The 72,089-nt window shown below is 33.7% G+C and overlaps 2 protein-coding genes across 2 annotated transcripts in view; one reads left to right on the top strand and one right to left on the bottom strand.

Moving 5' to 3' along the window:
• Window positions 1–26,023: 26,023 nt before the first annotated feature.
• LOC115986974 (ribose-phosphate pyrophosphokinase 1) lies at window positions 26,024–37,911 on the bottom strand. The gene is made up of 9 exons (XM_031110407.1): window positions 37,651–37,911; window positions 37,346–37,543; window positions 35,981–36,229; window positions 35,227–35,370; window positions 34,148–34,315; window positions 29,902–29,971; window positions 28,085–28,166; window positions 26,878–27,037; window positions 26,024–26,406 (listed from the first exon to the last, which is right to left on the bottom strand). The coding sequence occupies exons 1-9, from the start codon at window positions 37,762–37,764 to the stop codon at window positions 26,368–26,370; spliced, it is 1,224 nt and encodes a 407-aa protein (XP_030966267.1). The 5' UTR covers window positions 37,765–37,911; the 3' UTR covers window positions 26,024–26,367.
• Window positions 37,912–71,096: 33,185 nt separating this feature from the next.
• The window catches only part of LOC115984895, a 13,667-nt gene continuing 12,674 nt past the window's right edge, over window positions 71,097–72,089 (top strand). Inside the window, exons 1-2 of the mRNA XM_031107886.1 lie at window positions 71,097–71,275; window positions 71,964–72,050. Of these exons, the coding sequence (XP_030963746.1) occupies window positions 71,120–71,275; window positions 71,964–72,050 (243 nt within the window). The 5' untranslated portion in view covers window positions 71,097–71,119. The remainder of the gene's footprint in view (window positions 71,276–71,963; window positions 72,051–72,089) is intronic.

Here is a 72,089-nt window from a genome sequence, read left to right as displayed (position 1 = left end):
TTGGTTCTCTTGAAACCCACTTCATTCCATCCAACCATCAACTAGCTGATATTTTCACCAAGCCCCCCTCTAAGGTTGCCTTTCAGGAATTACGAAATAAACTTGGCCTTTGTCTTGATCCATGGCCAAGTTTGAGGGGGAGTAAAAGTGCAGCTGAAAATCAGAAGGCTAAAAATTAGGAGGAAAGTATTTCTAGACCAAAACCACCTAAATTGTAGAAGGAAAATATCACAGCTAGCTGTCCTTATTTCAAAATATCACAGCTAGTATCACAGCTAGCTATCCTTATTGCTCTCTATTTTTTCTCCTCTGTACATATCCATCTAAATTGACAATATACAAAATGTAATAGTTTCTATATAAATGAAATACCAGCTCTCTCTCTATCTCAAGGTGAGATAGAATTTCTCAAGAATTCTTTAGCTCCACCCAACCAAATGAAGTTTTTTCTTATCTCTAGTTGACCCCCATAGGAAATCCCTATTAATCTTGTCCAATTTCTTGCATAAATGTATAGGTAATGCCTCCCCTTGCATCACATAGTTAGGAATAGCAAACATGATTGACTTCACAAGGACAGTCCTCCCTACAAAAGATAAGAACTTTGCTTTCCAACCCGCAAGTTTATTCATCACCCTTTCCGCAACAAAATTTAACCAGTTCCTTGCTGCCCCTCTATGATTAATAGGAAATCCCAAATACTTGCCAATATTAGTTGTGGCTTGAATTCCCAATCTAGAGCAGATCTCTTCTCTATTTTCCTCTTGTACATTTGGAGAGAAATAAATTCTCGACTTTTCAAGACTCACCTTTTGCCCCGACTCCACACAAAATCTGTTTAGAACTTCTGAAATAGCCTCACAAGCTTTCTCCTCCACCTTTGCAAATAATATTAAATCATCCACAAAAAAACAAGTGGGATATACCAATGTTCTCCCGTGAGGCTTTTAAAGGTATCCAATCTCCATTGATACATTTCTCCTCTATTAAGTGCCCAAGAAACTCCATACACAAAATAAACAAGTATGGTGAAATTGGATCTCATTGCCTTAGCCCTCTTGATGGCTTGAAAGGCTCTAAAGCACCCTCGTTAGATAGGATCGAAATCCTAGTAGAAGTGACATAGCTCATAATCACCTTGATTAAGTTATGAGGAAAATGAAAAGCATGAATTACTTTGTGAACAAAACTCCACTCTAATTTGTCATAAGCTTTCTCCGAGTCCACTTTAATAGCCATGTACCCTTCCTTTCCTTTCTTTCTATCCAAAACATAGAACAGCTCTGGGGCTCTCAAAACATTATCAATGCCCTTCCTACCTGGCACCAAAGCTATTTGGACAGGGGCAATCAATTTACCTAAGTGGGGTCTAATTTTGTTTACAATGATTTTTGAAACCACTTTATAGATCGAATTACAAATACTGATTGGTTTATAATTATTCAAAGATTCGGGGCTTTGGCACTTTGGAATCAGAGTAACAAAGGTCTCATTGAGATAATCAAGCACCTTACCCTGCTCAAAAATATCTAAAACTTCTTTGCAAACTGAATTACCCACTTCTTGCCAGAATTGTTGATAGAATCCAACATGCAAACCATCTGGTCCTGGCGCTTTAAATGACTTCAAACTCCACAAACCATCCTTAACCTCCTCCCCCGTTACATCTCTACCCATCCAATCCCTTTCTTGTTCAGTTAAGAAGCAGCAAGCAAATTCTAATATCGGAGATTGCCATGAGGACATACTTATCTCAGTGGAATAAAGTTTTTCAAACCCCACCAAGATGTGCTTTTTAACGGCCTCTTCATTGTCAATCCATTCCCCTGCACTATTCTTCAAGCATCTGATCTTGTTCCTTTGCCTCCTAACAACAGTAGACATGTGAAAATAGGAGATGTTACGATCTCCAAACACAGCTGCATTAATTCTTGATTTTAGTGCCCAATATTCTTCTTCCTAGAGGAGGATTGAAGAGTATTCCTCAATTAAGTATTTCTCAAGCTGAAGCAGAGACTCACTAGGATTATTAGCTAAAGCTCTTTGAGTGTCATTCAGTATAGCAAGGACTCTCCTCTTTCTATCAAATAGATTCCCAAACACCTCAGAATTCCATTACTTCACCTTCCTTGTAAACCCCACAGTGGCCGGGTGTAAGGAACCTCCTTCAAACCAAGCTTCTTTAACCACCCTCGGAAAATCCAGAGGAAATGGCCACATACTTTGAAAACGAAAATGTACGTTAGCCCTATCAGAATCAGGCTTCTAGAGTTCAATCAAAATAGGGTGATGATTAGAATAAGTTCTGGGTAAATGAGTTACAACTACTTCCGGATAGAGAATTCTCCAAAGCGGGTTAGCAAAACATCGGTCTATCCTTTCCAAAATTAAGTCTGTTAATTGCCTCTTATTTGTCCAAGTATATTTGGGTCCTGCAAACCCTAAATCAACAAAACTACAGGAATCTAGGCAAGCTTTAAATTCCATAGCTCTATTAATATTAACTTGGTTCCCTCCAAATTTATCCTCACTACAAAGGACTTCATTAAAACCCCCTATCATAAGCCATGGCATTGAGTGTAAACGACCTACCTCCTCAATGTTAGACCACAAAATTCGTCTTTCAGCCAGACGAGGACTTGCATAAATAGCGGAAAATAACCAAGAAAGGTTTGAACCATGTACCTTAAGAGTGGCGTGTATCTCCTGCTTCGTATTCGCCAATAGAGAAAATTCTGCATCCTCTTTATTCCATAGAATCCACAAATCGCCAGCATACCCAATAGTGTCAGTTGTAATAAAACCATTAAAGGGCAACCCATCTATAATTTTTTTAGCTCTCTCACCTCCAACTCTGGTCTCCGTAATAACCATAATTGAGGGGTGATGATTCACAACCATTTCAAAAACCTTTCTCTTAAAATCCGGATTTAGAGCTCCTCTGCATTTCCACATAAGAATATTCATTTGGACGAACTGACTAATAGGAACTTCAACCTGATTCGGATTCATTGTGGCTGATTCCACCATACTTCATCCCATCCTCCTCAGTAGTTCCTTGGAATTCTTCCATTCTGGTTTCCAAACCATCATATACTTTAGAATTCCTATCATGTCCTCCCTGCAGCAAATTAGCACCTCGCAGCTGTTCACTAGAGACAGAATCTGCACCAATTTCAACATTGGATGGTTCCCTAAATGAGCAGTCGCCATTCCCCTTTAATCCACCAACTTCCTTTCCTAGATTATCCATCCGGATTCGTCGAAGTGGGGCACTACTGATGGTCTTCATTGCTTGCTCAGAACTTCGGCCTCCTCCCAAGACAGGAGTGGTAAATCTGTGATGAACCTCCGCCAAGGGTTGGGAGTCAGACCCTAAGCTGGATGGTCCAAAGGAAGATTTCCCATTCTAATGCTTAATGGAGTTAAAGGAAAAATATTCTTCCACGCCTTCCCCAACTCCATGTCGCACCACCCCAGGGTATCCGTCAGCGCCGCCCTGATCTGAAGGATTATTTCGTCGGTTACTCTCATTGGTTTCCCTTGGTACCAAATCGCCCACCTAGGCCGAGGCATGATGCTCCTTCCCTGTTGACTTACTTCCATACTCACCGGCTTGAGAAGTGTTGAGTTTTGGATTTTTCCCACTTGTAGCTGAATGTTGTCTTTTAAGAGATTTTGAATTTTTTGTTCCCAAGTTCCTTTTACTAGAAACTTTGGAAGCCGAGGAGAGAATCCCTCTCTTACCATCACTCAGATTTTGGGTTACCTCCATACCACTTCCCAAGACTTCACACGGTTCTTCAATAGCTACTAGATTAGACGTCTCAAGCCTTACACATGAAGAACCCGGTTTTTGGTAAAGCAAATATGCTTTTGGGGATTCCTATGACATTTCAATCACCATTACCTCCCTGTTAACCTGTTGTTGTACTACTCTACCCTTGTGACTGACCTCATTCTCCTAACCCTCTATAATGGGACCTTTAAACTCGTCCGTTCCTAACTAAATTTTTTCATCGTGTAACTAACATCCACAGACCATAGTTTGTGTCTGAGGATTTCATTTCCTCCCTTTCTTGACCGTCAGTTTTAGCTGCAACACTAACATTCCTCTCTTGTTGCTTTATCTGATAGCTACAATGTAAGTTTGTGGCCCAATCACCCACAACAGAAGCAAAGAGTGGAAATACCCTCATATTTAACTTGTTGAACCATTCTTCCTATCCAGATCGAAGTGATTAAAGGCTTGTTTATCTCTACCTGGATGCAAAGTCTTGCAAAACTTCCCCTTGAACCAGTAGCAGTATATGAGTCTATTCGGAGAACAGGCCCAATTGCACTGCCAATTTCCTTCAACGCCTCCATATCATAAAACTCTATTGGTAGCTCTAGAAATCTCACCCACACTGCTACTGAGGTTAAATTATCCTTAGATGCTCTTAAGTAAGGTTCCCATGACTTAATGGCTAAAAAGTGCTCTCCAACAAACCATGGACCTCCTTTCAGCACTTTATCATAATCATCAGCACTTGAGAACTTAATCAAAACATAATCTTTTCCTAAATTAACACAATCCATTCTAGCAGAGCCCGATTGCATCCTCCAATGAATGACTCCTTCCAATGCTTCCTAACAATACCAAAATCTCACTTGATACTTAGAATGGGTGTGGTAAGTGTTTGGACTAACAACCTTTCAAAGATCTAGAGATGGAGAGGTAGGAGTTAAGGAAAACCATAAGAAAATGTGTAAATGATTGTGGGTATAACAATCTCTAACTCTCAAGTGTATTTACTAGGGTTTTCTCTCTGAAAAGCACTCCTTACAATTCCTAGGTAATGAGGGTATTTATAGTGTGGGTAAAGAATTTGGTAAAACAAATAAACTTTTTATCAAACAGAGAGTTTCGTGGGTACTTCGCGAGATGGCCCTTCTCACAAAATACTTACGAACTCGACAGCCTGGCACGATTCTTCAGCTTCCAGTCATGTGCTTCACACGTGGCCTTTTCACGAGTTGTTTCTCGCAAACTACTCGCGAATTCCACTGATTCATCTTTTGAAGTTTGATTTTTTACTGATTTCTCACACTCATCCCTTACAAATAAATCCACATACATACAGGGAAAATGATTGAAGAAATTACAGTCAGATTTGGCACAGAATGAAAGCCAACACAAGATAATTGGATATCACAACTTTACAACTCTCTTGTCTAATGGAATTCAAGAGTTAATGTGGATTGACTCTTTAACTAGTTTTTTGAACTGGTTCTGTCTTTTTCAGCAATCAAGGCATAAAGGTTCTCTTCTAGGCAAGCTTGAAATTTCAGTTTTACAACTGTCTTTTTGAAGCAGATAATTGACAGTTATAAGAACTGACTCATGTTTTTACCTCGAAATAGCATCATACAAAAGTTTCAGAACAGTAAAAGACAACATAGCACAGGGTCTCTTTTTCCTTTCACTCCTTTGTCCATGAATCTGCTTTAGGCACTTTGTTTAATATTAATACATGATATATGTTTAAAGGAAAAGCAAGTCAATTAGTGTATCATATTAGAAATGTATGCAGAATTGCCATTTGATATTTGTTCTTTTCACCTTGTCATTTCACTAGGTTTACTTTCATGATCCTATAGATGAAATCTGATGGACTTGATGGGTTGTATGTCTGTGTTGAGAGAACATGGCTTTCCATATGGGTTTATTGATGAGGGTTTACATTTGCTGATTTTCAGGTTTTTCATCCTCAATCAGGGGAATAGCAGAATTTAAGCCCACAAAAAATAAGGTCCATCAGTCCATTTTATCAACCTGTTTGCTATAAACAAGACTAGTCTTTTATTTATCTATTAAATTCCAAATTCGACTAATCTTTGGTCTCTTTGACTATAAAAATTGATTTTTTTGGTAACAACTTCAATCTAAAATCTACTTCTTCTAGTAGTAACTTTAAACCCTTTTTAAGTGTCAATTAAATTTGCTTTAAAGTGGCATCTCTTGGTTGGTACTTAAAGAAAATCCATATGAGTAAATTTAGAAACAAATACTGTTTGCTAATAACTTAACAAAAAGGCATCTTTTGTTTTGCACATTTGTTGGATAAAATAAAGTGGACTGTTCTATAGGTGTCAGAACAGGGTCCAGTAGGAGTGCACATGGATGTCTTGTTGAAAGTGACTAATATAACAATTGTAGTTATGGAGAAGTGGCCTATATATAATAGCCTTAAATTGACTGAATGTGCTCAGTTCTTGATCATTATATTTATATTCTTGAGGGTAGTGAATCTGCTTTAGTGGATTCTCAAGAAAAAGATTTGTTGATTAAATATATTCTTGCTGATGGGGTCTTTGTGTCTTGATATTTTGTCAGTCAAGGCATTGATTGTTGGTGGTGGAATGGAACATCCTGATTGTTGTTGCATGCCTGAGTTACCTAATTAGTTCTTCGTTGGGTTGGGACTTGAGATTGAGATTTTCTATGCTTTCTAAAGCTTAATTAAAGAGATTGTGTTTCAACCAAATTCATTGGATAAAACTAAATAGTTTATCCACCTTCTTTTACTTTCAACCGAATTTAGTATGCTAAATAATGAGTTCACATTTATGAGCATTAGTATTTGTATTTGTAACTAACATTGGTGTTTGACTGTGTGCTCTCAGCCTCTCACCAAGGCATGTGATTTACAGGTTATCACTTGTATGCAGCTATGAGGATTCTTAAATCAAAATTGGTCACGATGCCTATAATAAAATTTGATGTCCATCCCAGCATCTTGTTTGATTATTTGAAGGACGTCGTTCTTTTATCAAATTATACTTTGAAGATTAGTCTCTTTGTGACAAATGTATATTTACTTATTTAGCATCTGCTGTTATTTGATGTATTTTTTCTTAGGGGTGTATGTTATGAAATAAATGCAAGGTGGATTTGCATGGGATAATGTTAATTTTACAAATGTCTTGTTGGTTTGCTTTGTACTCCTGGTTAAGCCAATCTGGAAAGCAGTGCTGAGATAGATAATGTGGCAATCCTGACACTGACCCTGGGGCCAATGTCCCTGTCTTCCCTCAACCTGCTTAAACCATTACCATCTTTCCTTCAAAAAATTCTTCCTCTTCTCTTGTTTATCTTAACTTTTGCAGTTATATTAAATAATGAATATATGTACTCTTCTCTTTCAATCTGTGCAACTTTCAATTGATTTTAAAGTTAAAACAACTTCAATCAAAACCAAAAGTGTCAGCTCCACCAATATAACCTTCCCCTATTGCTTATTACAGTATTACTAACTAGTATCATATTGATGTTTTCAGGGAGAAAAATGATGGAGAAAGAGATAAAGAGGTAAGCACTAATTTAATAAAGGTGGTAGGGAAAAGTCCTAGGAAAGGCCATGATGCAAATGAATTAGCTACTGCAGTTTTAACTAATATTCAATTAATCGGATAGAATTCTTATAGTCCCACCAGCATTGTGTTGAAACCATATACATATATGCATAATTTAAATAGGCAGATGAGTAGTGGAAATTCCCCAATATTGAAGTGCCATTCACTGGGAACAAAAAATTTGGCTGGTAGGTGGTCTGGCACATAGATGTATGGGTTGGTATTACACCTCTCTCTCTCTCTCTCTCTCTCATCTATATATTACTAAAAGCTGAAGCGTAGAGTTTAATTCTGCTACTCTCACGTTGCGCCACATTAGCTACCACGTCATTCTTTTTTTTCCTTTTCCTTTTCTTTTAAAAAATATAATATGTCCTATAATTTTAAAATGGTTTTTACAATTTTCAGCTCTATAAAATGCAGCACACTACTTATTTATTTACTTCCACTATCACCCTATAATAAATCTAGCCAACTACTTATTTATTTACTTCCACTATCACCCTATAATAAATCTGTATAATTAATCCAGCTCACCTCTTATTTATTTAGTTTCACTATCAAGCCCAACCTAAAGACTTTTCAATTCAGCTTTAGGGTTTTGTGTGAGCCTTTTCAGTTTAAACAAAAAAACAAAAAAAAAAACAAAAACAAATCTATATATTACTAAAAGCTGAAGCGTTGCGTTTAATACTGCTGCTCTCACGTTGCGCCACATCAGCTGCCATGTCATTTTTTTTTTCTTTTCTTTTTAAAAATATAATATGTCCTACAATTTCAAAATGGTTTTTACAATTTTCAACCCTATAAAATGCAGCACACTACTTATTTATTTACTTCTACTATCACCCTATAATAAATCTAGTCAACTACTTATTTATTTACTTCCACTATTACCCATAATAAATCTGTATAATTAATCCAGCTCACCTCTTATTTATTTAGTTTCACTATCAAGCCCAACCCAAAGACTTTTCAATTCAGTTTTAGGGTTTTTTGTGAGCTTTTTCAGCTTAAAAAAAAAACAAGAAAACAAAAAACCCAAAAAAAAAAAAAAAAAAACAAAAACAAACAAAAAAAACAAACGTTGAAGCCTTTCAAGCTTTAGGGTTTTTTTTTTTTTTTTCCCTATTTTCTTATAATTGTATTTAACATTTATTTTTTTAATATTTACACTTCTCCAACCTTTCTCTCTCCCTTACCATTTCATCTCCCCACTACTTCTTCAATTTTTCTCTCTCCCTTACATTTTCATCTCCCCACTACCCTCTACATTAATATCATTCTTTCTCTTTCCCTTCATCTTCCTTTATTTTTGTCTCTTATTATTCACACCTTCTTACTATAAATTTGTCACTATCTCTTCAATTCTATGCATAGTTTTCCCTCACAAAAAAAAAAAAAAATGGTTCCCTCTCTCTCTCTCTCTCTCTAAATTTTTTGGTGGATTTTTTTATTTTTCTTGCATCTCTACTTTAGGTTAATAATTTTTTATATTCTTAAATTAAACTCTATTTTGGGTTATTGCGATTTAGTTTTATTTTTTAAATTGTGATTTAGTTTTGTTTTTTAAATTGTTGTTGTTTTTTTTTTTTTTTAATTTTTTTTTAATTCTATTTGATTGTTAAATGTTATCCTATTGCGTTTTAAAGAATTAAATATAGCATATAAAAATATAATATTATTCTATTATATAACATGATTTGGATAATTTGGTATTTATTCTGTAACATAGCATGATTTTTTATAGTGCTCAATTTAGATGTTAAACTATGAGACTTTACTAATTTTTGTTTATTTTCTAATTCTTTGTGGTGGACAACCTACTCTTAATAGTTGTATTAGAAGTACTCTATAATGCCATTTATTTAAAGAAAAGTAAAGGTTAACCAAATGAAAATAATCGGATAGGTGACAAATTTTAACTTTTGCAATTTTATTTTTATTATTATTTTATAACAATGCATGTATAGAAATTTAATTCTTAGATTTTGCTAATAATTGTTTATTTGATAATATGTTTTGGGCGGCTGAAATTATAATTTCTACAAAGAAAATAACCTTAATAGATTATCAAAAACAAAATTTTATCCTAATATTGGTTCAATTAATCATTGTTAAGTTTTATTATTTTTTTTTAGTTTACATTTTTTTGGTGTTTTGGATTGTTCCTATATTACATTTATGATTGTTCCTATAATAAATAAAAATATAATTACGAAATACATTACTCATTATTAGATTAGTTTAAATTGTAAAAAAAAATTAATAAAACCACCATAAAAATAATTATCACGCGCAACGCATGGATTCGCAGCTAGTGTTTATAATAGTTGAAACCTATTAGGTAATTGGGATGATAACAAGGACATGTTTGGAGAAAGTCAAGATAGAATGATAGATACCATAAATGGTGCATCTTAAGACAAATAATGACTACATCTTTGTCAATATTGGGTTCCAATATATTATGAAGCCAAAAGTAATCTGTTTCTCATCTGTAATTTGGACTTATCCCAAAAAAAAGAAAAAAAAAATTCTATTTCTCATCTGTAATTTGGATTTTAATTTTAGGTAAGTAAAGAACCTGACCTATAGGAAAGACATTTGGCTTTGGGGGATCTTCAAGGCCTTGTACTGTGTGAAGCAGCCTAAGTACTAAGGCTTACCAGGCTTTTCTATCCCATAGCACAGATTAAGAAATCCGGGTAAGTACTCTTTACTTTAGAGTTGCAATACCCTATTGGAGAATCTTATGGCCTGTAAAAGAAAGGCGAACTTTTTTGCTGTATTTGAATCTTATTGATTAGTGATAGGCCGAAAACGTATTGACCTCTTGTGATGAATTAATTGATTAATTAGTCAAGTTTATTAATTAATCAAATTAACATGCAAACGCGTGGTAGCACAAACAAATCACCAATTAAACTAAGTATGGAGCGGAAAATAAATTGATATAGTGATTTGTTTACGAATGGGGAAAATCAACATGGCAAAAACCCCACCGGGTGATTTTAAGATCACCACTTCCAAAATTCTACTATTATCACAACAAGCGGTTACAAGTAAAGGAATCATAGTACCTTATACCAACCTACAGTTGAACCCTTACCTCAATACCTAATTGGATTTGTTCTGTAATGACAATTTCTCATTTTGATGCACAGCTCCCAGTATGTGACTAACCAATTGCGCGGATCTCAGTACGTGACTTCAATTACCAACTAGAGAAGATTCTTGGCTACAAAGTTCTTCAGTTCATCCATGCTGAAGATCAAGAAGATACTTGGTCACAAAACCCTACAATGCACAAACACAACAACTTCTTCACAAGAACGATGAATTAGGATAAATTCTGTCTCAAGTCACAATTTACTTGAACAAACTTTGCTCAATACTTGTGCAACTTGTGAACTCTTTGACGGCTCTTAAAACAATCTTTTTATATGTCTAGGGTTGTGAAAAAAGAAAGCTCAAACACATAATCACGGATTGGAGTCAAAACAGAACTGAAATTCTGTTTTTCATAAACCTCAACAAATACCCTATTTGTTGAGTTGCTGTCGAGTCACGGGCTTCAACAGCTCTACAGGTCTCGATAAATAGCTAGCTGTCGAGTTTTAATGAACATCACTTCTTCAACTTGTTTCTTGGACAGACTTGCATGGCTTTAACACTTGATCTTGAAACACAGTTTCTTGAAGTATTAAACACATCCTAGATCTACCCAATTACAAGTAAAGTGTGTTTTACCAAAGGATTAGACAATTACATAAATAGTGACATATGTTCCTAACAAGTGAATCACATATGTCCTAACAATTGGAAAATGAAAAAATGAGAAAGCTCAATTAACAAAATGTACAGGCTCTGTTTTATATACAACTAACAGCTCTAACAAACTAACAAAAAGAAGGAATAGAACAATAGATACAAGACATGTGGCTTAATGACATGTTTAAAGCCGAAACTAATAACAGAAAACAACTCACATGTCTGCCACACAGGTTTTCACTAATTCAGACGACATCATTTTTAACTGCTTCTTCTTTCCTTTTAGTGAAATGTCTTCCTTTGCTTCTTCAAGTTTTCCCTTCTGCTTATTAAGTTTCTAGACTTGGTTTTCATCTTGAATTTCAACCCTCCCCCTCAAGTCTTGAATTTCAGGATTCAAGACTTGATCTTCCAAACAAGTATCTTTAGCAGTTGGAGCAAATATGTCAATCATGCCCAGCTTATTCATCAATCTGAAAAAGGATGGTGCCTTGGCAAAAATATATGCTACTTGAAGATTACTTGAAACATGGAAAATCCTTATTACTCCTGCTATTTTGTCTCTCACAAGGTGGCAACCCACCTCTACGTGCTTTGTTCACTCGTGAAATACTAGGTTAGCTGTAATGTGTAAGGTAGCTTGGTTATCACAGAATAGAATAGCACTTTTAGGGTGATCAATTCTCAAATCTCTAAGCAGTTATAGTATCCAAATTATCTCACAAGTTGTGGTTGCCGTAGCTTTTTACTCTGCCTCAGCAGATGAGCTTGAAACTGTGCTTTGTTTCTTTGATCTCCAAGACACTAGCAACCTACCCAATCTACATCACAAAAGGCCTTAACTTGCAAGTCTAACTTAGCAGGAAAGAAAAGTTCTTTGCCAGGAGAACCCTTTACATATTGAAGAACTCTATAAGCAGCTTTCAAATGAGATTCTCTAGGCTCAGAAAGGAATTGACTTAATCTATAGACTGTATATGTAATATTTGGCCTTGTTAAAGTCAAATATAGAAACCTACCAATCTTCTATATTGACCTGAATCTACAATTGGCCTTCCTTCATCTTTGGAGAGATGAAGATTCTGTTCCATTGGAGTGTTGACTAGTTTAGAACCAATCAAACCTGTGTCTTGTAGAATCTCCAATGCATATTTCCTCTGATTCAAGGTAATTCCTCTTTCATTCCTTGCAACTTCAAGTCCCAAGAAATACCTGAGGGAACCAAGATCTTTTAAGCCAAAATTCTTGTCAAGTACTTGCTTTAGATCAGTTATACAATCAGTATCATTCCCTGTGAGAAGTATGTCATCAACATACACGAATAGCACTATAAAGGATGATCCTTGAGTATATGTAAAGAGTGAATAATCAGCCTTAGATTGGATGAAACCAAAATTCATAATTGTATAGGAGAACTTGGCAAACCATTGCCTAGAAGCCTATTTTAAACCATATAAACTCTTGTTAAGCTTACAAACTAACACACTATTACTGCCAAAAACATGCTCCCCCTTGCTGTGAAAGCCAGGAGGAAGAGACGTGTAAACTTCTTCATCCAAATCCCATGAAGAAAGGCATTATTAACATTCATCTTATGTAAACACCAGTTTTTCACAGCAGCCATAGAAAGAACAATTCTAATTGAGACAAACTTTGCTACAGGAGAAAAAGCATCTGTGTAACCCTTAGCCACAAGATGAGCCTTATACCTCCATCAAAATGATATTTGATTTTGTATACCCACTTATCGCCAATAGGAATCTTACCAAGAGGTGAAGAAGTCAAGTTCCAAGGGTTCTTAAGTTCTAAAACATGGATTTCTTTGTCCATAGCAGTTTTCCAATCTGGAGATTGGACTGCTTGATGGAAAGATGTAGGTTCATTAGGGGTAGCTTGGACAGCAAAAATAAAATGTTTATAGGCTTTATTAAGATAAGAGTAAGGAAATTTGAAATGTCATATGGCAGACCTGAAGGAGGTTTGGATAGAACAGTGTGGCAAGAATAATCTTGAAGGCAAGAAGGGGCTTTGTGAGGTCTAGATGATCTTCCAATGGAAGAAGGCCTTTGAATAGGATTAGGAACTAAATCAGGTTCAGTACTATCAATAGTAGGTGTAAGTGTAGAAGAAGGAACAAAATCAGTACTATGAGTAACATCTGCAGAAACAGTACTGCAGAATCAGATGGTGGGGAAATAACAAATGATGGGGAAGATGGTGAATTTGGAATGCAATGTGGAAAAACAAAATTGTGAAGAAGATCAAAATTATAATTGGAATTAGAAGGAGAGGAATGAATGGAGGCAAAGGGGAAAACAGATTCATAGAAATAGATATCTCTAGAAACAAAATTAGTGTTGGATTCTAAATCCAAGACTTTGTACCTTTGATACCATGAGGGTAACCAAGGAAAACACATTTTCAAGCTCTAGGAGCAAATTTATTTCTGTTGTGAGAAAGAGTAGAAATAAAGCACAAGCATCCAAAGGTTCTTAAATGAGTATAAGAAGGAGGTTGGTTGAATAGAAGCTCATAGGGATTTTTATATTTCAAAACTTTTGAAGGCAGTCTGTTTATGAGATAAACAGTAGTAAGTATGCAATCACCCCACAAGTTTAAAGGTAAGGAAGATTGAAACTTTAAGGCTCTGGCAACATTTAAGATTTGTTGATGCTCGCACCCTCCATAAGTCCACCCGTTCTTAAGTTGGGGGAGTAGGTGCCATGTTAGTTAGAGCCCAATACATTGTTGATTTGTTGTGATGAATTTCAAAGCTGGCTGTGCAAGTCAATACTCAATTCTGACCATGCCTTGGAAGCACAGAGTGGTGGCCCTTGTCTATATACCTTAGAAAGTAAAAATAAATTGAATTTCTAGCTTCATTTTTTTTTTTTTCATACTTGTTAGCATTCAATAATTAAGACTTATTGCCTTTCTTTTTAAATTTTATCTACTTCAGTTGTATGGGATAAGATGTAACATATTTTCTAATTATAGGTTCTTTCTTTTTTATTGCAGGCATGCAGGCACTAATGCAATTTGAGAAGTAGGAAGCATATGAGAATTAGATTGGTGGTTTAGGATTTTTTTTTTTTTTCTCTTTTAATTAGTCATTTTGAAAACTTGGAACTATTTGAATACTAGGTTGGTATTTTAGTTTTTACATGAGAATGGAGTTCAATTGGAATTGAACAATTGTGTTTATGTTTATATTTTGAATTAGGCTATTAATTTTTGATCATCTGAAAGAGTGCATCCATTTTTTTTTTTTAAACAAATACTTATTTCAACAGTTATAAATTGTTGAAACTTATCTTAAGACAACTTTTGTCAACTATTCAGTGCCTGTGGATAAAGGTAATAAGCATACTATATGCGCATATGTTTCAACGGTTTTTAATAATTTTTCGACATTTAATAACAATTGATAAAGGTGAACCACATTTTTCAATGGTCACATAGGCCGTAGAAAAAACTTCTCGACATCATTTTTAGTAGCGGTTCTTAACGGTCATTTTAACTGTCGAAAATATTTTTTTCAATGGTTTCTAGTACTTTTTTCAATGGTTTAGCCTAAGTTTATTGTGGGATTAATCTAGGTAAGAAACCTAGGTTGTCCTGCATCATTTTGTTTCATCATATATTTTTATATTTATAGATTTTCCCAGCAAACTTTGTAATTTTATAGAAAAAGGTGCTTATTATAAAGCTAAGAAGAAAGAAGAGAAATTCAGCTCTGTGGGAATGCCTCTTTACAGGAAGGAAAATGAAAAAAAAAAAAAAAAATGAAGAAGAAGAAGAAATTATGCAATTGGTTAGGTGTAGTGGGAGGCAAATGACCTACCACCACCTATTAAAGGGTGTAGTTAGGCACCTACCAGGGTCACGTGTCTTCATGCACCCTAGATGTGTCGCACCTGCTTATTGTTGTGCCATCACACTTGCCTTTTTGATGCCAGATCCGTCTTTGCTTTCTTATCTTTTCCTTTCTTAGCTTTTTCTCCTTTTCCACATTCCGTAAATGATGTCCATATTTCCTACACTTAATACAAGCAATAGGTATGTCTATAGATTCTTTCAATTTTAGTAAACAGTCTTTTTTATCTTTTAGGTGATTGAAAAGATTTTAATCTTTAGAAACTGTGGAAAGATCCATAATAAACACTAGAGTAGAAAAGAAAAGTGATAGTTTTTTTGACCTACTTGAAAGAATGAAAGCTTTAAATTCAAAAAGAGAATTTGAACCTCATCATAGATCACCTTTAACAAAAACCACGACAGATAATTAGCATAATGAAAGGATTAGTGTAATAGAAAACTAGCATATAAATAGTAGTAGAGAAGATGATAGAGAACTAAAAGCAACTGAAAGACTTATAGCCATAACATATAAAGACAATAAGAAAAACGAAAGACTATGAGAAAAATAACAAGAATCATGAGTTGAAAGACTTAAAGACAATTTTCACAGAAAAGAAAGACAATAGTCATATTGAAATAGTGCAAGACAAACTAGACATAATTGATGAAGACAAAGAAGAAGCAATGATATGGAAAGGCAATAGTATTCTTAAGCTAACCAACTCAAAAGAAACTCTACATAAGAAGTTAGATATAGAAAAAGACATAGTAAAAGGAAGAAACATGATGAGGAAAGAGAGAAAATGATAGTTTAGTCAACAAATGATGGAAAAATAATAGTTCTAAGAAAAAAGATATTTTAAAGGAAAAAATTGATGAAAGACTAAAATCAATTGAAAGATCAATGATATAGTTGGCTTTTCAGTTTTCTCCTCTTTTTTTTTTTTTTTTGGTGTGTGGGTTTTACCGTGTTCTCCTTTTTTTCGTTGGAATGCCCAGTGAAGATTTTGGTTTCTTTTTAACTCTTTTTATACAAAGGGATTGAGCTTTGGTGGAACTTGGTATGTGAAACAATTGGCCCTTAATGCACATTTACAATACTACATACATTGGGCTTGCATTTTCTACTATTAAGGCCCGAATTTATTGGGTCTTGGGCTGACTTCTCCAAGTTTTATTGGTTTTGGGGCTTATGTTTTATGCTTCATTGGAACTGTTGCTCAACGAAGCTTTGATCGAGAGTCAAACGTGCTTACATAAAGCTTTTAACCTGCATTGCATAAGACATTTGAAAAACAAAATTATATAGCCGCACATATAGTTATTTACAAGAGGGCATATCTTTTCCACTTCATTTGCATATATTGAAGACAAAGTAATACTATTACTATATAGCAATAATGTATCTGTCTTTATGTTCCTATTTTCATCTTCATGGATTTTCTTAAGGTAGATCATGACGGCAACAATATTAAACTTATGTAAAATCTTACTCAATTTTAAGGATGGCTTCGGATTCATCTTTCATGTACAACATTTTTACAAAGAACGATTTTTTCTCTTGATTTCAAATCCATCAAACAATTATAAATTTGTAATTGACCAATCAACAAGCAAGAAAGTAATTAAAATGAATGGTTATAATATTAGAACTTGAGATTCTCTTTCAAAAAGTTAAAGTAAATAAGGAGAAACTAATTAAGAAACATAGCTATGAACGGTTATAATATTAGAACTTGAGATTCTCTTTCAAAAAGTTAAAGTAAATAAGGAGAAAATAATCAAGAAACATAGCTATGCTATGGTGCAAAAGAGACACTGCTTGAATCACAAATTAGAAGCAACTTCATCAATTGAACACATAAGTTTCATCACAAATTAGAAATAGCTTCATGCCTTCATCAATTGAGTACAAAACTGGATATTGTAAAAGATATTTTTCATTTGTTTCTTGAGTTATGAAAAAATAATAGAGCATATTCAAGAGGAGAACTCATTCACTAACAATATAAGTTCTGCAATGAAAATCATCTTGGTACCATTTTGAATGGTGTGGTCAAAGAAGGATGTTTAAGTACTATTCCCGAGTAAATATTTGCTTGATGTTTTTTTGTTTCTTCCAATTTTAGTGTTCCAGGCTTCCAGCAACTCCACCACTTGCTTTGGCATCATCACCCAAAAGACACCAAACAAACAAAACACCATTTTGTCTAAGACTCTAAATGTGTTCATGTACATTCTGGGATTCACCTTTGAATTTGGGGGACCTGGTGGACAGTGTGCCAATTAAAAAAAAATGCACCAATTATTTGTTGTGTGAATAAAATGGAATTTGTAAGAAGAGTCCCTTTGTTTTCTTTAATATATGCAGGTATAGAATTTGTTTTTATCTTCACATGTTTCATTCTTATTATTCTTTGAATGTTCTAAATATAGATCTATGTTCTTCATATGCTTCTAAATGTAAATCTTGATTCTTGGCATGAATTTGTTGAAAATCTTTATGATTTTTAGAATGTAGATTTAAGTACTTCACATGCTTCTATTCGTAGATCTTAACCCTTTATAATTTTTATGTTTTAATTCTTGTTTCAATGTTTGAGTTTTTAGATCTAAGATTATTTTCTTGTTAGAATCTTCGATCTGACATTTTTCCATGCTAAAAAAAATGTTTTCTTCATGATATAGAAGAAAGTCGAATGGTTTATGTTGGCTAAAGTTTTGAGAGTATGAGAGAAGAATAGGTCTTCTCAATCTCAAAAATTTTGGTGAAAATGCAGATCGAATCTCTCAAGGCCATTCCTGTCACCTATAGAATAAAAGTGCATAAAGAGAATATTTGATATGCCTAAGAAATGATCAAGACGGCGTCTTTGGCTTAGAAAAAGAATAAAAATAAAGAGGAAAGAAACTTTAGCTTGATGCTATAGTCAAATGAAAGCTATTCCAAGCCATTGTTCAAAACCCAAAAGCCACTCCACACACGCAGGGAGAGAGAGGGAGAGAATAATCCATTTCTTAATAAAAATATTATATTATTAATAAAAGGTTTGTAAATCTTTTTTTTTTTTTTTTAATTTATACATGAAATTTGATATATTAAATTTTGTTCTCTCTTTATTCGATTTTCTGGTAAAATCCAATGGCAGAAGATGTGATTGATAGTACGGAAAACATGAAGCTTACAGCTGATGATGTAGAAGTTATTTTTATTTCAGATGAAGGTTGGAAGCTATTGAAAGTTGTAACCTAAGCCTCATTGGTAAATTTCTCACGTGCAAAAGGTTCAATAAAAGGGCAGTAAAGAACACTTTAAAGGAGCATGGGGTCTGGAAGATAAGGTGTAGATTCTAGAGGTAGGGTCAAATCTGTTTCAATTCAAATTCCAATCGGAGTTTGAAAGGACCTTTTTAGAGATATATATTAAACATATATTAGCCCAATGTAATAGATTTAAGGCTGAACCACGTAACCCTCGTGTTCTCGATGTTCTTATTCTATGCTTCTTCTTTCGCATTCATTCTAACATATATAACATGGTATAACACATCACGTTACTAATATTCATAATACATTTATTTAACAGACCCGAATACTCAGACAATCCATCGACGTTTGATAATCAACTACTCATGCTACAACGTTGGAAAAAAGGGATGAACGTGGGGAATGTACAAATGGACCATGCTTCGTTATGGGTTCAGATATGGGTTGCCCCATTTGATATGGTCTCTCCCCAAGTAGCAACATAAGTTGGCAGCAGATTAGGTGTGGTGGAGGAGGTGGAATGGAGAAGAAGACAAGATGATCTAAATTTCTTCATGAGAATGCGTGTTGCACTGCCTAATACAAAGCCACTCAGACGATGGGGAGTTCATAGCTGGATCGGATGGTGTGAGTACGTGGGTAACTTTTAAATATGAAAGACTTCCCATGTTTTGTCATTACTGTGGTATGATTAGGCATGATCTGAGACATTGTGCAACACACTTTGCAATGGAGAAAGATGGAAAGAAGGTGGAGAATCAGTATGGTGATTGGTTAAAAGCCGGAGGGGTCTCAAAGACCTCCATTTAGGCGTGGCATGAGAAAATATTTTGGTTCCGCTGATGTTAAGGATGGTATTCTAGAACAGTCGACAAACCACCAACTAGAGTTTGGAGAGCTAGCGGCGACGATGAAGAGTGATACAGAGAAACGTAGTTTGAGTAGCTGTCACGGTGAAGGAATTTCCGTGATTTCTAGAGCTGTCCCGAATTTCCAGCAAAGTGATAAGGTGAATACGGGAATCCATGCTAACATGAAGGGTGGGATTATCGTGAATTTAGGAACGGATACGGATATCCAGCAAATTGATGATGGTGTTGCTCACGATACGGATGGAACTTTATCTCCCTTAATGGATGAGATAAAGGGTGATTCAAATTTAAATAGAGAAGCTGGTATTGCCCCTATCATTTCTACTTCCAATTGGGTCTCTACACCTTTTGGGCCTATCTTATCAAAACCGAAAGTAACTTGGACTAGAATAAATCGTATGGACTTTGGGCTGTGTGGATTTACAAGGGCTCTCAATTCAACATTGGGGGGAGTCACCACTTAGTTATATGGTCTAAGAACCATGACTATAAATTTTTTTTACAGAAAGATCTTTTGATCTTATTACCAGAGTTTGGATTCGGAGTTTAGGTACATTCTTAGGAAGGTATTAGGCACCTAAGATCGCCCAACCCTAAGGTTGGCGTCCCATCATTGTGTCCTGTGTCTTAACTAGACATGACAAAACGAGCAGATCGGGTTGGGTCGACTCAATTTGGGTTCAAATCGAGTTAATTGGGTTACAGGTCAAATGGGTTTTGAGTCAAAAACTAGTCATTTTAAGCAGGTTAAAAATGGGTTCGAGTCAATCGAGTTAAAGGTCGGGTTGGGTTGACCCATATTTTTCACACGAATTTTTTTTTTTTTTTTTTATAAAGAAAACAACATGTATTTGCCATTTGGAAAGTCATACAACAAATTACTTGATGTAAAATACATTACTTTGAATTCACCACTTATATCAAGAATGAACTCAGTTAAACTAATTAATACTTATTCAATGATTTTAAAATTATAAAAATCCTAACATTGCTATCTAAAACAAAATTACATAAAGATAAGTAAAATAAATACACAAGTTTTATTTCTACACAATATCAACAACCCAAAATATAAAACAAAATTACAAATGACTTATTGGATAACTCATTTGACAAAAAATAAAAATATATAAGAAATTTACAATCTTGAAAATTAATTTTATAGTCTATTATCAATTATGGTTGACACTCTATTTCAATTTGAGATATACATTAAAGTTTGATTGTTTACTTATTTATACATGGTCTCTTTTATGAATATCATATCATTGTTAAGCAACACACACTCTAGAAAATATCATAATTTATTTTGAAAATTCATTTATTTTGGACATAAATTGTTAAAAAATAGGTCTAAGCATTCATAATTTATGCTAATTTGATACTTTAACTTCACTATTTTCATACTTGTGAATATTTCTCACACATGTCTACAATTTTAAATCTATATTTTTAACATTACTGTAACTAGATTATCTTGGCATGTACTTTGCTATTTGATATCTAAAAATCTTTACTCATTACAGAATGCTCAGCTATTCGAGAAATTATAAGGTCCTCATAGTGGACAAGTGATATGATCCACCATTCCAGTAAAAAACTCCCACTTGTTTATAATTGTGAAGTTTTAAATAAAAACTAAATACTGACTCAGCAATTTCAAATAGGTGGAAGTCTTTTACTGAAATGGTGGACAAATGACGTGGTCCACCATAAGAACCGTATAATTTCTCCAGCTATTCATCTTTCAATTAATTTGCATGCGGTTATGTAAATGTCTTAATTGTTTCCTTAAACCTCACAACAAACAATTAAACCAATATTTTCTTAATTTTTTTTTTTTACCCAAAAAAAAAAGTTTTAAAAAATGATTCGGGTTTGGGTCAAGTCGGGTTGACCCGCAAAAAACACAAGTCAGGTCATGAGTCAACTCGTTTTTTCCTTCAGGTCAAAAAAATCGAGTTCGAGTCAAGTATTTTTTAGGACGGGTCAGAAAATTCTGACCCAGTTTGCCATGTCTAGTCTTAACCCTATTAAAAACCATTTAAACACTTGCATTCTAAACTCACACACACACTAACATGCATTTAACAAACAAACATGGAACCTTTAACCCTAAACGGGCGTACTTATCTATCCACAAAACGAAAGAAAGTCAAATACACAAAAGAAAATCCTAACATTCATCTAAAACCAAACAACAACTTAAACATGGCAACTAGCATATCATCAAACAAAACATATCAAAAACAAATGCTAACATACTAGAAACCCTAATCGTGCATCTAAATCCCTAAAACAAATGCGTGGTCATAGCCAATGCATTACTTACCTTTTATCTACCTTTCAGCAGCACAGCACCTATGGCATCTAACATACTAGAAACCCTAATCATGAATCTAAAACCCTAAAACAAATGGATGGTCATAGCCAATGCATTACTTACCTTTTACCTACCTTTCAGCAGCACAGGACCTATGACGCCAATGGATGAACATGTGAATGAATGGCATGGCATTAAAACAAGAAACAAGCATGAAACCTTAATCTAAACCCTAATTTAGACATATGATAACAACAAGCATGCTAAAAGATGAGCAAACATTTTATAAGGCTTAAAAACATATGAAAAAGAGGCTATGCAAACAGACATGTGAAGGCAAAAACAAAACAAACAACAATTAGGGTTTTCTGAGTAATGGTATCATGCATGCTAAAACAGGTCTACGTACGCATGAGTTCATCCTGCATGCGCAGGCTAGATCATGCGTACACAGATCCTTACCTAAAAACCCTAACCAACACAAAAATAGAGAAAGAACTAAACAAGACATAAAACGTAAAACCTAGCAACCTAGCATGCTCAAAGACATAAAGAAAACCTAAAACTAACCTAAAAAAACATATAAAAGCATAAACTAAACAACAAAAAAGATTAAAACCAGGACTAAAGCAGAAAATAAAGAGAAAAGCTTAAAAAGAATACCTTAAAAGCAAAAACTCCTAGGCTTTATTTTTTACCATTCCCTTCAGTCAAATCTATCATAATTCAATGAAAGAGTGATTAGTAATCTTAAACTCAAAGGATTGGAGCTAGAAAAGGTCGCAATCAAATAAAAATGACTTGAGGGTGTTTTGTAAAAAACTCCCTTTTGATTCACTATTTTCTAGTGAATCTTAGATTTTTCCCGTGGGTTTCTGTGTGTTTTGAAAATGTACTATGTAAGGCTATTTATTATTGAAAAAATAGGGTTTGGAACGGCTTCCAGATGATGTGGGATTCATTCCAAATCTCAGCCATTATTGCAGAAAACTTTTCTTTCTTATGCTTCTGAAATCCTAGCTGCGTGCGCAGGATCATGCCTGCATACACATACATTGGCTCGCGTATGCAAGCCGAGGGCTACTTTAGTCATTCTATTTCCAAAAATAGATTTTTGCTCATTTAAAAGGTTATATTTTCCATTTTAACACTCCTCAAATCAATTCAATATCTGATTGGGCTCTAAACTGGCCTTGGGCCTTAAAGTTCGAGCATCATTGGAAAACAGGGGCCCAAGTCATAAGGGGTACAAAATGCGTACTTGGCAAGAGGGATTCAGAATCTAAGGATATTGTAAGTTTGGATGAGGAGCAGGAAAATTTATGGGTAATACATGGAAAGGTAGACAGGGAGGAAACTGCTAATGTTGATGAATCAACGGGGGTGGAGAGCCACCCTTGCCGGGAGCAATGAGGCTTCTAAGTTGGAACTGCTAAGGGTTTAGGAACTCTTGGACAGGTTATAGCCTTCGCAAGATTGTGAGGGAACAAGCTCCCAATGTGTGTTTTCTCATGGAAACACAACTGGATAAAGAAGGGTTTGAGAAACTTTACAACTTTCCTTTTCTGAATCGGATTATTGTTAAACATACAAATTCAGGGAGAGTATTAGCTTTTATTTGGAAGAATGACGTATCAATGGAGGTCATTGATTTTATTGCTAACCATGTTTTGGCTAAGGCGACAGAGGATGATGGTTTTACATGGTTTTTGACTTGTTTTTATGGGTGGCTGGCAATACAAGAACAGGAAAAGTCGTGGAAGTTATTGGCTCACTTGAGAACATTTGTAGACAGAACTTGGCTATGCATTGGTGACTTCAATGCTTTTATTCATGCCTTAAAAAAGCTAAGCAAACAACCACCACAAACAGTCCGAGTCGATGCTTTTCAGGATGTATTGGAACTATGTCAACTTGAAGATTTGGGCTTTAGGGGCTATCCTTTCACCTAGAGTAATAAGAGACCTAGTGATGCCAATACGAAGGTGCGGCTTAACCGGGCTGTTGCAATAAAGGAGCGGAGGGAGAAATACCAACTAAGCACAGTCACTCACCTTTCTTCTCATGCTTCAAAATATCTGCCCATTGTACTTCAAACCCAAAGCTATGGATAGCATAGACAGAGAAGAGAAAAGAGTTTCAAATTCAGGGAAGCATGGCTTTTATGAGATGATTGTGAAACAGTGGTGGTGGATGCATGGAACACTATTGGGAATGGGGAATTTGGGTTGGCTTTAATCAAGGAAAAAATTAGCAATTGTGGAATAGATCTAATGGCATAGGGAAATGCCAAGTCTGACCTGAATGTTGAGACAATTAAATAGCTTCAAAAAAGAGTTGATGCTTGGAATGAAGTTGAGACCACTGAAGAGAATAGGGCCGAGTACTTGCAAGCATGCAAAAGAATGGATGAACTCCTTCTGAAGAAGGATATCTATTGAGCGCAAAGGTCAAGAATCCCATGGTTAAAATATGGGGATAAAAATACAAAAAAATTTCACTAAGCAACCCAACGGAGGAGGAAAAATCACATCAATGGAATAAAAAATGGAGAAGATCAATGGGTGAAAGATATGAAGGATATAGTCAAGGTAGCTTCAAATTAATTTGATAATCTGTTTAGTGCAGGTCCATGTGATCAGATGGAGGAGTACGTAAATGTGGTTTCTAGAAAGGTGACCTCTGATATGCAGCAAATATTGTCCAGTGAATTTAGTGCGGATAAAATTAAGGCGACGTTGTTCCAAATGGGACCAACAAAGACTTCTGGACTTGATGGTATGAATGCTCTCTTTTACCAAAGATTCTGGCATTGTTATTAAAAAACATTGATGTGAGTTCTACTTAACTCTATTAATAAAGGTTTTTTATGGTTGAATAAAAGATTTAGAATTCAATTTTTGCCTACACTAAAAACTGATTGGTATCTTGATTTAATGATAAAAGGCTATTATTAAGAGCAAACGTCATAGGTTCAAATTCTCTCAGAGAAAAAAAAAATTTGTTATTTTCCTGTTAGGCCTTGTGGTCCATTTATTCATATTAAAGAGGAATGTTCATCACAAATTCATTTCATTTTTCATAAGGTTTTGCGCCACATGCTTATATTAACTCTTTGAACATGTTTCGACAATCAGATCTAATCGGCTTAATATAGGGTACATTTTGCCTCTAGATTGGCATATTTGTAAATTTTTGGTGCCTATTTCCTTTAATAACGAAGTTGACACATTTTATCTCTCATGCTAAATTGGGCACCAAATCAAAGCTTGAAGCTATATCCTATGACAGTTTGGACATGAATTTCATTCCATATGTTTGCACAATCTCTCTTATAAGGAGTTGAACAATCTCTCTTCAAAGGTCATGGCAGCAAGTTGTTGTCTCTAAGGCTTCGAGACACGAGACACTGTGTTTGGTGCTTCCAAACGAGGTTTGAGTGTGTTGTCATCATCAACAGATGCTGCATCATCAGCAAATGCTCAACATCATTATGCAGCAACATCACAAGGTTATTTGCAGAATGACCAACTCCAAGAGCTGCTAAATGCAGTTGTCCTCTCTCTTTGAGTTCATTCCCAGGAAATAAAAGGTTGATGCTGAGATGTGCACGGAAGCAAGCACGGCAAAATCTAGAAGCCTTAGAGGATATGCGAGAAAAAGGCATGCAAAAATGCCTTAATGTTTTAATTTCAATTATAATTTTATCATTAATTCATCAATATAGATTTATGAAGTTGGTAGAAAAAATTTAGTCATAATATTTACTGTAGACAAGGAATTAATAAATTAATTAAATACCTCATGAACAAGGTAAACTTGTTTTACAAAAGATTGGGTTGCTTACCACACTCTAAAATTTGAACTTGAGCCAACGCTGTCATATCTTGGAATGTTGAAGATGTTTCTAATCCAACAACTGTTTCTAAAAATTATATTCAAAATGTTATGAAAAGGTTTTATATTTTTCGGGGATCACATCTTCTGAGAAATTGGCTTAACATATCAGAATTTTTTTTTTTAATAACTGTGGCATTTATTTCATCTAAGACAATTATTTACCGTAGCCTACTAGCACTGCCATCAAAATGATATGTATCTATTTTTTTAAATATAAAATAGAAATTTTACTCTAATCTAAGTGTATATTTGTATAAAGCTCCATTTTGAAAACTTAAACTCTAACCCTTGCCCCCACACCCCATAAGCAATTAAATTTGTAAAGTAACCATTGCCCCATAAATGCACGGTGGTGATATGTATCCTTGAAATACAGCATTGATGGGTTTTTCTTGATTCACTTCCATCATAACAACGGGAACCTAGGTATTCAAAATACATATAACCAGACAATAAAATTTCAAAATATTATGCCACAATCATCCAGAGTCACGAAGAACAGTTCTTAAGCAGAAACAGTCCACCTAGTTCATCAGCTTGAAAACATTTATTCATTCCTCAAATGAAAAATTAAGCCATATTATGAGATTGATTTATAAATCAATATGAGCAAAAGGCAAGAAGTATATTATTAGACATTTACTTTATGGAAATTTAAACCAGACTAGGTGAAATATACATCATATATCAATTGTCATTATTCGAGTATACTTTCTTTTTTTTACTTTCATCAATCACTCTCTCAAAAGAAATAAAAAATATTAGGGGGAACTGAGAATCGTTTAATTGGAGTTCTTGAAAAGAATCTATTCCATGATCCTGCAAGTGTACAAAGCTTTAAACAAAAAACCGACTGAAAACCAAGGATTATGTGGCTGATACATTTTGATTTCATTATTAATTTCTGTTTCCAACAAGGCAACTATGATACCATAATGGAACTAAAGAGAGTGTACAACCGATGAAAATTGCTCAGTCAATACCCAAGCTGGAATAGGGTTCAAAGCCGCCCTGAAAATTGGGGGAATAAATTGAAATTACTCAGAATGCCATTGTTCTCAAACTAGAAAACCTATGCAGGACTACCCTGATATAAAATAGAAATTGATATATAACTAGAATGATATAAAATAGAAATTGATATATAACTCAAATGATATGAATTAGAGATAGGACAATCTAGAGCACAGACACATCGGACTCTTGCCTTTTAATTTTTTTTCTCTGTTTTTTGGTAATCTTGGGTATCCAAAGTTTCAACCTTTTCAAAATTCAAAATTATGGACTATGGTTTGGGCAATTATCTTTCAGCAGGTCTCATTCTTCCATTTGCTTATGAAAGTATCACTAACAAAGGAACATAGCCGCAAATCAAATGTAACAGATAAACCCTTACGTGTTTTGAAGGATGAACTTGTTTTAATTTTTAATTTTAATTTTTTCCATTTGGCTAATTTATTATTACTGAAATATTCTACTTACAGAGCAATCGTCATGAACCCGCCATATGGTCTCCCCAAGGAGGTTTGCTACTGACAAGATTGTCAATTGAGGAAAATAGTTTTGCTCTAACACTGGAATGGTATTTGTTATGATCACCTCTTGAAACAAACCACTCGACAACCGCTCTATAGCAGGAGGACTGCAACCAGAAAAACAATGCAATAAATCAGGTTAAACAATAAAAAGATGCATGGAACTCAAAAATCAAAAGAGGCATGAATATTTTTATTGCATTTTAATAAAGTTCAAGATTTTTTAATTTGATATTCATAACCAAATTTCTAGACAAATACACCATAATTTTATTATTAATCATAACAATGGCTAACCAATGATCTCATAATGCATTTAAAAATTTTGCATACTAAAAAGGCTTTGCACAGAACCTAGTAATAATGATATCAATAAATTAGAGGAATTTAACCAACAAAAGCAAGGGACATTTCTTAGGTCCTTAATCATGCCAAATCTATATTTTAAAAGACATACAGAGCCTGGAAGTATTTATGACCATGCAAAAAGTTACTTCAATGATAAATCCATTGTAGCATCCAAACTACTGGGTAAATAGAATAATTCCTTAACTTTGTAGTGCTTGGAGACTGCACAAAAGTGAAAAAAGGTTTCTACCTACTAACAAAATTAATTCAACTGATGTCACGGAATTCCAAACTACTAGAAGTGACATACTAGATTTCTCAACCTTAACTCAAAATAAAAAGGCAAATACATTCAAACCAGAGAGAAGGAAACACCTCACTAAGGAGACAAACAAACAGTTCCAGTGCAACACTATTCCACCTACTATACCTCTCAACTTTTCAATTGTCCACAAGCCTACCTATCTTTGCTCACAACAGGACAAATGAATCATACTACACAGCTATAAAAGCAGCAGCAGACATATGAACAGAAAACAGTAGCTCATGACAAATCCTGCCATGAATAACTCCCCATACACAACACAAGCATATATTTCATAAGGGTTTACAAACTTTATTCATCATGACCAGCCTAAATCTAACAGCTTTTCCTTTACCCTAAAAGAAGAAACAACCAACAATTATTGGCCGCAGTTTCAACTACCAATCATGTACATCGTGCAAATGGCAGCTTCTGCTAATGAAAGTAATTAACATAGGATGAACAAAAAAGAATATTCATGCACTAGAAAGGATCTAGATACCTAAAAACAGCATGTGTACTGCATGCATACACTTCCCTAGCACCCTCTTGGTGTAAAAGCACTGCACCTTTTGAAATAGTCCCTGAAAACCACCAGACAAACAGAGATGATGATAACAAGGAAAAGCAACACTAATTAAGAATTCTGAAAACATGAGACATCTAGTCAGGTCCCTAAGGTAGTTGAAATATCATCCATGGTTATTGTAGCTTACATAATAACAATATAGGCTTAAGGACTGTTCCATTCACAAACTTAAAAATTTACAAATATGATTGTCACGTGATGAGGAAGATTCACCTATCAACCCATGTTTTTTTTTTTTTTTTGATAAGTAAGAATGATATATATACGAACGGCTGGCATGAAAAACTTAGAGCAGACCCAGGAAATACAAGAACAAAAACAGAACGAAAACATAAAAGAAACCTAGACAACATATTAATTACAAAGGAGAAAGAGAGCAAAGAAAAGAAGGAAGAGAATCACTAGTCGTGAGTCCCCAAGCCCGAGACCAATCAAAAAGAGTCCCACAAAAAGATGCAAGCATCTGATCACCGGAACTATCCAAATCCTCAAAAGTCCTCTGATTCCGTTCCTTCCAAATGCACCATAGGATGCATAACAGAACTAAATTCCAAATTTGAGACGAATGTTTCCTCAACCAATTCCACCAGCCAAAAAGCAAATCTGGGATCGATCTAGGAATAACCCAAGACAAGCCAAAAGTAGTAAAGGCAAAGCTCCACAACCGATGAGCCATCTCACAATGAAGAAGTGGTCTACTGTCTCTCCACAATGATGACACATAATGCACCAATCTACAAAATCCAATCTCCTCAACCTATGTATTAATTGTGGGAACATTCAAAGGAATGTTTGCATGCATTTGTGTGTGTGTGTGCGCGCGCGTGTGTGTGTGTCTGAGAGAGAGAGAGAGAGAGAGAGAGAGAGAGAGAGAGAGAGAGAGAGAGAGAGAGAGAGAGAGAGAGAGAGAGAGAGAGAGAGAGAGAGAGTCAAAAGAAAAATAACTAATGCACTAGTTAGAGTGACAATGGTAATTTCAAAATGACAAATTGATTTAAAAATTGGAAGATACTCAAATAACTACCACATGCAGGTGAGGCACAACCCAAGTAGCTCATAACCAGAAGTCTACCTGCTAGAGAATCAACAAAATAATGCAAGCGCAAAGGTGCATGGAAAAAAATTTTAAAAATCCATGCACACCGTTGGTTCTGGTGAAGTGTATCCAAATTAGTTTTGCACAAAGGTTAGTGAACTTATCATCCACTTGGACTCCTATGAATCATTACGCCACTCTCCACTCTTTCTTGAACACAATGACAATTCACCTCTATATACTTGGTCCACACATTAAATAAAAGATTAAAAACCATGTGAATCACTGTTTGATGGTCACATACATATTCATAGGCAGCTTCAAATCAAACATCAACTCCTCAAGTAGGTTCTTAGATGTATGCGCCATAACCCAGTACTCAAATACTATACTAAATCCAGATACAACACTCCTTACTTTTCCAACCTCACCACCATCATACTACCACCATTGTGAAATCATTTTCTCTACAGAAAATGTATTCTACAAGTCCCAAATTCCAATGTGTTTTTTTTTTTTTTTTCTAGGAATAAATATTGTCATATGTCATTCAATTTTTGTTGGTGATGGATTATCTAGAACAAAACATAACCATAACAAGCAAGAATTTTATGATTGCTATATCCAATAATTTACTTTAATTCTCAGCAGTGGTCATATCTTCTTATCTAAAAAAAAAGGTTGGAAAACCCACCAGCAGTGTCAATCATATCATCCACCATAACTGCTACTTTTCCCTTCACATCGCCAATCAGATTCATCACCTGCATGATGACATTCAATATAATTTTGTAAACCTAACGAGAAATGTTTCAATATGGAAACAACCAAGATAACATCATAGCAAAAAATATATAGAACGACCATTTTTAGCAGGTTTCCTTCAAAAGACAATCATTATTTCCTTCCCATGACGTTGCCTTTTTCTCAATACCACTACATCCTAAAGGCCTTTCTTTTCCACATTTATTGCATAGAAAAGAGCCATGTTTATTTCATTTCAGAAGAAGTGAAAGTAGATGTGGACTTGGACTTGGAAATCTAGAGCATTTTGGTTCAGGTTTAGAAATCCAGGACATGTGGAAAGTCTACAAAAATATGCATGTGGGAGTGAAATTATCATTCTACAAGAAAACATTTAAAAACCCCTATCAAGCAGATATACAAATCTAGCTTATGGATACGATGAAATATGGACACACTCATATGACACTTTTTGAAAAGTAGGAGATGATACACCAAAATAAGGACACATTGTGCTAGGGATAAGATGGTAAATAGTAAATCTCTATAATTGTTTTAACCGCTTTATGGTTTGAACTTATGATAACTCTTTCTATAGATATTGATTTTTTGCACATCGTGGGGTATATGAGAAGTACCAGTATCCAATAAAACTATGATCGTAGAACTATCCTTGCTATGTATGAATTGTAACTAATAATTTTAAATCTATGTTATGAACTTACTACTCTTTTCCGCCCACAACTCAACTCAGGAGCCCCAATCACGAAATTTTAATAGCTGCCATTAATGGAATAATGACTTGTTTTGGATGTGATGTCATCTTTGAAGAAGAAAAACTGTTGTTGATAGTATACTTAAAATCTTCTAATCATTTGAAAGCTGTCAACATTTTTGTGTGTGAATAAATCCTGTGTATGGTTTATTATAAGTCTATTAATGCTTTTCTTAACTTTACTGAAGGATATTTAACTTAGAAAATTTTGAACTAATTTATGGTGGGTGTTGTAGGTGGTGGTTTTGTGGGTGTTTGGTGGCTTGGGTATAGCAATGAGTGGTAGTCTTTAGTTGTTGGGTGGCAGTGGTGGTTTTGCGGGTTTAAGTGTGTGTTACAGATGGTGGTTTTTGTGGTGTTTGGAGGCTTGGCTGGGCAGGGCAAGTAACAGTGGGCCATTTGGGGGCAGGAGCAAGGATCAGGAATGAGATTGCTGCTCCAAACCCACTCTGTAGTCATCCCTATATGATAAATTTCTAACTTCCTCAAAAGATGCAAGCCACTACACACAAGTACGCAATTGTAGATCTAAGGGCATACCACTACCAAAGATATATTCCAACAATCAAAGCCGCATTTTGACATTTATAAGAAGGAAATTTTTTTTAGCAGCAACACACACAAACACACCTAATGGGTCTTGAACCCACGACTTCACCCTCCACCCTGTCTTGAGGTTGGGGCTGGAAGTTCCACTTTTGGTCCAGCTTATTGGCAAAGTAAAATTTGCAACAATCTATTGCACCATCCAAAAAGAGAAAAGTAAACTAATGGGGGAGAAAGACAGTGATGGGTAGTCTAAAAGTCTTTTCATAGATTTCCAAAGAATAGAAAATCTGCTTAATGCTATAGTACACCCTGCTGGCATGATTCCACCTGATGCAATTTGGCAAAATTTATGTCAGAATAGTAGTATAGTACTTGTGCTCCATAAACAAGCATTGCCATTTATATTAGATTTTACATTATCATGTTACAACTGACTAGTAAATGTTCATGCCTCCTGCTTAGTCAACGCAAATCAACAGTTCAGTTTTGCATTTCTGTACTATCACATTATTGAGCACAGTGTCCTTTCATAAACTCTACTAACTAACTTTGGGTTAGGGGTTAAGTCCTTGCCATGTGATTTTCCAGCAAACTATGCAATTATTTGTACATCAAAAAATAAACTAATAACAACCTTAAAAAGAAGCTTTTGAGGGATTTAAAAAAATACATAGGCATGTATTTAATTACTTATATTATATATGTATATTGGAATTTAAAGATAAACTTGATTTATGATGTAATTCTACGATTTGCAGGACTACACAACAATATGGCAATAAAAAAAGTCTGAAACAACTTTATAGACTTCAAAGGAAAAAAAAAAAAATATATATATATATATATATATATAGTTGCAAGTATATAATACTGAATACAAGGAGTCAGACGAGATAGACTTTGGAGCTCATTTGGATTGGTTGGGAAATAGAAGCATATAAAAAATATGTCAGGGATGCTTCAGAAGGTATGGGACTTCAAAGTTTCTCAAGTACATTAAAAGTAAGTCCCTTTATTTTTTTCTTTTCTAAAATTGTAAAAATAGTCTTCTTAGAAAAAAAATGGACATATTGATATTCTCCAGGACACATTTGAAGATCAAAACAGCTTTTACATATTGGCATGACACGATTACACAATTGTACACAAGCAAATAATTGACAAAGCCTAAGAACACGTTTACATTAAAGATAACTTGCAGATATACATTTTCATCATCAAATTCTTTTGTTATTCTGTTCAATGGGTCCATGCATAACTCACCAATCAAAAAAGGATTATGAATTTGAGCCATAGCATTGATTAGCATTTGGAAGCTGAACATGAAAATCTTAAATAATAACAGAAATCTCTAATTATTAATTTTGTAATCTTGGTTTATGATGGAATCACTAAATCAGAAAAAGAAATAATTAAAAGTTCACTCATCTCAAGACTTCAAGGGATGAGGGGATACAAAGGTTATTCATTTTAATGTGTAACGTTATGATACATTGATACCTAGTCATAACCATTTTCTTTCAGAATTACCAAAATGAATCAATCTTCTTCTTTTGTAAAAAAACAAACAAAAATAATTTCACAAATTTCCCATCTCTCTCTTTTTTTTTTTTTTTTTTTTTGATAAGTAATAAAAATATATTAAAAAGAAGAAGGGTGTCACCTGAGTATACAGGAAGTACACATCAAGGACAGAAACAAATCAAGTGCATAAAGTACGAAAGTCCATGAAATCATGGACTGAAGAAAAAGAACGAAAGCCTAACACTATAACCCAATCCAGAAGAGTTTAAGATTTGAAACTAATCTCTCTAAATCCTCAAAATGCTGGTTATTCCTCTCCCTCCAAATGCACCACATCAAACAATGGGGCACAGCCATCCAAATGGAAGAATTCCAATGCCTCCCAAACTTTCCTTGCCAACAAGCCAACAGCTCCACCACTGTTTTTGGCATAACCCAATGAATGCCAAACAGAGTAAACACCATAGACCATAAATCAAAAGCAATAGAGCAACGGATGAGGAGGTGGTCAATTGATTCCCCATTTCTTTTACACATACAACACCAATCCAAAATCAAAATCTGCCGTTTCCTAAAATTATCAATAGTCAAAATATTCCCCAAAGTTGCAATCTACACAAAAAAAGCAACTCTAGAGGGGACCTTAGACTTCCAAACAGTCTTCCAAGGAAAAGACTAATCGAAACTTTTTGTCAGCACCTGGTAATAAGAACGAACAGCAAAACCTCTTCCCATAGCAAGTTTTCAACACATCTTATCATCCCCAACTCCTTTCAAAGAAGCTCCATAAATTCTAGACATTAAACTGTAGAAGGATTCCAATTCCCAATCTTCGCTGTATCTTCTAAAAGTTAGATCCCAAAAAAGAACACCATTTGGGAACTTCATCAAATCAGCCACATAGGCCTCCTTATTTCGACTTAAAGAAAAAAAGTCTTGGATAGAGCACACACAAAGAAGTGTCCCCACATGAAATATCCTGCCAAAATCTAACAGTAAACCTGACCCCAACCTCAAATTGGATGTGACGAACAAAAGATGGCCAACCACGACTAATAAACTTCCACAAACTCACTCCATGAGGGCCAATAACGGGAAGAGAGCACCAACCTCCCCCTTCACAACCATATTTTGCCCCTATCACTCTCCTCCACAAGGCTTGTCGCTCATTCCCAAATCTCCATAACCATTTTCCAAAAAAGGCTTTATTAAAACTTCCCAAATGATGCTTCATTTTACTTTTTTTTTTTTTTTTTTCTATGAATTGTAGGAATTCTGTAAAAAAGCATAAATAGACCAAAATCTAAATAAATTGACACAGACAAAAGTAAATTTCAATATATCCTACCTCTGCAACATTGTGTCCATGACGCCTTTTATCGACAATGGCTAGAGGGGCATCAGATAACTTTTTGGCAAAAGCACGGGCTCTGGCTACACCGCCAACATCTGGTGAGACCACTACCAAATCATCAGAACATATATATTTGCTGGCGAGGTAGTCAAGTATCACAGGCTGGTGATGCAAAAAGTAAAAAATATTACCAATTGATTTATTAGTTTATAATGAAATATTACTAAAAAATAAACGTTGGTTGTTTCTATAGGTCATGCATCAAGAATCAGTGAGACTGATGCAGCTGAGAGCAACAAAGAACTTAGGTATATCTAACATTGAAGAAGACTCGCACAGAGAAACAAAGACCCCTAATTGGATGCTCATCTAGCAGACTCGTTATTTACAATACTCAAAAAAGCCAAAGGCATTTTTCTATGATAATCGAAAACCAACTGTCTTGAATGATTAAGCAATCTTCAGACTACAATAAGACAAACCCAATGAGAATTTTTTTTAAGTTGTTTTTGGATATTTACCCTGAATGTAAAAGACACTTATAGAAGAGAGTAATATAATTATTCTGTTTTAGCTTTTTCAGCAAAGCCAAATTCTATCTCAATTCGATTTGACTTCAGCTAGCTTTGTCGGAAACAAGAAATCCTTGTCAAACTCCAGCACCCTCGTATGTAAATACTAACATAGCAACAACCCCTATTGGATGCTCATTAAGCAGACTCTTAAGTTGTTTATTGTACTCAAAAATGCCAAAGGCATTTTTCTATGATGATCGTAAACCAACCGTCTTGAATGAATTCGCAATCTTCAGATTATATTAAGACAAACCCATTGAAATTTTTTAAAAGGAATTTTTGGATATTTTCCCAGAATTTAAAGACACTTATGGAAGAAAGGAATATAACAATATAACATAAGTGTTCTGTTTTAGTTTTTTTAGCAAAACCAAATTCTATCTCAATTCGATTCAACTTCAAGTAGCTTTGTCAGAGACAAGAAATCCTTGTCAAACTCTGGGGCCTTTGTATGTGGATACTAACATAGAAGAAATGCAAGTAGCGTACATTTCTTACCTGACCATACACGTGATCCACTGGAATATCAAAATAGCCCATGGACTGCCCTGAATGAAGATCACAAGCAAGAACACGGTTTGCACCTGCTTCCGTAATCAAATTTGCTACAAGTTTGGCTGCAATTGATTCACGCCCTTGAGTCTGAAAGATCAATATTTTGAAATTATGAGTAAAACAAACTTGAATTACCAAAGACTTATCTTCAGTATCAATGTTGACTACAACCACCAGCTCTGGAAGAATTCCTAAAAAATGCACACGCAGAAGCTAGTAATTATCTTAGGCTTTAAAATTCATAACAATTTTTGCTTTTAAAAGCTTTCCTACTTGGTAGTAAATCTGTTATTCTTTATGCTTCAGCATTTTATTAAAATTATAATATGGGAAATGGATACTTAAAAAGCAAAAAATACACTGGCAATAAAGTAACATATACCACAGTGATTGATCACAAACTCAGAGAAGAAAACCCGATGAAGTTGATCACTTATCAACGATGTAGTATAAGGCCCTTACTGGAAGAAATGAACATAATGAAACCTGACCATACACATTATAGGATTTTGAGGCCATGATTTGCTATAGCAAAAAGGTAAGCTATAAGAGATGTACACTCATCTTGTTATCTAATTTAACAATTTGAACTAGGAATTGACAGGAGACCCATAAAAATACGTGTTTACACATTTGATTTGACGCTAAACAAGATAAATTCCCCTTTTCAGATCCTTTGCTAATCATACAAAGTTACCTTTCTATCAGCCCTGGCATATCCGAAATATGGAATCACTGCAGTAATATTTTTGGCTGAAGCCCTCCGACAAGCATCAATCATTATCAGAAGCTCCATAAGATTCTCATTTGCAGGAGGACACGTAGGTTGCACAAGATAAACATCACACCCTCTGACACTCTCTTGCAACTGGACATATATCTCACCATCAGCAAAACGTTTAATCTTAATTTTTCCAAGCTCCAGACCCATGTAGCATGCTATTTCCTATCAAATATGTGATGATACATCAGAAATATGTACAAAAGAATTTTCTACACATAAAACTAAAAGAAGTTCAATAAAAATATGAAGTAAAAAAATAAAATTAGTCATATCATTAAGAATAAGCTGCACATGACACATTCAATTCAAACGAAATTTTATTGTGCAAAAAAAGAGAGAGTAGTCACCATTTAATCTGTTGTACTCATAATATTAGGGACGGTGCTAAAGATTTACATGGTACACGCTATTAGAGTTTGGATGATGATTGAAAGATTCAACAACAATGGAAGCTGCAACAAGTGACATCAAGTGAACATAAGGAGAGAGAGAGAGAGAGAGTGAAATAGTATGAAATCCACTAATATTGTTCTCATTTTTGCCAATACACACCATAAAGCCTTAACTCATAAAAAACAAAAAATCTCTTCCAACCCTTAAACCCAACTACCCAAGATGCGACCCACAAACTATTAACCCTTGGAACAATCAAACATAACACACAAAGGTACCGAGGAAATGCAAAACCATAAGAGAAACTTCTTTTGAAATAAAGCTATAGAGCTCTCAAACCACCCAATTGCCCAATTGATTTTTACCAATCTTGCTTTGAAACCAAAAACAAAGCATGCAATTCACTTCTTATAATCAACTTCAACCCTCACATCACTCATTTAACAATTCCATTTAATAACCACTAATTACATCCTAGTTTCCTTCTTAACATCATAAATACTTCTTTTATAATTCTCGCACGCGCTGAGCTCAATTCTTATGCTCACTAAAACATTTTAACACCTCTGTTTTTATTTCATTACATTGTAACCCGAAGTTAAAACCACGATTCTATTGATTTCACCAATCACTTCCTAATATCAACTTCAACCTTCACATCACTCATTTAACAATTCCATTTGCTACTTCTTTTAATTCTCGCACGCGCTGAGCTTAATTCTCATGTTCAATAAAACTTTTAAAACTTTATCAATCACTCCCTAATTATCAACTTCAACCACCCTTCCACATCACTCATTTAATTCTCGAGCTCAATTCTTATGTTCGCTAAAGCATTTTAATCACATGAATACTGCATATACTAAACAAAAAATGAATATTGACCTGAGAGAGTGCGGGATTGGCGGTGCCGGAAAATATACGGAGCCTGGTGTCGTGTGCATTCTCCGAATACGGTGCGTTTGAAATGGAAGGCGTTGTTGCTGTTGCTGTTGTTGCTTGGTCAGTGGTAGTGCTGCTACTGAGATATGAAGTGTACGGCTTTCCGTTCTCGAACTTCAACGGCTCCACCAAATTACATCTCTGAAATATGAAAATTTTCAAAGAGGAACTGAGAGTGTGTGTAATTTATAAATAAATAAATGAATAAATAAAAAGGTTAGAGGCGGGAAGAGAGCTGCTTTGCTTACGACGCCGTTTTGGGAGGCAGGGATTCGAGAGCTTGGGAAGAAATTCAATTTCAAATAGGAACGAGAAGTGAGAGGTGATGATGAGCAATAAGAGTGATGAAGCAGAGATGACATTTTTTTTCTTTCTTTTCAATTATTGCAAAGAAGGAATGGGTTTTTTTATAGTGTGATTGAAAATTTCTGAGAGATTGATTTTTTTTTTGGTTTGGCTTGGTGGGTAAGCGGTGTTTGTGAAATTGTGAGCTTATAAGTATTTTTTTATTGGACAAAAAATGGAGTTTCACTGTAGAGAGTACAGGATTTAAAGTTTTAAACAAGTGAGCCTCATCCATTCTTTTTTTTTTTCTTTTTTTCTTTTTTAACTCTATTTATACCTTTTTTCTATTTTGGTTTAATGGTTATACTGTTATATAGTTATTAATAGTTTTTTTTTTTTTTTTTTTGATAAGTAGTTATTAATGGATTCCAATTTCATGGAGTACTTTTCTTTTTTGGTATCGTAGGGGGTTAGATTTGGCGGATTGAAAGACTCGAGAGTGATACCGACCTTTACACTTGACTTCTTTTTTTTGATAGGCTAGTTACACACTTATTACACTTTTACTTATATAGTCATCTAAAGTATTCTTTTGATTTTCAAATTTTATAAAAATTTTTTAAAAAAAACTATAAGAGTATTCTTTTTTTTCTTTTTTTTTTTTTAGGCCATTTTGAATGTGTACCATATTGTAAATCCATCAAAAATCTCCTTCCAATGTTGAGAGCTTAATACCAATTTTAATTTTTTAAGTATTTTTTCACTTTCTCCCACTTTTTCTTTTTATTATGTTTTTTTTTTTTTTTCACTTTCTGCAAGAAACTTTTTATCATAAAACAGAGACAATTTTTTCTCGTTTGAGGGCTCCTTTAAAAAAAAAAAAAATCTTATATTTCTCACTCATTTTTTCAAGGTACATAATTGCTTCTTTTCTTTTCTTTTTTCTTTTCTAAAAAATTAAGTTCCTGAAAAATCATCTTTGTTAGTAAAAATAGATTTTTAATGCAACAAGTTATTCTTTAAAAAGAATCTCTTAACCAGTCTAGCATTATAGATCTAGGATCAAGATTTTCTAAAGTTTTTAGTGTACTCTATCATGTAGAGTTTTTCAAATTCTCACATTTATTTTATAATAAAGGTAAATAAAGAGTGAATTACATTTTCTTTCTTTCTTTTAGTTATGAAAATTGAAAAGAGATCAAAAGAAGAATAAATTTATTATATAGGAGTAATCCAAGTGTAAGGATAAGGGTTCAATAAAATTAGAAATGAGTTGGTTCGATTTTAAAGAGTAAAATCTCCTTTCTCCAACATTATTTTATGCCCCTCAACAAGAGTCACCCATGAGTCATGGCCCATGTACTCGAATTTGGCTTTCCTCCAACCAAACCTATGAGGCTAGTTGAAGAAATTTTTTGCCCTCATCCAATATAGTGGAGCTTTTGAACGGTGGATTCCGGCATATGCTCATCGTTCTTTATGATAAAGGAAAGCCATATAAAGACAACCAAACCTATCAGAATTTTTTCGAATACATGAATATGATGCTAGACAGTGAATACCTAATATTAGTATATTTACTATTTGACCCAAGAATAATGCCGGTCCTTGACATTTTGGAGACTTAGGCGAGAATTAAAAATAAGTATTTTTTTATATATATTTATGTATTAATTAAATTAATATTTATTTAATATTTTTATATTATAATATATTTCATTTAAAATCTAATTTTCTTGACTTTTGAGATACAAATTGACTAATTAAGTTTTGTATTGAAGTTCTTATAACATTTCATTTTCAATCGATAGTATAGCTAATTCATTTAATCTTTCTTAAGACATTGTTGATCTTAGATATAATTTTATTAATTTTAATTTTGATAAACTTTTTTCTGCAGAAGCAACTGTAACAGGTATTGTGAATAAAATTCTATGAGCAATACATGTATTTGGAAATGAATTTAACCTTCTTTTTTTATATATATAATTTAGTATGTCAATTGGAGTATATTCTTTTATTTGTAAAATTTCTTTTAAAACTTTTAACTCTGAAAATAAATTTAAATCATCAATATCATAATAAACATCATGTTTGAGAAAAAATTCAAGTTTAAGATAGTATTTTTACAAACTATCATCATCTAGCTCTAAGAGAGAGAGATGTGGAGAGCAAGAGTGAGAGAGAGAAAGGTATGAGTAAATTTTAGGGATTTGAGATTTTTGATTTGTTTTTATTTGAGACTATTTTGTGGGTAATTTTTTAGACCGGATTTGCATTGTATCCAATTGATTTTTGATTTGTCTAAAGGTTAATGATAATTTTTTTGGGATAATTGATTTTGTTTAGACTCAAGAATTTTTTGGGGTAACAATGTTTACAAGGATGTTCCAAATTTTTTGTTCTTTGGTCATAAGGATGTATAAGATTTTTTAAAATTTCATCTAAAACTAAAATTTTTTATATATTTTTTTTCTACTATCCCTTCTTTTTCAAAATTTTGGAGCCCCCTTCCACATGGGGAATTAGGTGATGGCCTAATTGACTCAGTGGAAGGGCTGGCCCTGCCCAAGAACCAACACCATTTCTCCGAAAACTGAAAACCAACAATGATGTTTACGTGGGTTTACCAAACACTTTATGATAATTGTAGAATTTGTCCTGTATCTATTTTGGTTGTAGTCCTGCATGTTGGTAGAATAAGAATAGTATACAACTAATACATGCCATGTTATCTTCACTAATTCAATTTATTTATAATAAAAAAAAATACCATGTTATCCTTGTACTTGCATTGCAACACATATAAAGGTCTTTATGCCTTAAAAATATTAATGAAAGAAGACTTTGAGCTTTCACGTCAGTTCATTGTTGATCCGTGCTTACATGGTTTTTTTCTTTATTATTTTTATTTATTATTTTTTATGACATAGGAGAACTTCATTCAGATTAGTTGCACGTCACAGAACATATTGTACAATAATCCTTACTATTAATCAAACTCTTATGGGCAACTGATCCCACCTATCAGAACCAGTTATCGGATAATCTAGGGGTTTTTCATCCCTGGCAGGCTAAGCAGTTTATACTCATGCCCAGTAGGGATGGCAATTTTGCCCCGCCCCACTTGACCCGCCCCTCCCCGCTTCGCCCCATGCGAGTTTTTCCCACCCCGTAAAGGTGGTGGGGCGGGGATGGGGCAAGATTTTAGACCCGCACCACGAGGTGGGGCGGGGATGGGATTACATTTTTTAGACCCACCCCGCCCCATCCCCGCCCCGCCCTGCATTAATAAGGGTTAAAAGGTAATTTTTTCATACCCTAAAACCCTACTATTTAAACAAAAATATCATCATCTTATTTTATTTAAGTGGAGACTCTTTTTGAAGAACTAGGCAATTTTTATTTTGTTATGTATTAGGAGTTTGGATTATTTTATTGTGTCATACTATGAGATTTTTGTTGTGATATTATCTTGTTAAATATTTAGATAATAAAAATTAGTTTGATTCAATAGAATAAATTTATTTATAATTTCAAGTATATTTTTATCATTGAAACATGTCATTTTATTTAAAAAAATGGTAATAGTTGTAGGGAAAATTAACAAGAAATAGAGTTTTACAGTGTAGGGCGGGGCTTCGCGGGGCCTTAAAGGGCGGGGATGGGGCAAGAAATTTTCCCCATCATGCGGGGCGGGGCGGGGATGGGGCAAGAAAAATCCATGCGGGGCGGGGGCGAAGATCCCATCCTTCGGCCCCACCCCGCCCCATTGCCATCCCTAATGCCCAGTAGACATAAATTTTAAGTTAAACTTGTTCAATGCACGTGCATATATAATATATCCTATTTGGTTTAGTCTCAATTTCTTTTTTTTGAGTTGTGTATATATAAAAAAATATCTTTAGAACATAGACATTGAAAAATTATTGTGTTTACTCATAAAATAATTATATATGACAAACAAAAAAGAAAGAAAATATATTAAAAAGTCATTATTTTGATGACAATATATAAGTAATTAATTGACAAGGGCATTTTCGTCCAATAAAGCCTTCCCTCTCAGTTGGGACAAACAAACATCGCTCACAATTCTTTCAGCAACACCCATCAGCCTCCTGAAAGGTCGACCAGGCATCACCTGGATAGACCAACGATTGGCTCGTGCCTAAAGGCTGACTAATGAACCACATATAACAATGAAAAGGTACGTTACGCCCCACGAGACCCTTGCGTATTGTTCGCTCACATAGCAGTAGACGGAGTGACCATGCCAACAGACGGATGCTCATACCGACGGACGAATGACCAAGCCGATTGTTTAAGATGGTGGGCCCTACCATCTTTGCTTGTTCTCCACTCATGAGTCTCTACATTGAAATAACTTATACTCCACACCTAAAAACCCTATTACACATTCTTATCTTCCTTATATGATAAGAAGAGCCTTGAGATCATGGAACCTTAACTCCAAGATCTTCCCCATAAGGAAAAACCCTTCATATAAGGGATCCTAATTAGGTCCTACATCAATATATAAGCACCAGACCTCCTTCTCTCAAAGGTACGTAGAAAAATCTCTAACTCTCTCACTATAGAGTTCTTGGAGATCTTTCATTCGCTGACTTAATGTTTGGATGGTCTTCGGCCAGCATCCCACCAGTATCCTCTGTTGGTTCTTGGTTTCTTTATTTTCAGGTACCCATTAGAGCATTCAAGGACAATCAGCTCACTGACGATTTTTGTGCATCATCATTAATTAAGTGAGCAAATATAATAACTTTTTTATGTTTTAATACTATGAATTTTATTACATTATTTTGTGTAAGTGTATTTCACAAAAAATATAAATAAATAAATAAATAATTGTTGGTTTTATGACTAGTAATAGTAGAACAATATCTCTATTAAGACAAGTGATTTTTAAGACTTAACCATTTCTTATATATCTAATTTAATATCTAACATAAGTAAAGCAAAAGCGTCTTCTAAAGCTCTATCATTTTTATTTTTGGATCACCCACTATTATTACGTCATACGTCTATTTGCCATGTCTGAATAATTTATTCAAGTAGCCAAAAAATTGTAATTGACTTGACTTGGAAATTCTAATTAGGCAAGATGATTATGGGAGCTATTTTTCACCTTCAATGCTTCATCTAAAACACTACCATTTGACCATTCCAATTCAAGACCACAATTTACACAACATAGGCTAAAAGGTTGAATCCAAAGCACAGATCACAAATTATATGCATATTTAAGACACGAGCCAAATTATAAATGTGTCCTCAAAGTATTCATTAAATTAAAATAGATTATTTTTAAAGATGAAATAGGATCTTTAAATTGCAGTATATTTGATGTACCATTAAGTTATCCTTCTTTTCTTTTTTTTTTTTTTTCTTTTTTTTTTTTTTTTTTTTTTTTTCTTTTAAAGTTACAAGTTACAACAGATAAGGGGGGATTAAAAAAAAATACCATAATTAAATTTTATTTTCTTCCTTAGAGTTATACTAGGTGTTTGGAGTAACCAAATTGATCCCAATTATCAAAATATATATATTTTTTTTTGAGAGAATCCCAAAAATAGAGGTTCAAGATTAAAATTTTGTACCCTTTATATATATATATATATATATATGTAGAGAATATACCATTCAACAAGTTTTCCTACATCTCACTTTATATCATGATTGCTCACTTATTGAGTATTTCACAATTGGGTTGAATCAATTTTTAACTATAATGGCTCTTTGTAGTGTTCTTGGATTATGGTTCATGTAACATTTTAAATCCATAACATTTAAAATGAAAGTGGTCATGAATAGGTGTAGACATGTAGTGACATGTGCCATTGTAATTAGCTTTGACATAAAGACAAATGTCATCATGATGTACATCCTCCAATTTTGAGATTCAACTTTTATATAATATATATATATATATATATATATATATTATAAATTTGAAGAGTTTAGATCATATACTTTATTTTAAGACTGAATTTATTTGTTTTGGAGAATTCTATTGCAAATTAAATATAAACTTTTGAGTTCAGCGAGTCTGTGACTTATTCCTCCCTGATACTAGAATTTGGGACCCGAGTCGACTAGCGAGTTGCTTTCTTCCGTGGGAGGCAGAGATGGTGAGTAGGATTCAGGTTTGCGGGGAAGGGGCTGAAGATGCCTTGATTTGGCCTCTAACCAGTGATGGTGCGTATAGTGTCAGGAGTGCTTACCGGATGTTGGTTTCTGCTGAAGCTTCTCTTATGCCGAGCTCATCAACTTCAGACGAAAGTGGTCTGGTTTGGAAGAAGATTTGGAAGATCCGGACACCAAATAAGATACGGCATTTCATTTGGCGCGCTGCAAAGGATTCTTTACCAACAAAACAAAACTTGTTGGCTCGGCACCTTCCAATCAGTCCGGTGTGTGCTGGCTGTGATGACCACACGGAAACAACCTTACACTGTTTATGGCAGTGCGATCAATCTCGCTCGGTCTGGACGTCAATCCCAGAGTTCCGCTTGCTGGTTCAGAAGAAGTGTCGAACTTTCTTTGATCTTTTAGGGGAGCTTTTCAGTGGTGGATCAAGTTTTAGGATTGCTTTCTTTGCCACGGTGGCTTGGTGTTTATGGCAACGTCGAAATCGGTTGCGGGAACGTCAACCTGTTTGGCCGCTGCATGAGCTGGGTGATCGGGCCAAGGCGTTGGTGATGGAATATGAGGAGGTGAATTGGCAGGAGCAGAGTGTGTCTATTCCACGGCCTAGAGTGCGTTGGTCTCCACCACCTGCAGATTGGTACAAAGCAAACTTTGATGCTGCTTTTTCCACAAAATCGGGGTCAGCTGCGATTGGTGTTGTGTTTAGAGATCAAGCTAGGCAAGTCACTGTTGCTCTATGCCAGAATTTGGGCCAGGTTCAATCGGTGGATATGGCTGAGGCTTTGGCAGCTCGGAGGGCAGTGATATTTGCAAGGGAGCTGAGTTTGTTTAATATTATAGTTGAAGGTGATTGTCTCCACGTTATTCAAGCTTTGCAGCGTCCAAACCCTTGTAATCTGTTGTTTGGGCATATCATTGATGAGACTAAGAGGATGGGTCAGTTGTTGAGAGGCTGTAGGTTTCAGCATGTTAGGCGGGAAGGGAATAGCTTAGCGCATAGTCTAGCTAGAAAAGCAGTTTTAACTGCAGATATGGAGGTTTGGGTAGAAGATCTACCTGAGGAGGTGGCTGATGTTTTTCAGTCTGATTGCTCCTGAGTTTGTTGGCTGTATTTTTTGAAGTTTGGTTTTTTAATAAAATTTCGCTTACCTTTTTCTCAAAAAAAAAATATAAACTTTTGACTAAATTACAGATTGTAGCCTCTAGTTTTACCTAAAATAATATTGTAACTTTATTTTCATTCAATTCAATCCTGCTTTTAATTTTATTCAATTCCATCTTCCCATTAATTTAGGTGACTTGCCATAATGGAGCTAAAATGATATTGTTTTTTTTTTTTTTGGTTACATTAAAAAATCCATAAAATCAATTTTAAAAAAAAAACTTTTTTAAAATACAAAAATTTTAAAAATACGATTCTCTTTTTTTTTCTTTTTTTCTTTTTCCCAAGCCAAGGGAAGAAGAACAGTAGATTTCATATTGAAAATTTCTCACCTTCAACCTTAAATTTCTAATTCTACCACAATACAAAATTTCTCTACAGATATTTTCACCACAAAAAAAAAAAAAAAAAAATATATATATATATATATATATATAGAATATAAAGAATCTTCCCTAAACCCAATCATAGGTCAAGTCCTTATCAATCAAGCCAAATATTCGCAATCTTCCCCAAAAAACCCACAAGAATCAAATTCAAAAAAATCCAACGAAAACCTCAAGAGCACTAGCATTAAATGTACTAAAGTCTAAATTTTGGTATTTTAGCAAACAAAATACCAAAATATGGTCACCATTGGATGTGCCAAATGCATCCAATTGCAATCTTTTTTTAGCATTAGCTAAAGTACACTACTAGTCTACCACTGGTACGCGGTAACAGTGCGCAGGCTATGTATTTTCATAGGTTAAGAGGTCATATAAAAGAATCAAAGATGATATAATTTAGGGAGATAAAATGTAATTTCCACCCTCAACAAAATAGTTCATGCTCATATGCTATAGACTTGACTCTATATAGTCTGCAAGATTTTGCATATAATCTAATTTAGAGTCTGGCCCCAAAAAAATTAATATTAAATTTAGAATTGGAACCTTATTTCAAGAAGATAATTTCTTTCGTCAAACTCTTTCACAATTTGAACTACGAATACATAGTCCTAGTTTTAATTAGAGGAAACAAACAAGAAAGTAAGAACCTATTATGTCAAACAATACACCTTAACTCTATGATTTATTTAGTTATTTAAAAATTCAAGAAACTATTTTTAAGATAATTTTCAAAAGCTTGAGGCCAACTTGAGCAGACTTGCTTGTTGCTTCAAACATGAAACACCTTCCAGTAAATAACACGAAATGCATAAAGATCTACAATCATGGGCCATACGAATTCCAGCTTATTTACATACAAAAATCTAGACATTAGGAAGAAACCCCATATGGTAGAAGTGCAGCAGCCACAATCCTACCTTCTTCATTCAATATGTTGTAAGTTGTTGAAGCGTTTCTCTACAAGAAGTGAAACAAAGATCATTAAGATAAGTTAGCACTGTAGTCAAATCCATTTTGGTTGGTGTCTTGGTTTTACAAAAGGAAAATGATCATAAAGAAATACGTTGGTTTCAGGTACAACACTCCCTAGACAAGTGTACACATGCACCCAGAGAACGAGCCAGAGATGCAATAATAAGAAAGTGCAGTAGTATAGAAAGACAACACATTATCTGCTAACCTATTTTAAAGAAAAAGGAGGGGATTAGCCTTGCAGGGAGGGGGGTATTTAAACCTATAATTTAATTTGGAGGAATAGTTTAGGCCCATGAATTACCTCAGCTACTATACTAGGACCCGTGATTTAATTTCTACCTTATATGTTGGATTGGTAATTATGCCTAAAGCTTTGATAGAGTGCTTGAAATTGAAGCCTAAAATTGTGAACAAAGTGAGATTTTTAATTTGTTTGGGCTGTTTGGCCTTACTCATGGACAATTTTCTTTTCTTTTTTGCCTTAATTATGATTGATTAGGCCTGTAAAATCTAAGTTCAGTCAAGTTGATTTCTTTTACTTTTTCCACCATCATGCCCCACCATATATATAGCAAAAAACAAAAATAAATTAAACAAAAATGAATTAAAGTGTACTCTGTTTATGCTAAATTGGTAGACCATATATTCCTTAATAAAAATGTTTAGCCAATTCAAAAAATACAACATTTTCACAATATTTTTGCTAGTATGTAAAGGAATTTAGAGACGCTTATTACCAAATTAACTGCTAGCTCAAAGAGCTCACACCCCAATTATACAGATTTGCTGTGCCACGACTATTCTCACATATGACATTGAATGTATACTTATCAACAAAAAAAAAAAAAAAGACAGTGAATGTAAGGAACAAGTGCATTAAAGATTCTTTTAATAATTTAAAATGGAAGTTTGCTTCTTGCCCTCCTAGCTTAACCTAACAAACAAACAACAAAATGATCGATTGGGATGGACAAAAGCAGTGCCTTCAACCCTAACAGTTGGGCCAGGTAAACATGGCATAACACCAAGTAGATCTAACTTGCAGCCAGATCAATTGACCATAGAACTGTGAACCTCTTACGCATTTCTCATATAGGGAAGCTTTACCCTATTATTCCTTGGAATATATATAGGCATTTTTCAACACCCAAGATATCCCATTATGTGGCCCCTGAATTTTTTTTCTCACTCTCTTTCATTGCCTAGTGCTCTGATAAAATTTTGAACTTGGGTCTTATTTGCAGATGTGCCCCAATCAACAGAAGTAAAGCCCAGGGGGAAGCTAAGATACCGAGTCAAGGGCTTCCAACTTCATGCCAGTAGACCGAATGAAGCGCCGAAGTTCAGGATTTACTATTTCAATATTCCTCCCGAGTATCAAAATCTCTGACATGAATTATTACAAGTAGATGGTCAATAGAAAAATCAACAGAAGATTAATATAACAACTGGACCAAATCTTAAAGGTGAAAACCCTTAAACTATAGATATCATATAATACATACACAAATAAAAACTTGATATATACACATAATATGTGTATATTTGGAAGTTATATTGACTTACATAATGGTTCTAGTACTCTTGACAGGGTGCATATTATTGACATTAAGTATCCATTTGGAAATAATATTTATTGATTTTTAATTTTTTGCTAAAAGTGTGCTAAAGTATATTTGTATTTTGAAAAAGTAAGAAAAAGTAAAAAAAAAAAAAAGTTCAATTTTAAAAAATTATATATAAAAGTTAAAAACTAAAAACTGAACTTATGAGCTCTCGCCAAACAGACACTAAAGCTCATATTAGGTACTTAAAGGACATAAAATTGCAAATGGAATATATGGGTTCCACTAACTCTTTGAATGCAGGGAGCAACAAATACAGTGAAGGTGGAAGTAGATTCAGATGCAAAAAAGACATCGCACAGTACCAAAAGTGCAGATAAGTCGGAGGTAGCTATGAATCCAAAGAAACGAGATGCTGGGGTAAGCCCTGTTAACGTTGCGATCCTTCTCCCCCACCCCACTTTTTTCTCTTTTCTTGCTTTATATTTTTGATTTTGGGGTAAGTTCTGTTTATGGATCCTTACTTTTTGTCTTTAGAAATATAAGTTTGGGATTATGTAGAGTTTTATGTGGTCCTTCCTCATCCCCTTAATTGGGACCAAAACTTATAAAAAGAGTTTATGATTATGTTGAATTTTTGATGTCCTTCCATAATAAACATCTTTGTTAATTGATTATGTTATGTTCTGTAAAATAAATCAGAGGAGTTTTGACAAGTCTTGGATTTATCTATGGGGTTCTAATATCTTTAACTGAGGGGGAGCTGTAACTGTAAGTGCATTTCAAGCGTAGGCATATCGAGTTTTTATTATTATTGTTGTTATTATTATTATTATTATTATTTTGATAAGTTCAAGTTTTGAATATTATTACTTATCAAACAAACATAAAGTTTTTATTTAATATCAATGCACATAAAGACTCTGAGATTATTCTCTTAAATATAGAAAAAAAAAAAAAAAAAAAAGCATAAAGACTTGGAGACAAGTTCTTTAAAATTCTATAATTAAGAAGTATTAGACTTTCATGAAACAAGCAAACTATTGATTGGATATTACTGAAAGCTTATACCTAGCCTTGAAAACTATTGACAGGGAGTGCTAGATAAATTCTTTTAGAAGTACAATGGTTTTCTATTGGCCAAGAGCCTTGTGGTTTGGTGGCATTGCGAATCTAGGTTCAATCCCTCTCCTGCACTTGTTGTAAGCCCCCCAAAAAAAAAAATTGATAATTGAAATTGATCACAGAAATTGTTGTTTCGGTGCATATAAAACACTGAATCAAATTTTGTCTTTAGATTATGTGTGTTCTGTTAGGATATTATGTGTAGGAGTGTGACACCTCACATCCAGCATAATACAACGAAAAAAGTGTTAATTCTGAACCTCATATTGTTATGATACTTTTGAAGAACTGATGGATTTATAGAATTTCTCTTCCCCATTAAAGTCCACCACTTCCTTTACTTTCTTCTCTGCCCCATACCGAGTGCAAGCAAATTTGGACTAGAATATGAATAACAAGAGAGGGGTTGGTATTAAAAGAAGGTAATATGATAAGAAAAACGCATACAAGTAGGAGAGGAAGAGGTCAAGAATTGAATGAATTTGAGGTATTTTTTCCTTCCCTAATAAGATGCCCCTTTATATTGTGTTACACCAATATCCTTATCGTTCTCAATCAAAGCTTGCACACTCCAACTTTGGAGAAAAAATAATAGATAAAAGCCTCACGATTGTTCTACCCAAATCAAGAACAATTGCTTTGTTTTCACATTTTAATACTCCGTATTTTATTTCAAACAAATATTCGTTGCTCAAATGTTAATGCTGAAGTGTATAACATTGAAAGCTATATAACAAAACTCAACTTCAAAAATTGCAAGAGGGTTTGACCCTAAAAAACCCCACAAAAATTTGTTCAGCTTCAGATTGATTAGGGAACATCTCCTCCTTTTTATTACAGATTGTAACAAAAAAATATCTAGGGACAAAATACATCAAGGAACCGTGTAAGGAGCAGGCAGAAATGGAAATGGTGCAACCGTGTATACTTGGGAGTTACTCCTGATAAAGGAAGCACAAGCACAGATGCTCAGAAATTCAAAACAGATAAAAAAGAGGACAACGGCTAGTTCTGAACTAACGGTCACCTAGGCCCAAAACGGTGGCGTTTGTTTTAATATGTCAACATGTTAAAGAATTTCCAGATACGATGCCGTTTAAACTTAAAGAGACGACACTGTTTTGTATCTCTTCTTCAACCCTAATTTCTTCCAGACTTGCTCTGTTTCACAGTGCTCGTGTTCAAGCTTCTGTGGTAGATATTTTTTAGCTTTAGATGACAGCTGTACGCCTGTACCTCACTCAAAATATCTGTTAGAATTTGTTATTAGTTTGTTCCAATTCCGTTATAGTAGAACCTTCTAGAAGGTTCTAGATAAGTTTAATCTATGCTCTATAAATAGAGCCTTGTATAATGTATTATTGCTTAAGAGCTTGAATATACATTTTCAGAAATATCTTCTTAGAAATCTCTCTCTCTCTCTTCTCTAATGTCACGCCCCGAACTTAAGTAAGAGCTAATATCCTCAATAATGCAATTCTCAAAAGTTCTCCAAATAAATAATCTTCCCACATCAAAATAAAAATAAACTAAATCCTTTAAATCTAAAGGTCAAAGTACTTTTCAGAATGATAAAAAGTCATCTTAGACATAGTGGAAGTTTTTGTTATTTAACTATGTACAATATTATTTTATCTAATATACGGAAATAAATCAAACACTAAACCTTAGAGAACTCAACATGACAGACAAATCCTCCTTTAGCTCCACGGCTGAAGGTGGTGCGCAACCACTGTTTGCATGGGTGAAAAAAAGCCCATACAAACAATGCAACCAAAATCAGCACCAGTAGGACCAGCGCCAAGATGAAGCCTCCATCATTGCTACGATGAGATGGTGGCACAGGATAGCTCAATGTAGAGGTGGGTGGTGTAGCAAGGAATGGATCCACAAAGACAGGAGGCACCAAAGGGTAGGACTGCGGTGGAGATGAGCGGGCAAGTGGTATATGGTGATGACCCATGACTGTGACCTGTAAAAGAAATGTAGTTTTATTAAGGCTAAAGTTCACAACATAGTCCAAAAATTTGAATGCCCTTAAGATTTTATACATTGAAATATCAGAAACTACATATCAAGCACTAAGAAGCATATCTGATAACAAAGGTGACAATTTAGTTCCAAGTTTGCACAAGGAGGAAAAAATTATTCATTCATTTCATTACTTGGCGTAAATGTTATTCAACAAAGTATCATTTCTTGTTAACAACATGCAGTGCAAAGACCATAAAAAATTCAGAAAGGTACTTCAGATCAAGAATCAAACAAGAAGTTATAACATCCGACTTTCTAAAAATGTACATCACGCGGATAATTAAGCTGTAAAATCTTTACAACCAAGCAAAAGCGACAATCTCTTTACAGTAGATTTTGCTACTGTATTATATATATATATTAAAGCCAAAATCTTATAATCAAAGCCAATTACATCTTAATGAAAAATTTACAATCTAAGAGACAATCTCATATTTGCTACTGTATTATATCTACTGCATTTATTATAATCAAAGCCATTAAATACGCTCTGCCAAACTTGCACAAGTATTCCGCATCCATTTAATCCTGTAAAATTAATGATTCCCACAACTTTCAACACAAACTCCTAACATTAAATGTACTTAAAACAATAACAAAGCACCATACAATAATTTTAACAAAAAAATTATCTATTCACATAGCTCACAGATCAAACGGAATTATGGAAAATCTAAAACATCAACCAATTAAAAAATATATTCTTTTCATCCGTAGCAAAAGCGCAAGTAACTTCACAACCAAGCTCATTCAATCAGATCACGCTTTCATTTTATGTATAAGCTTCCAAAGTACACATAAGACCCACATGCATATCCCTCAAAAAGAAAAAAGAGAGAATTCAATTTGAAGTAGCTACAATAGAGTCAAGATTTAGCACACATTTTACGCTAATGCATTTTTCCTTTATTGCTAGCTAGATGCAGTAAGATAGCATGCAATTTGAAGCTAAGTTGCACCAACACAGACACGAGTACGGATACAACACAGGTACGGATATAGAGGTACGACAATTTTTGAAAAATAAAGGTACAACATAGCATGAGTACTGCAATTAAATAATTAATTAAAATTTATATTTAGGCATATTTTTAAATATTTTTTGATATAAAATACATTTATGTCTAGAATTTAAATTATGTAAGAACTACAAATAAGTAAACTAACATTCAAATCAAAGTAGTACAATAATACACATATAAAATGTTTAGATTATTTTTTCAAAAAAAAAAAAAAAATGTTTAGACTACGAGCCAAAAGTTTAAACAGGATTCTTCAAAAATGATATCCCTGACCCTTCGCTCCACGCAAACAAAAAATACAGGGCCATTAACATTTGTGCTTTTGGGCCCATTTTCTTACCTCATGGGGGGCCCTATTGGCCTCCCTATTCTTCTTTAGATTTTACGCACCCAATTTGAAGGGACCAATTTAAAAAAGGTTTGGCATTGTTACTGAGGCCCACAGTCCATCAAATAAAAATTTAAAAAAAAAATTTTTGACAGCCTCAAAATTTTGAAACTCAGAAAAGACAAAGTTAGATTAAGATTAGCACAGTACAGCTGTACAGCACGCAGTAGTCCAAAAGAAGAATAAAAAGCCAGAAACTAAATTGTTTAGTCTGTGCCATTAAAGACTAAAACAGCACGCAGTAGTCCAAAAGAAGAATAAAAAGCCAGAAACTAAATTGTTTTAGTCTGTGGCATTAAAGACTAAACAGTGACAGAAACAGACATGTATTAGTGGCGGTGGTTGCTGGCTTGGACTGGAGCCGGAGCCTGGAATGGAGCGGACGACCACGAACTCACAGTGATGGTCAGAGCCGTGTGGAATTCTGTTATATGTGTGCTACCCTCACATCAAGATATTTTCCAAATGGATGGAAATTAGAGCTGCGTTTGTTTCACATGAAAACCAATTTCGGAAAGCATTTTACATCATTGTGTGTGTTTGACACCGACTGAAAATATGATCAAACTGAAAATATTTTACTCTTTGACCGTAAAATACCCCCTCACACCCGTAAAACCTTTTCCATAGTTGTTTTACCTTCAAACATCATTTTACAGACTGAAAAAGTGGAGACAGAGAGAGAGATCGGAGTCATCGCTGGAAGTTCATCGGCGCTGCCATCCAGATTGTCACCACCCAAAACCGACCTCGTTTCATGTGTTTGCAAAAAAATAAAAATAAAAAAATAAAAGAAGAAGAAGAAGAAGAAGAAGAAGAAGAAGAAGAAGAAGAAAATCAGTGACACCTATGTAGCACAGGTGCGTTTCGGGATTCGGGTGCGGGTGCGGGACTCGGTAATTTTTGAAAAAGGTGGGTGCGGGTGCGGCGGGACTCAGCGATTAAAAAATTATTAAAAATATTTTTATTTATATTTTTAATATATTGCTAAGCATACTTTTTCACATTATACAAATATATACCAAATTTAAGAGCAATAGTAGATAATAACTAAAACATGATTTTCATAAATTAAACACAACTCACAAGATTGAAACTAAAACATTCCATGATGTTTGGAAATTAGAATACAACTCACAAGTTCGAAATTAAAACTAAAGAAAAGATAATCAATAAGACAATCAACAAGACAATCAAACACCAACTTCTTCATCATCAAGATCAATGTGAGGAGAGGAGCTTACGTTTTGGCGTTTGTGTGAAACTGGGCTGAAGTAGGGTTTAGAAATAAGTCAAACGGTGCCTTCAGCACCTTTTTTTTTTTGAATTTTGGCCTGAATCAGCCGCTTCGGCCGATACGGCCGATTCAGGCCTGAGTCAGCCCGATTCCGAGCGAATCGACTCGTGTCGGAGCCGCGTCGGCTTACATCGGCGCGAGTCGGCGAAAAGTACGTGGAATCCACGTGGCACGACGCGGCCGGACGCTCGGGCAGCGGCGTCCCACCTCGTCGGACGCGGGTGCGGCACCTCTGGTGCCGCGTCCGTGCTTCATTAAATCACTCACTTGTTCTCACTTCTCCGCTTTGCCCCTCTGCCTTCTCCGTTCCACTTTTTGGCAGATCGAGTTCTCACAGGAGTTTTTTTTTTTTAGAAACTCTAACAGGAGTTTGGATTTAGTTCTCTCAGCTAAAAGGCAAGCAATGGATATATATTTGGCTACTGAATTTTGCTTTGCATGGACACGTTATTCCAAAAATAGTAGTCATTAGCTAGGGTATTGCACCTCAATTCTCAACCACCTCACAAATAACAAAAAGACTATTTTGCCATTTAAACATTTTGATATTAGATTTATGGATTTTATTTTTTCTTCCCTTGGTTGCTGGCTTGGACTGGTGCCGGAGCCTGGAATGGAGCGGACGACCACAAACTCACAGTGATGGTCAGAGCCGTGTGGAATTTTGTTATATGTGTGCTACCCTCACATCAAGATATTTTCCAAATTGATGGAAATTAGAGTTGCGTTTGTTTCACATGAAAACCAATTCCGGAAAGCATTTTACATCATTGTGTGTGTTTGACACCAACTGAAAATATTTTACTCTTTGACCGTAAAATACCCCCTCACACCCGTAAAACCTTTTCCATAGTTGTTTTACCTTCAAACATCATTTTACAGACTGAAAAAGTGGAGACAGAGAGAGAGATCGGAGTCATCGCTGGAAGTTCATCGGCGCTGCCATCCAGATCGTCACCACCCAAAACCGACCTCGTTTCATGTGTTTGCAAAAAATAAAAAATAAAAAAATAAAAGAAGAAGAAGAAGAAGAAGAAGAAGAAGAAGAAAATCAGTGACACCTATGTAGCACGGGTGCGTTTCAGGATTCGGGTGCGGGTGCGGGACTCGGCAATTTTTGAAAAAGGTGGGTGCGGGTGCGACGGGACTCGGCGATTAAAAAATTATTAAAAATATTTTTATTTATATTTTTAATATATTGCTAAGCATACTTTTTCACATTATACAAATATATACCAAATTTAAGAGCAATAGTAGATAATAACTAAAACATGATTTTCATAAATTAAACACAACTCACAAGATTGAAACTAAAACATTCCATGATGTTTGGAAATTAGAATACAACTCACAAGTTCGAAATTAAAACTAAAGAAAAGATAATCAATAAGACAATCAACAAGACAATCAAACACCAACTTCTTCGTCATCAAGATCAATGTGAGGAGAGGAGCTTACGTTTTGGCGTTTGTGTGAAACTGGGCTGAAGTAGGGTTTAGAAATAAGTCAAACAGTGCGTTCTGCACCTTTTTTTTTTGAATTTTGGCCTGAATCGGCCGCTTCGGCCGATATGGCCGATTCAGGCCTGAGTCAGCCCGATTCCGGGCGAATCGACCCGTGTCGGAGTCGCGTCGGCGCGAGTCGGCGAAAAGCACGTGGAATCCACGTGGCACGACACGGCGGGATGCGGCTAGACGCGCGGGCAACGGCGTCCCCTGCGCGTCGCTGCGTCCCGCCGTGTCGGACGCGGGTGCGGCACCTCTGGTGCCGCGTCTGTGCTTCATTAAATCACTCACTTATTCTCACTTCTCCGCTTTGCCCCTCTGCCTTCTCCGTTCCACTTTTTGGCAGATCGAGTTCTCACAGGAGTTTTTTTTTTTTTTTTGAGAAACTCTAACAGGAGTTTGGATTAAGTTCTCTCAGCTAAAAGGCAAGCAATGGATATATATTTGGCTACTGAATTTTGCTTTGCATGGACACGTTATTCCAAAAATAGTAGTCATTAGCTAGGGTATTGCACCTCAATTCTCAGCCACCTCACAAATAACAAAAAGACTATTTTGCCATTTAAACATTTTGATATTAGATTTATGGATTATATTTTTCTTCCCTTGATTTTTTTTTTTTTTTTTTTACCAAAGATCATCATTTTCTTTCATTTATAGGCACTAAAGATTATGACTTTCTTAGTTTCTTTCATTGAAACATTACTACGCTTCTTAGCTTAATAAGAATTTCTGAAATTGGAATTTGTTACTATTGAGAAATATATTTGTTGCTGTATATATGTATGCTTTTTATTTTTATTTTTTATCTATGACTGAGACTTTGAATTATTATTGACATTCCCATGTGTAAGTTTAGAAATTCCAATTTCACATTGATACTAGAACTCCAAGCAAATCGTGTTCAAAGTTGAATTTTATTACTATTTCAAATGTTTTCTACTGTTCCACTGGTTTGTGTTAGTGAATCAGCAAACTTGAATAGGCTTCTATATTTGGACCGGTCCACCCGGTTGTTGGCTCCAAACTTGAATATGCTGCAGGACCAGAGGATCTCCATTGTTTCAAACTAAAGAAGCAAATATGGGGACAGTTTCAAATGAACCTTGTTTATATAGATATACTTTCTCCTAGGTGAAAGGCTTTATTTTCGTTTCTCTTTTATATATATGTGAAAATAAACACTCCACAGTTAGAATTAAACATCCAAGAGCAATATAGACAAAGCAAGAGAGGTATGTACTCATTTTATTCAAAGTGCTATACATGATTTAGTAGCAATGGAACTTTTGATATTTCTGTTGTATGAGCATTTGGTTAGCCTTGGTGTTGCTGTTGCATGTTGGATCTGATGATTGTACTAACTTTCATTGTATCCTTGACTTTAGTTTAAATCAACTAGTCTCATTTTTTTTGATAGTTAGGTCAACTAGTCTCATGTTATTGCATTATTCCAGATTTTCTGGCTAGTGCTCCATGGGGGCTCCATAGCTGTAGCTTGCTCTGGCATTTGGAATTTCATTCTACATTAGATCACCAATTGTGTCTTTTAGTATGACCCCCTTTGACAATCATAACAACACTCCATGTGCAACAGAAACATACTGCTTTAGTTACATTGCTAGAATGATAAGTATATCACTCTTTCTCAATATGATGGCTGGTATACTGGTCTGCCAGTAGCTCTATATGAGTGACCAATAAGCCTGACCTTTTAAGTTTTGGAACTCGTTTAGAGTTCCAGGAATGTGTTATATATATATATATATATATATATATATATATTAAATAGGTGTCCCTTTGTGCTATATTCTCATTTTTTTAATGCCAAGGCTGCCTATATATATGTTATGTACATAATACGTATGCTGCCACCACTTCATTAAAATGGTTTGCCTATTTAAATTTGTTGTGTTTCCCCTGTCCAGTAAGTGAGCCAAAATTTGTCATATCAATAGAGTTCAAAAAATACTCATGCACGGGCTGGTGTTGGACCAATTAAAACCAATACAGTTAATACAGTTGTTACATACAATTTTCTTAGCTAAATAATGGTTTGACAGAATGCTATAGTTAAATTTGGACTTTGAATATGATTTTCTTTCATTTTCTGTCATTGTCTTAGTTTTGTTACTATTGTGTTTATTATTATTAAGCTTTACAAGGTTCAATGTTGTTGATTGCAGTTGAGTTATTTTTAGTGTGATGTCTAGTTCAAAGAGATCCTACCTTTTTAGATTTTTTAATATTAACAACATCAACATTCTCTAACTTGTTTTATATTGCAATGGTCAAGGATGTAGTCATAAGATTTTACAACCAAAGATTTGTGAGAATAGTACTTAGAATTTTTTTTCTATTCTAAAACAGTTCAGTTCAGTTAAGTTCAGCTTTTATTCCTATTATGAGCCTCTAAAAGGGTCATTTGGTATTGCTATTTCTATGGAAAACCATTTTGCAAGCTAAAGTTCCTCAAGAAGGGTTTTTTTTTTTTTTTGGTTTGAACAGCTGCATTTGGAATGATCCTTCCTATCAGATGAGGAAATTTAAAGAGGATAAATACCACTTATTCCAAAAGCTTAAGTTGATAGAAAGGATGCTTTTAATCACTTAACCATTATTCTAACACTCTCTCTCCCATGTGAGTCATCACTCCCTCTCAATAACTGGGGCTCAACATGTGGAATTTTAACTGTAAATGGGAGAAAGTAGAGTAGAGATAGAATTTGAACTCAGAATCACCTAATCTGATATCATGATTGATAAGCTATGACTTGTCACAAAAACTTAAGCTGTAAAGAATTGGTGAATACAATCACTTAACCATTATTCTAACAAAAGAGAAGGGAGATTATTATAGATCGGTTGTGTATGCGTAGGAGGGTAGGTGAAGCAATTGACCATCTTTTTACTTCTCTGCTTGGTTGCATAGGACCTTTGGTTGTTAGAGTTCATGTTCATGTTGTACTGAGTATAACTGAATGTAACAGCTTCTTTACTTAATCAAGGTAACCCTTTCATCTTACTGCAAAGTTCGTTTGATGTTATAACTAATAAGTCTCATTGTGAGTTTATTGGAGAGGTCTTCTAGTCTGGTGGAATCCCTGTCTTTCAAGTTACAACCTTCTGTCAACTGATATCTGTTGGATGTATAAAGGTTTAGGAAAATGGATATATTTTTACTGTGTTTTGTTTTATCTAGTGATGAATGTTGCTGCCACTTTTTTCAATTTTCAATGTGCTTTATAGTTTTATAATCCTAAATTTATTAATCTGTTAGGTACATGATTCTTTCAAACCGAGCTAAAGCAATGTGTACCAATTTTGGGAAGCTAGTTCGTCTCAATGACAATAAATATATCTTTGTAAGAGTAGGGATCATGCTTCATGGAAAGCATAGTTTCTACACCAAATTCTCAAAATTATTCAAGGTAAGATTAGTTCACTCTAATTGATATCTTGACTTGAAGTCCATATTATATCTCCTTGACTATATTTGTTTAACTGGCCTCTCTCTGGTCATCTTTTCTTGGTCACCTAGCTTTTGCATGATTACAAAACTATATTGATAATTTTTTTAATTAGTGCCTGGAAATGAGTGTTGTTTCTTTAACTGACCTAATAACCTATGCAAGGATCATTATTGAATTCTGAAGTATGAACTTGTATGCTAGATTTAGAAGCCTCATTACCTCTTGTAGCTAGTGTGTTTTGAGAGCTAGAATTAAATAGTACAAGAACTAGGTTGTCTTTTGGATATGTTTGATCTTGATGCAAAGGGTTTCCAAAAGTTCTGAACATTGAACTATAGTAATTATGAAGTTCTTTCTGAGTAGAGCATAGTAGTCAGATCATGGAGGAAGTGGAGCACTTGATTGGGAATCTTTAAGAAAATTTTTGGTAGTTGTCTCCTTGATGGTAGACTATTTTTACTTAAAATCTTGATTCTTTACAGAATTCACCGACTCCTTAAATTTTAGCTTCTCTAACCTTCAAACTCTGTAAACAAAATGATTGAAGAACAAAGAGGAAGGTTTGACTATCAATTTTTATTCCTGTAGCAAGATTAAGCAACTAAAAAAAAAGGACATGACATGGTAAATGACATAAACATGAGGCATGGTATGAGTCAATCTATGCAAGCCAACAAAGCAAATTGCAAAAGTAGACTTGATGGAAATAGGAAATTGGGATGAACTAATATACCTCTTATTTTGTACTTTTCTGTGTGTATTTCAGAATAAAAATTAAATTTTATTTCGTATATATTAAGTTATGTAGCCAAAATTTCTAAAGTTTTTTTTTTTTTTTTTTTTTTTTTTTTTTTTTTTGTGTTGCATATTTTTATATCATACCATAGTTGATCTGTTTTTAGAAATACCCAGCTGTTTCATTGGTTATAGACCATTAATGTGGTTCCCCTCTTCATAATTTTAGTTTTTCATTTATTAAAATGGAAAGAAATAAGCTTTGTAGCAAAAATCAAACATTTAGGCTATGGATATCACATATTTAATTTGTTCATGTGCTGCACAACACTACTAAGAAAGTTACCATAGAAGCAACATCTGATATCAAACCTGCCTCACCCTCCAATATCTCCCTAAAAGATCTAGACCTCACTTGAATTTCAATAAACTGAATTCTCTTAACCATAACTTCATAAATTCACTTGATTTTTGCCTATCTACCCCTCCCTACAAGTTTTCCATTGCAATCTTGTCTTGATTTCAAGGTTAATTACAAAGCATTATATGATCACTTTGAAAAGAAATAAAATTACAGAGCATATGCAACCGGGATTGTGAAGCTCATGATCTGGAACCAAGCATACTTGGTGGCGTGAGAGATTTCATCAAGTCATGATGGTTGACCTCCAAGCTATTGGTAGCATTAGAAGGCTCAACAACTAGAATTACAACACGTGGTCAACTTGCTTGGACTTGTTAATACAAGATTTGTGGGAGATTGTGACTAGTAGCAAAACCACACCTCCTGAAAATGTTGAAGCATTTTGGAAGTGGAAGGTTAAAGCTGGGAATACGATATGTTTGCACTCGAGACTAGTGTCAAGGAAGAGATGTTGGAGCACATCAGGTGAATGTGTAGACACACCAAAAGCAGCATGGGACACATTTGCGACACTATTTTCAAAGAAAAATGATGTGACACTACAGTTGCTTGAGAATGAGTTAATGTCAGTGGTGCAGCAAGATTTGATGAACACTTGTTACACCAAAATATAGTTTTTGTTGTGAAATCTCTTAATTAAATCCCGCATCAAATATTTTTTATTCAAGATGCAAAATCTTTGAATTAGATCCAGCATCAAATATAGGATAATTATTCATGAGTTGAGACTTAAATATAGAAGTTTTGTAGCTCACTGATCTTAGATTCTTGGAGAGAAAAGATTAAGGATAAATTGGATAGCGTATGGAGCCATTTGCCGTTATCTACTTACCACCGCATACCTTGCTTAATAATTCTATGAAAATTGAGCATGTCTCAAAAAAATTGGTTTATAAAAGCTATACCTATAAAGGAGTGCAGTTCAAAACTAATTAATTAACCAAATACGGTCCACATGAAAAGTTTCAAAGAGTGCATTTACAAATTTTATTACATTAGTTTTACAAATTAATATCACAACTTTTAAGCAATTTGGCCTACAATCTTGGTTTTGGACTGATCTATATTCAGGTCTCAATTCATGAATAATTTTCCTTCATAGTATTGATTTAGAAACATGTGATGCAGAATCTAATTCAAAGATTTCGCAAAATAGAGACTTTACCTTGGAAAAATATTAAGTGAAAGCCAGATAATTTTTCTTTGAAAATAGTATTGCAAAGGTGCCATGCTGCCTTATACCGGTGTGTCTGCACACTCGCCTGAACAACATTAACTCATTCTCAACATTAACACCCTTCTACATAGACACAACCTACACTCACGGCAACGCACTAGATGGACACCCCACTCCACAAATACACACTTCACTTTTGTAGGACACATTGACAATCTTAACTAAGACTTGATGATTATGCTACTTGGTTCCTATTTATACTTGCTGAAGGTCGATTAAGTAACGAAATTGAAGCTTCTAGCTTCATTTATTTAATTTCTGTCAGTACACCCTTTTCTTATTTCTTTCACAAGGCAGCTTCTAGAACTTTAGGCAAATTGTGGTTGAAATTTAATTGTCTAGGGAAGTTTCTAGAGAAAGTATGAGAAATGTTTTGTAGATATTTCCAGAGTGCGCAAGAGAGAGAAAATCCTGGAATATGAGAGTGATTTTTCTAGAAGGAGAGAGGCTGTTAATTTCTAACTTGGTAATTCATGACTATATTCTTTCAAAAAAAAAAAAAAAAAATTCATGACTATATATAAAGGTCAATGTACATTTGGAGCTTGAAAAATTTTCTTAAATATTTTTTATCAGAGTATAATAAAATAGTGTTTCCTTCTATCACATTCATGATGAGCCCATCATGAATGTAATATGTGGAACCCGTCATGAATGTAAGAGAAGAAAACACCATTCACCGTGCTCTGGGAGTACTTAAAAACGGCTAGCCCGGAAAATTTTTAAATACGCCTTGAAGTTTAAGCTACAACAATGGATCAAGTGGCAGTTTCTTTTGCCAAGGACGTGGGTGTATGGAAAGCCACATAAACTTGAAAGTGATTCTAATTAAATTGGTGTGCATAGCCCTGCAAGGTACTACAGAGGCTGCCACATTCAAAGACTGGATTTAAGTTGAGCAAATAACATACAAAACTTACATTATTAGATCATATCCGTACATAAACACTATAAAAATGAAATTCCATTGACGCCAATTGTTATATATTTTAGTGGAGAAAAAAGACAATAATAGTAATCTATATGAAATTAAGCTCATTTAAAAATCGAGTCACGTTTACAGCACCAAAGATATCTAGAATACAAATATATACTCTTACAACTCATTAGGAAGATAGTTCAAAGAATGCTATTTGAAAGCTTGAAAAGTGCCATGTTTCAGATTATTTTTATGATCAAATTATGAGTTAAGATTATTATTTTTTTTAAAACTGTCTTGGTTCAACAAATAAAAATCACTGTTCATACAGATCTTAGCTCTTTTTATTTATACTACTAATAATAGGATTCTCTTGTTTCGTCTTCAATTTTTGGTGTAGCAAAATATTCTCATACAAATTTTGAAATAACATACACTTTAGTTATTATTTTTTTTAAAATTGTCTTGGTTCAACAAATAGAAATTACTGTTCATACATATCTTAGCTCTTTTTATCTATTCCCTTGTTTTGTCTTCAATTTTGGTGTTGCAAAATATCCTCATACAAATTTTGAAATAACATACACTTTAGTTTATTATTTTTTCCAACAAAAAAACAAAAAAGGTTAAAAGAGTAATACTATCTCACGTACCAAAAAAAAAAAAAAAAACCAAAACAAAACGTTTTTCTCATTAAAACCGTTATTCTCATTTGCATTCAAATATCTAACACCTATCTGTATTTGTTATCTAATGGAATTCAAATACTTCAATTATATTTATATTAAAAAACAAAAAACAAAATTACTTCTTCCAAAAAATACTTACTACGTAAAAATTACCAATTCTTATCTTGTATTTAAATGTCTAATTTATATATGTATTTGTTATCTATTTAAATTCAAATACTTCGTATTTTTTATTATTATTATTTTTTATCTTCCCCACTCCTCCTACAACTTATGACATTATCTCTATCTCATTTTTAAATATTATTTTATGTTACCTTACCTTTTTTTTTTTTTTAAAAAAAAAAAATACAGTTTTAAACATTATAACACTAAACTAAAATCATAATTAGATAAAAAAATAGTATTATTTCACACTCAAAATGAGTCTAGCGAGTAATAATATAAATATGATGTAAAATCAATTACTTTCGTGCTAATATGAAATCCCATTTGGGTTCCCATAGTATTTATCCCTTGCCTTCATTTCCGGTTCCTTTAAAATCCTCTCAATATTTTGGCTCTCCCCCTCTCCATCTGAAACTTTGTTTCCCTAGCTAACACTTTCTCCCTAGCTCTCAAAACCATCCTTCTTTTTCTTTTGTTTTTGTAGAGATATCAATTCAATGGCTAACAAAGACAAAGATCAGAACAACAATGCCACCGGAGTTATAGAGATGTGTCATCACATAGAAAATTTGCTTCGAGAGTGAAGGAAAACGATGAAGAATCTTATTAAAAGTACCAAAGGAAGTGGAAGCTTTAAAGGTGAGACTTGAGTCACTGAAGAAAGATCTAGAAGCTATTGGACAGATGTTCAATGAGTCGATGAGGAAGCACTTTGAAGGAAAAAAATTGTGTGATCTTGAATTTGGTAAATCTCTTAATATATGAAAATTCCATGAGCCCAAGGGATCACTCTCAGTCACAGTCAACCATGCAGAGTCAACTAGGTGAGTCAACTCGGAACCATGCACAGAGATATAATTCTTGCACGAGTGATATAATTCTTGCACGAGGTTTCTTCATTTCTACCACTTATATTTATGTTTATTGTAATGTTGATCAATGAATAAATCATTTCAATATAAAGGTGTAATGAAAATGTTGTGAGCACTATTTAATTAAGTATTTTAGAATAATTTAAAGGATTATGTTGTGGAAATCCCAATCTCCAAGAGCTATCATAATGAAATAAAATAATAGATTAGAACCCACCATGATTAAAAGTAAAGGTGTTGATTGTGTTTAACAATTAATATATATATATATAGAGAGAGAGAGAGAGAGAGAGAGAGAGAGAGATAAAAGTAACAAAGTTTGCATTTACATCAAAGTATTAGTTCATTAACATCTATAGTTGTACATTAATTATTTATATTAAATGAATCTATATGATTAATTTTATAAACTTTATATAAGAGATAATTTTTAGTTGGAATAATAATAATAGATTTAGAATATGACATTTTTACTCATGTTTTGTTGCTTTGACAACAATTAACACAAAAGCCATAAAAATTAAATATTTTTGAATTCACTAAAATTATATCTTAATCCTTTAAATTTCCTAAATCCTTTATATATTTATTTTATTATATCATAATGAAAATTTAACATAGTTTTTCTAAGATTTATATGAGAAACAATTTTTTTTTTTTTTTTTTGGGAGAAACATTATATCATGCAACAATTGAAGCAATGTCCAACAAAAAGGGGAAAATCAAGAATGTAAGGACATGCATTTTTTTAATCGGCATGAAACATTTATTTATACTAACTGCTATATCATGTAATTTTCAATTATGAACGTATATATAGTGTGTTCAAATCACTACATTACTCTTAGTGTTATCAAATCATGAATGCCTGGTGCCAACCAGTTAAACTTATTGAAACATTGGAGATAACTCTGAACTGCATATCGTATATCGTGCAGGAATTCAGTTAGTATTGTTAATAAATAAAATAAATAGATACTAGAAATAGATTTGGAAAGTTTAAAACGCAGCTAAAATATGTCTCAGAGGCCCTCACCAAGGGAGCTATGGCCGCACTTTTTAAACGCGGCCTAAGAGCAGGACCTATAGTCGCGTTTTAAACGTGGCCTAAGGTGAAAGCTATAGCCACGTTTAAAACGCGGCCTAAGGTTCTGATCTTAGGCCGCGTTTTAAACGTAGCCTAAGGTTAAATCTGTAGCTGCGTTTAAAACGCGACCCAAGACCACAACCTTAGGCCGCGTTTACAATGCGGCCTAAGACCAGAACCTTAGGCTGCGTTTTAAACGTGGCTATAGGTCCTGGTCTTGGGCCGTGTTTGAAAAAGTGCGGCCATAGGCCCATCAGTCTTATAGTCATAGGTTTTAGGCCACATTAGAAAACGCAGCCTAAAAAAGCGTGGCTATAGGCTATAGCCACGTTTTAAAAACGTGGCCATAGAACCTTTTTTTTGTAGTGCAAAGTCTATTCTAAGATTTTCTTATTCTAGATATTAGTGGCTGTAGCAAATAAGTCAAGAATCATATGGTAAATGCCCTTTATATAATTTCATGTTAACGAAAGCAAGTGGTATTTATAATTAAGTACAAGTTTATTTGCTCTTATTGTGATAACATTAATATTACTTGTCGATACATAAGCTATATATGCTCTTGCTCTTATTTTTTCAAAACAAATTAATTCAATTTGCTGCAACGATACATAAAGTTTAAAATTGATAATGCATGCAATTCATTATCTTAGGAAAAGTGTAAATTTGTTAAATTGATAATCCTTGTATTTTATCTATTCAAGTAAATTTTGTAAAAGACATAATTGGACCTGACCTACTATTTTATTCTCATTCTACGGATTTGATCTCAGTAATTGATTTCATGTATGTTGTAGATAGTGGTTTTTCAAGGACCACAATTTTTCATTAGAGGACAGCTTGATTGTAACTAAGAGAATTTATAACTTATACCAAATTTTGATTTGCATATCTTATTCAAATGAACTACGTACTGAAAAAGGAGTACCAAAATGTTATTGCCTACTGAAAAAAGCCTGCCAAACCGATTAAGCATATTTAGCATAACCGATAAAGATCCACGTAAGAAATAATCAGAAAGATAGGAATATATTATTGTTGTCTTATTGTAGAAACTTGATTTATGCTATACTTGCCTTATCAAATTCGTTCATTATCATAATAATATCCTAAAGAGATTTCACTTCTTCATGAATTAATATGGAATTAGGATATTTCAACTTAACTTTATCCCAATTTTGTTGAGAGAACAACCCCTTTTTTTTTCTTGAATTTTGGGACTAGTTAAGCTTTGTTTGTTGTTGTAGTCTTGAATTACTTTTTACAGGTCACTGGAATCTTTATTGCCATCTTTCAGATAGTATATATATGAGCTATGAGAATAGCAAAGATTAGTCATTATCTATTTGTTGAAGCTAATTATATTGGAAAAATGCACTAAATCAGAGCTTAAAATTATGAAAGTAGAAGTTCTTTTCATTGACCGAGGATAGAAGTGCAATAATGAGGATGGTCAAGCCTAGAACAACGTATTGTGGAAAATGCATTTTGTAGCTTAAGCTATCATTTTGTATATGGATGATGTTGAATAAACTGAATGTCAAACTCAATCATAGGATGGTAGAATCACGATAAAAGCCTCATATTTTATATGTACAGGGTTGGAAAGAAAGAGCAAGTTCACATTAGCCATTTAATATAAGATTTCATATTGAATCATGGAATTTATTGTGTTTTTAAATTTCAACTCTTATGGATTAATTTACAAGCGTAGTTTATATTGTTGCTTTACCCTTTTTCTCTTTATTCTATTTATTTTTCACTTACAACAAGGGGTAGAGGGTTCGAAGACAAGTTTTCCCCATAGAAAAGTTACATGGCTCTCAATCTTTTTTTGTTATCAAAATGTCTTCCACGCAAGGTGCAAGTTCAAAATTAGTTTTAATGAAAAGTTTGTGAAGCCTAGTGCACATTAAAACAAAGAGAAAAGAAAATATTATATTTTTTAGAAACCCAATGTTCCCAACTTAAGTAGGACTTGACCCAATTTTTTTTAAACAAATGGACTAGTTAAAACACTAAACACGAAGAGAATGATAGTGAGTTGGGCATAGGTGGCCAAGTAAAAATCCTAGCCCATAATGCCATTAGAACAAAAAATAAACCCCTTCACCCATTGCTTTTTTTGGGGGAAAAAAGTCTAGACCCATGCTTTGTTTAGAAAAAACCCACTTTCTTTCTTTTTAGTTCATCCAAACACCAAACCATGGGCCAATTTAATCTATAACTAAATCAAAACCAATAAATTTCCTCTGGAAAAAAGAAAATGCCACACCGATCCAATAAGTCATGAGGTCTTCTCTTATATGGTGCAAAAATGTCTAGTTGGGATGATTTTAGGAAAGATAGGAAAAAAAAAAGTGAAAAATAAGAGAGAAAATGGGTGAGAGTACTGTTTAGTTGGGAGGGGGAGGGGGAGGGCCGATTGTTTTCTCTTCAAGACCACCAAAACTTAATCTCTCCTAATTAGAGAGAAAATGGTACAAAAATGTTTGGACCAAATTGCCCATACGTTGCATTGTTGTTGTTGTTGTTTTTGTTTTTTTGTTTTTTTTTTTTCATTAACTGGGTTTCTCTCTTTTAAACTGGGCATGATTGTTTCTTTTTTGGCTTTTACACTTCTTTCATGTACAATTGTTTTCTTTTTTATTTATTTATTTATTTATTTATTATTATCCTGCTTGTTTAGTATTAATCCCAAAGTTCTCTTCTTCTTTTTTTCCATTGTCTTATAAAGAAATAATAAATATTTTTAATGTTTTAATTTTTATAAAATTTTATTTTATTAATTTTAATTGATAAATAATAATATTATATTACAAAGAAATTGCTTATTTTATATAATAAAATTAATAAGGACGTAAAAGTAAATTTATATAAAATATTTCTTCTATCCTCTCACTTTTCTTTTCAACTAAACAAAAAAGTTTTCAATCTCTCTACTTTTCCATTCCTTCACATGAAGAAAAACTAAATCTTTTATATTCTTTCATTTTTCTATCCTTCTATCATTTTCTATTTTTTCACTTTTTCTCTCCTCCGACCAAACAGATTCTTAATATAAAGTTGGCCCATGATTTTGAACTTAATTGAAGTGGCATTTCTTCTTTATAAAAAAAGATGGGCTTTACTACTCAATCTAGATCCAACATGAACTATAATTGTAACTTTAATACTGTTAAAGGTTATTATTCAATTCTGCTCTCATATTGTACTCTCTCCAATTGGGTTTTTATTTTGTGTAGCTGTTGCCATTTATGCTAATTGGCTCTAATATTCAAAAGTAGGTTTTGGCAAATTCATCAATTAAAGAAGAAAGCCTGTCTTTGCTCTAAGGTCGTACAGACCAAGTCCAAGTCACTTTTTGTTTTTGTTTTTTTTTTTGGGGGGGAGAAAATTTCCCATTTAAATCCACTAATTTTGAGTGCTAAAAGCCCATCCTTTTATCTTTTTGGATGAGAAAAGCCCATCTTTATAGAGAAGAAGTGACATGACGCAAACCATACAACAAGTTAATTTGGAAATTTAAAAGCAAACAGGTTTAACGACTAGGATACAGAGTGGGATAGAATCCTTTCCTTTGTGTGTGTGTTTGTTTCTTAAAAAAAATGGTACAAAGTGGGAAGGTGTTACGCACTTATCCTGCCCAAAAAATCTGGTCTTTTAGACTTAGGATGACTATTTCATATCCACAAGCATTGACACCACACAAACCATACATCACTTTAATTTGGAAATTTAAAAGCAAACATTCCAAGTGTTAGTTCTTTTTTTAATATATAGAATTAAACTTCAAATTAAAATTCATTGACCTACTTTAATCCATGCAGAAGAGATTAATTTTAAAATCTATTATATGTACTAAGGAATATCTATTACAACTATTTTTAAAACGAATAGTCATTCCTCAATTTAAAGAATATCTATTTCTATTTAATAACTAATCTATATAATAAAGATGCAACTAAACGATTGAATCGCTATCACATGAATAACTATTTCATGAATACCTAATCCATGAAATGCTTGTAAAAGATTATGTCTAAGGAAAATTTATATTTTTGAAAATATATTAATTAATTTTAAAGCCTATTACATGTACTAAGGAATATTTATTACAACCATTTAAAAAGGAATAGTCATTTCTCAATTTAAAGAATAGTTGTTTTATGTAATAATGAATCCATGTATAAAGATGCAACCAAATGATTGAATCACTATCACATTAATAACTATTCCATTACACTATTACAGAATAGATTATACATGTCATTCCATACACATCACTATAGAACAGTTTGGTTCTTATATATGGAAAACTTGTAAAAGATAATGTATAAGGAAAAATTATATTTTTTGGAAATATATTAATTAATTTTAAAACCTATTACATGTACTAAGGAATAACTATTATAACCATTTAAAAAAGAGAAGTATTACCACCATGCACCCTTGGTGCGGTAGTCACTTCACAAGTATAATTACTTGTAGAATATGGGAGTTAAGGGCCGGGGTTCAAATATCTGGGAGGGAACTTCACACACATATACATTTAGATTAGATTAGAGTAGAATCTATATCTTTTATATATATAAAAAAAATATTAAGTTCACAACATTTTCATAGCAAATTATATTTGGTAAGTTGTTATTGGCTGTAATTTGAATCTACAACTTAAATTACTTTTTTTCTCACCCATAACAACGTACCACTTACGATTTGTTGTGAAAATATTATGAAAATGTTGTGAACAAAGAATTTCTCTTTAAAAAAGAATAGTCATTACTCAATTTAAAGAATAATTATTCCTATGTAATAACTAATCTATGTTATAAAGATAAAATCAAATGACTAAATTGCTATTACACATGAATAACTATTCCATTACAGAGATAATTACAATAGAAATTATACATGTCATTCCATATATGTCATCTTATGAAAGATTATACCTATATTTCATACATGTCACTCTAGGATAGTTTGATTGTTACATATGGAAAGCTTGTATAAGATGATGTATAAGTAAATTTTAGGGTAAATTGCAAATTACACCCCTAAAGTTTAGGAGTGTTTAGATTTTACCCCTTGAAATTTTAGAATTTGGATTTTACCTCCAGAAATTTGAGAGTGTTTGAATTTTACACCTTGACGTTTTAAAATTTGGAATTTACCTCCTAAATTTTAGGGGTGTTTGGATTTTACACTCTGAAATTTAAGAATTTAGGGGTATTAAATCTAAACACTCCCAAATTTTATGGGTAAAATCCAAATTATATAATGTCAGGGTGTAAAATCCAAACACCCCAAAACTTCAGGGGGTAAAATCCAAATTTTGAAACTTCTGAGTGTAATATCCAAACACCCCCAAACTTGAGGGGTGTAATTTGCAATTTAATTACCCAAAAATTTATAAGGAAATCTTGTAAAAGATGAAGTATAGTCATTCCTCAATTTAAAGAATAATTATTTCTATATAATATCTAATCCATATAATAAAGATGAAATCAAATAATCAAATCGTTACACATGAATAATTTTTCAATTACAGAAGTTATTACAAGATAGATTATAAATGTCATTCCATATATGTCATCCTTGGATAGATTATACCTATATTCCATTTATGTCATTTTAGAATAGTTTGGTTGTTACGTATGGAAAGTATGTAAAAAATTATGTATAAGGAAAATTTATATTTTTGGATATATATTAATTAATTTTAAAGCCTATTACATGCACTATGGAATAGTTGTTATAACCATTTAAAAATGAATAGTCATTTCTCAATTTAAAGAATAGTTATTTCTATGTAATAACTATGTGATCCATGTAATAAAGATGTAACCAAATAAATAAATCATTATTATACATGAATAATTATTCCATTATAGAAGTTATTACAGGATATTAAACATTTCTTTAATTAAATGAAAGAGAAGAGGGGGCAAAATTGGAAACCCATGGGGCCATGGCCCCAGCAGGCCCAATTCCCTTTCCTCAATGTTTCTTTTATTTTAAAATTTTAATTTTAATTTTTCCTTTTGGGTTAATGTTAATGCTTGGTTGACTTTCCATTAGGTGATAGTTCCAAATTTTTCGATTTGCATATATCTATCTAACCAGCACTTCTTTATAAATAACATTCAAGTCCATGGTAATATTCATGCATATTTATTTCGAATTGGTGTGATAATGGATTTTGAAAAAGTCATCCTAGTTGTGACTTTGTGCTTGCTTTTGGCTAGCAGTTATAGAGCGAGTGGAACACGAATTTTATCTGATCTGGAGGATTTAGCCTTGGAAAGTCAACTCAAGAGCATCAACAAACTTCCTATTAAGAGCATTCAGGTACTAAAGTAAATTTTTTTTTTCTTTTTTTTAAGAATCAAGTATTGGAGTAATTAATAAAGTTATAGACACAACAAAAATTTACAATAGTACATTTTAGTTAGCTTAACTGGTAAAAATTTTTATTGTTAAATAAAGAGTTTGGGGGTTTAAACCCTTGCTACATTAAAAAATCAATTAATGTCTTAGTTTTTTTTTTTTTAAATTTTTTTTTTAAGAATTTCAACCTATGGCGTCCGCTTCTGATAAGTGTTCTTTGTCATCAAACTAAGACACCAATTAGTTTTTAATGTAGACAGGGATTGAACCTCAAATCTCTTATTCAACCATCAGAGACTTTATCAGAAATTTTATTATATTTGTCCCAAATAAATTACAATAGTTTCATAAAAATCCAAAGTTAGCATACCACTGCACATATGTTCCTCTATAATCTACAATTTGTTTTTTAAGTGGTTCATGTGTGAGGTGAGATGCTTTAATTTTTTTTTTTTTTAATTTTATCTTATATTCGATAGTTAATTAGTTACAATGTCATAGACTTTAAATAAATTAATAAGTTATTGCACCTTTCAATAACTAGAAGTTTATTTTATTTTTCTTTTGTTACTTTGGATAGAACTTCTTGTAAATTTTCAAAAAAAAAAAAAAATCTTATAAGAAAATTTGTTGATCTTTGATTTTGTAGACGGAGTTTGGGCATATTGTTGATTGTATTGATATCAACAAGCAACCGAGCTTTGACCATCCTTTATTGAAAGATCATAAGATCCAGGTACTTTATCCTTGTGACAAAACCTAGCCTATTTCCAAT

This window comes from Quercus lobata, chromosome 4 (assembly GCF_001633185.2).
Source record: "Quercus lobata isolate SW786 chromosome 4, ValleyOak3.0 Primary Assembly, whole genome shotgun sequence".
Classification (NCBI taxonomy): Eukaryota; Viridiplantae; Streptophyta; class Magnoliopsida; order Fagales; family Fagaceae; genus Quercus; species Quercus lobata.
This window is presented reverse-complemented; position numbering and strand designations above follow the sequence as displayed.

What these genes read in the sequence shown, in the direction of transcription:
- LOC115986974 (XM_031110407.1), bottom strand. Translation starts at nt 37,764, where the DNA reads ATGTCATCTCTGCTTCATCACTCTTATTGCTCATCATCACCTCTCACT. An exon ending in TGGATCACGTGTATGGTCAG is followed by an intron (nt 34,316 to 35,226) that starts GTAAGAAATGTA and finishes TTGCATCACCAG; the next exon opens with CCTGTGATACTTGACTACCT. An exon ending in AGTACACATGCTGTTTTTAG is followed by an intron (nt 27,038 to 28,084) that starts GTATCTAGATCC and finishes TTCTGGTTGCAG; the next exon opens with TCCTCCTGCTATAGAGCGGT.